This window comes from Desmodus rotundus, chromosome 10 (assembly GCF_022682495.2).
Source record: "Desmodus rotundus isolate HL8 chromosome 10, HLdesRot8A.1, whole genome shotgun sequence".
NCBI classification, from domain to species: domain Eukaryota; kingdom Metazoa; phylum Chordata; class Mammalia; order Chiroptera; family Phyllostomidae; genus Desmodus; species Desmodus rotundus.
Genome location: NC_071396.1, coordinates 47,846,138 through 47,907,085, shown reverse-complemented (window position 1 = coordinate 47,907,085; position 60,948 = coordinate 47,846,138). Strand labels below are relative to the sequence as shown.

The 60,948-nt window shown below is 53.9% G+C and overlaps 1 protein-coding gene across 1 annotated transcript; it reads right to left on the bottom strand.

Moving 5' to 3' along the window:
* Positions 1–825: 825 nt before the first annotated feature.
* Positions 826–31,791, bottom strand: TGFBI (transforming growth factor beta induced). The gene is made up of 17 exons (XM_024575311.3): positions 31,586–31,791; positions 27,051–27,149; positions 18,115–18,179; positions 16,744–16,904; positions 16,266–16,430; positions 15,885–16,031; positions 13,764–13,905; positions 11,050–11,262; positions 10,099–10,236; positions 9,369–9,514; positions 8,487–8,623; positions 7,550–7,680; positions 5,172–5,296; positions 3,903–4,005; positions 2,989–3,068; positions 1,918–1,942; positions 826–1,451 (listed from the first exon to the last, which is right to left on the bottom strand). The coding sequence occupies exons 1-17, from the start codon at positions 31,717–31,719 to the stop codon at positions 1,411–1,413; spliced, it is 2,052 nt and encodes a 683-aa protein (XP_024431079.2). The 5' UTR covers positions 31,720–31,791; the 3' UTR covers positions 826–1,410.
* Between the last annotated feature and the right edge of the window lie 29,157 nt (positions 31,792–60,948).

The following is a 60,948-nucleotide window of genomic DNA, read 5'->3' as shown; positions in this document are numbered from 1 at the left end:
GCTCATGCCTGGGTTGCGGGCCAGGTCCCAGTAGGTGGCATGCGAGAAGCAACCACACAGTGATGTTTCTCTCTCTCCCTTCCCCTATCTCTGTAAAAATAAACAAAATCTTAAAAAAGAAAAAAGGATACCTACTGCTGTGCCAGGCATATTGTAAGTATCATCTTGTTCCATGCCCATGACAGCCCTATGAGGTAGATGTGACGGTCATTCACGCTAACAGATGAAGCAGCAGAGGCACGGAGCGGTGGAGTGATGGACTGAAGGCCACACTAGCCTCTGGGTGCCAAGGATGATGGGGAAGACAAAAGGAGCAGGGGAGGGGACTGGCATATTATTGGCACAGAGGGAATGACCGGACAGCCAGGACTTGCTCACTTGTCACGTGGCGGCCTCTGGGAGTCAGGAGACCAGGGTTCTAGTCCCAGCTCAGCCATTTTCTCTGTCCCCAGTGGTCCTTCCCTTCCTGAGCCTCAGTCTCCTCATCTGTATAACGAACGGGACCACGCGGGCACCCATTTCACAGGGTCCCAATGCTATAAGGGAACACGGACGCTTCAGGCCAGTAAGAGAAATGCTGGTAAAGTGAACACTGAGCACCCAAGGCCCCTGGGGCTGGTGAAAGCGGAAATGAACACAAGCCCCACAAAGACTGAAGTTCAAACCCCAAGTGCTGTCTGGGTATCTGAGAAGCAGCCCATCCTCGGGGCTCCCAGCTGAGATGCTCCCAGGGGCGCTGTCAGTGTGAGGGAGCATCACAGCCCTGAGGACAGAAGCCCATCCCCAGTGAGTCCCAGGCCAGCACAGTCCCCATCCACACGGGCACACGTTTCTTTGGCTTTATTATTACAAACACATCATGGCTCTGCCACACCTGGGAAATCCTGGGCTCTGCGTGCTCCACCTGCCCCGTCTTAGCTACCTGGCCAACCGAAGTGTCCAAGTTGCGTGTAGACTCGAGACACGTTTGACAGAGCGCTCAACCCATAGCTTATAGTGACGCCATTTCTCCAGCGCGAAGAGCTAATACAGACAGTGCCAGGATGCCCCACGACGCTGGGCTGCTTGATGCACGTTTTGGAAGCTCCACACACTTCGGTTCCCTTTTCCGGAGCAGTGGGCATAGCAGGAAGTTCCGTGTTTGGGACAGGTCCTTTCTGAAAGTGAATGTCAGGCAGTGACATCCAGGTCTCTCCATGCAGTGGGTTAACAGCCATGTTTAGAGAGAACAAAAACGAGAAGTACATCTCTCTCCTTCCTCCCCCAGCCCGCCGAAGACTCAGATCTCACTCTGGTGCAGCCCATGGTCATTGAAGTGTGCTGTTTGGTTTCAAAAACATTGTCTCTTTGGCAAACTGGGAGAAACTGGCAAGGAGCTGCAGAAGCGCACTCCTCCCACGGTCCTTCGCACTAGTGCTTCATCCTCTCTAATAACCGCTGGTAGACTGGGGCTGAAAGAGAGAGGTTTGAAAGGTGAGAAGGACGCACGCGTCCCCACGCCTGTCTAGGACCTGTCAGGTTTGTGAGCATGGGGCCCGCGGGGTCTCTTTCTGCCATGCTCCCCTGCACCCCAGCAGGCCCCTGTGGTTTGTGAACCTCCTCCCTCAATGAGGTTCTGAACTGGGATTTTCCACACTGCCGGCTTGGGGCCATGTCCTCACCGCAGGCTCCCGCCAAGCCCCCGTGCACTGTTTATAGGCTCCCAAAGGCAAACATTTCCATCAGCCCTGAAAGGCTGGTATGAATTTATCGTTTCCATCTTACAGAGAAGGAGATGGAGCGTTCTGTGCCTGGCCCCAAAGACCAGGCTGGCTTTGCCACATCCTGAGGTTTTTATCTCTATACAGCAGACGGTAGGGACAGCCTGCTTGGGGGTAAGGCCCAAACAGGCCTGTGGGGACTTTGGACCAGACTTACCTAGCTTCACAGAGCTCTGGGCAGCCTGAAAGAGAACACAAGGTGTCAGGATTGTGAGTGACAGGTGTGCCTGCACCTGCTCACACTAGCGGCTTCACTCACTGCCATCCCTCCTCGGAACAAATGCTGGGGATGAGGCAGAGGAAGGGGGACGTGGAACTGTGGGGCCCTGGGGAGCCCCTCAGTTGTCCCTGGCAGCCCTAAGTGACGTGCAAACCCACACCAAGTGGAGCCTGAGGTGAACATTCCCAGGAGACCCCAAAGCCAGGCCTCCACCCAGACCCCAGTCTAGAGCTTGGGGAGCCGAGATTGCACAGGGGAGTCAGAGCTCAGGGCCGAGAACCTTCCTGAGGAGCACTAAGGACACTCTTCTGTCCAAAAGGAAAGCGACACATTCCCGCTGCAGGCCTCTGCGTTAAGGGCTACCTCCTGCAGACCCTTTTATTTGAAATGCAAGCCTTGTGTTTGGTGCTCCATTTTCCCAAGGGGCTCTACCTGCCCCGAAGTAGCTGAACAACTGGGTGGGGCTCCAGGCCCAGGCTCTAGCAGGAAGCAGGAAGAGCAGCACAGAGAGTCAGGTCCTTAGGAGGGCGGAGCTGAGGCAAGGGGTGGAGGCTCCACACACCTCGCTGGCCCTGCGTCCAGAACCCACACCACGGCCCAGGAAGCCCCCACAGCACCCTCGAGGGCCCATGTCATGGTAAACAGGCCAGGCTGAGGGCAGGCCAAGCCACCATCTGGAGGATTTAGGATGGGTGGCCCCCCCTTGGAGAGATGGATTCTGGGGCTGCCTCTGTTCTCACCAGCAGTAGCTTGCCCACGGACAGGGGCTCAGAGGCCTCCCGTTTGAAGGCTTGGGAAGCCGGGACTGCCTGGGTTCCTGTCCCTGAACTCCACACAGGCCAGGGCTAAGGAAGCCCCAATGGGAGAGGGAAGAAGCTTCGAAAGAGAGCCCTGGGCAGCAGCCGAGGAAGACAGGGGATCTGAAGAGCCCCTCCGTGGGACCAAGAAGAAAAACGAGGGCCCAACCAAGGCTGCTCCGGCCAGGGCAAAACCTAGCAGGCATCTTACCCTGGAAAAGGCTGATGCCTGTCTGAAAATTTCAAGTGCAGAGTCTGCCAGTTCGTCCCCTCGTTCCTGAGGTCTGTTGGCTGGAGATGAAAGAAAAGGCAGCTTTGGTGAGAGAAAAACTATTAGTGTGCCATTCCTAATACCAGCGATTTTCAACTGGTGTGCTGCAAGAATTTGTAAAACATGCAATACCTGACTATTTAGTCAGGGGCGCTGACTTCGTTTCCCTTGGATTGTCAAATAAAAAAAAAAAAAAGACAACAGCTAACACAATAGCCATCCGATGTGAATGAATCAAAATTATACCTATATTTTTTGTTAGATTGACAGAGAATACATTTTTTGGTGGGCTGCAGAACTTTAGTAATTCATTTATGTGTGCCGTGAGATGAGAAAGGTTGAAAATCGCTGCCTAACAGCCACACCTGAGGGGCACCGTTGGGCTTTCTGGCCCACATTTTCCACTGAATTTTTCCCCTATAACTTTCATAATGCAGGGCAGAATCTGGCCCGTGGGGAGAGGGCACACGGGAAGGAGAACACACAAGTGAGGGCGGAGGCTGGACGCAGGTTCGGCTCTGCTGGAGGCTCAGAGAGCTCCCTTGGGGCGTGATGCTCTGAGAGCCACCTTCACAGCATCTGTGCGTGACAAAGGACTGAGCTGTGTCTGAGTGGGCTGAGACAGCCAGGCGATTCAGAAGGACAGGTCTGGCCTTGCGTGCCTCGTTGTAACGGCTTTGAAAGGACAGTTCCTAATTCACTTTCACTCAGCCACTGCGATGCCGCTCACGAAGGCTGGGTTTGCATGTTGCACCTTATTCTCGTCTTTGCTTAGAAGAGCTTTTCTATTGCACACCAAATGCTAGAGAAAGGCAGCTACGCACAAGGAGGAGAGGGATGCCCCAGGGCCTTACCTGGGGGCTGCAGGACACTGGAGATGGCATAGACCACGCCATTCGTGGCCATGATGTCGGCTTCCGCAACAGGCTCTTTGTTGACACACACAGCATTGTTTTTCTGGGAGGAAAAAGGCAACAATCGTTGAACACAGAGCATGCTTACCTCATCCGTGTTGACTCAGCCCGTCTATATAGCAGACCCTGGGCTCGGTGTCCGGGATGCTCTGGTGAAGGGAAGAGGCCCTGCCCGCTGCAGCCCTCTGGTCTGCTGGCTTCACTGCAGCCCCTCGTGCGGACTTCTGATTCCGCACGTCATGATTCACGAAATGCTCTTTCGTGTTACTTGCTTCGTCCTCGCAGCAGCGGATGGTGACGAGACAGAGAGAATTGCCTCACTTCACAGAAGAGGAAGCTGAGGCTCCAGAGGGGCCAGGGCCCTTCTTTGAATAAGTCAGTTGGATCGATGGGGACAGAAGCCAGGCCTCCAGCTCTGGGTTGAGGACTCTTTGTGCTGTGGCTTGGTGTTGGGACTTTCTCACAGGAAGCGTATGGGGTAAATCTATCTGGGCTTTCCGGGACAACCCCCATATCAGACCCACGGCAGGAAGTGGGGACCGAAGCCCGTGGCAGACAGGACCTGACAGCCAAATCTGAAAACTGGGAGAGTCTCAGGTTACCCTCCCTGCCTCCCTACACGTTTTCCCATGCTCTGGAGAGAAGCCGATGAGCAAAGGGAAGGCTGAAGGGTGGGAGGGAGCCGGGCGCACACTGGAAGAGTGGTCCCTCCACCTGGGGGTCAGTGGCCTTGGCTGGGGCAGCCAGGGAGGCCTCAGGCAGCTCCAAATCAGAATGTGTCTCAACGTGCACAGCGAGGGAAGCCTCACAGAGCAAGCATTTCTGGATGGTCTGGCTCATGGCTCAATTCAGTGAGCCCTGGATTTGGGGGCGGAGTGATAAGGGGAAGGGCGATTTACCTCTCAAGACATGTGAGTCATTGCCCATCATCTCCTTAAGGGAAGGAAGATCCATAGCCTGTCCTAGATGCCGATCGGAGCCTTTATTTCCCTGCAAATCTGGAAGTTCTTATTCATGTCTAACTATAGTCTCACTTGATTTCCCTGAAGACCCTTTTCTATCTTTTTTTTTTGGACAAAATGCACTCAGAGATTCAAGGTATATCTTAAAGACTGTGTGTGTGTCTACAGCCATTCCGGGAGTGAGAGAGGAGCCCTGGAGGCCTGGCGGCAGGCCACAGGCAGTCTTTTAATTTGCGGGCACACTCACCGAGCTGATTTCTAGCTTGTCACCTTGGAGAGACTTCAGTCGCACCAGGGCCCCGACGCCTCCGCTAACCAGGATTTCGTCACCAATGTGGTATTTCAGGATGTTGGCAAGCTCCTTGGCATTGCCTGCAGGTTTGTGGGAAAGAAAGCAGAGTTAATGCCAAGGGTGTCATTGGTGTGGACAAGGAAGGCCCAGAGAGAAGACACAAGGGTCACTCCTGAGTTAGAGAACTTGCCTGGCTAATACTCACTGAGCACCGTTGTGTGCTCAGCCCTCTGGCCCACCATTCCACAGTGACCAGGGGAACAAGGCCTATGTCCCTGGCCATGAACCTCCCCTGTAGCCGGCGGGCTGCTGAGCTGTGGTGGTGAGAAGGAGCTAATCCATACCCCTCTGTGAATGTGACTCATGTTTCCGTGAGCTAAATATTTGCTTGGGAAGCCAGGAGCCTTCCAGCACTGGCATCTGGGACATTTCATCATCAGCGTGGCTCCCGATAGTTATAACAGTAGTGAAATATTTACACATTCTGCTCTCAAATGCATATTCAGAGACTGGCTATTTCCTGAAGGGAGAACTTGAAAGAGTCGACAGCTGCAATCTGGAGGAGCTGTGGAGCCGATGAGGTCAGGGCCGAGGGGGCATTCCCGCCCCGGGTCCCCCCTCCTCAGGCCTCAGCATTCCTTCCAGCCCACATCAGCCTCCCCACCGACTGGAAAGCATCAGATGGCTCATCAAGGTGCACAGGCATTTCCCAAATTAAGTGTGGGAGGCAGTTCTTCAAGCTGCCAGCTGCTCTCTCATCTCTATCAAGGCTACCCCCTGATCCTCACATAACCAGCCAAATGGCTGAATTTCCCCAGGGCTATTTCCAGCATCTTGGAACTGAGAAGGCAGGAAGTTTTAAAGCACTTTGGAGAGTTCACTTGATTATCGACATGTCGACATTAGTGCTGTGGGACGGAGCCACCAGGTACCAAGAGATTTCCAAACACAGACAGCCTGAAGCTGGCCAGAGCTCCCCTCCCACAGAAACGCTGCCAGCCCTTGAGGTGTCTGCGACCCAGCCGGCCCTCCATGCCCCAGAGTGCTGGGGTCCGACCCCACCCACGGGCCCACAGGAGGGCGCATTTGGGAAGCTCAGCCCTTGCCCCCCTCTGCTCCCACAAAGCTGAAAATGAAACGGAAGCTGAGCAGGCCCAGGCCACCTGGGGAATATTTCGTTCCTGCTGGACAGAGAGAGGGTGGAAAGTTTATGTTCAGAGTGAACTTCTCCCCTCTTCTCAGGAACACACGTCAGCGTCAGAGACATAGGCATGCATTCAGCAATAAAGAAAATTAAACAGGACACAAATTCAGCTCACAGCTGCCTGCAACCTGAACCTTCTATTCTGTTCCAGAGCAGGAAGGGAGGTGTAGACTATGTGGCCCCAGGGTTTGGCCAAGGCCCTTGCTCGTCCTCCTCTTTCTTAGGCCCACCTTCTGTGACAGGTGGAAGTGTCTCTCACGAGCATACGCCAGAACTTAGCACTGTGACCCCACCCTGCTTCCCCTCCACCCCAGCCATTACTGATGGAGGGCGCAGCCCAGCACTGTGGGGAACACTTCACTTAATCCTCAACGCACTGAGCAAGGTACTCTTTCCATCCTCATTTTTCTAACGGGAAAACCGAGACTCAGAGGGGTTAAGCAACCTGCTAGAGGCCACTCAGCTGGCAAATGCCAGAGCCAGGATTTGAACCAGCGTTCAGGCCATCCAGAAGCCCAAGCTCTTGAACACTAGATTTCTGCTCATCGTGCTCAACCTCTTTTCTCAGGGCCGTGACCACCTTCTCGGTACAGCTTTTATCCCGGGGGACATGCGATGCAGGCCCTGAGTGGAAGCCATGTTGCGGGGACTGGCTGGTTGTTACCCATCGGAAAGTCCTCTCTGCTCTTCTCTGCCTTGTTTTGTGCCGGGAAGGCTGACGCCGAGAAATGTGTCTTCCAGGCTCCCTCCCTCACCTGCAAGCAGCCGACAGGCGGCCTGGCAGGCAGTGGGCATGTGGGAGGGGAGCGGGGCTAAGGCACAAGGTGACCACAGCTCTGAGGGCAGCTGTTTGTGGCTCTGCCTACTGTCCTGCACCCCTGCTCCAGTTCTCCCTGGAACCGCCCACCACCCCGCCCAGGGCTGGGGCGGTAAAGGCTTCCCAGGGCTCTTAGTCCCTGGGCTCCGTCCCCCTTTGCTGGTGCTTAACCCTGTCCCACCTCTGCCAATAGTCTCATCGTTATGTGTCTTTCAGTCAAACCCTTTGTACTGGGCCAGCTCTTTCCTGGGGGACCCTAACTGACACAGGGACTTCGGAAAAGCTGCAAGGTGGACTCAAGCTGGTCTTTACCCAAAAGTTTGTTCCGTTCTCCTGGTGGCATGGCTTGGAAAGCTTCATCCGTGGGGGCGAAGACTGTGTAGACCCCGTCCCGGTTCAGCGTCTCCGTCAGCCCTGCAGTCTGGATGGCGGCCACCAGCATGCTGTGGGTACCCACACAGAAAACGTCACCTGCCTGGGGGGGCCGTCTCTGTCCCTCATATACCTCCCCACTGTGGGTAGCTGGGGCCCAGAGCACTGGGGCTCTGACCTCCACCCCATGCACAAAAAGGGACAATTAATTCCAGTCTGTATCTTCTCTCCTAAATGCTAAGCTCAGTTAAACGGACAGAAGTCAGAGACCAGAGGTGGAAGGAGGAAAGAAGGGGCTGCGGCATGGCTGACCCGGAGCCTGGCTGAGCCACTGGGCCCTGGGGCGGGGCAGAGGGTAGGTCTCCCAGGCTGTCGCACAGGTGTCTGACCTTGGTAACAGGAGACACTCAGTGTCACAGCACCTAGTGGTGAGCAAGGAGGTCAGAAATGGAGAAAACGGGCCAGGACACTGATGCAGGGAGCCTGAGAAGGAGCAGCAAGAAACCCTCAAGTGTGCCTGGTGGACTACACAGCGTGAGGCTCGCATGCACGCGAAACCAGGAGCTCTCGGCTTGCCCAAGACTGTAAATCGAGGGTGTGAGGCCTTCCTTGCACTTGAGTAATAAAAATGCAGCCCCTCCCCGTTCCCCATGGGGGGCGGGGTGGGTGGCGAGGGCTACACTCCAAGAAGTAACCCATTTTCTCAGCTTCAGCTTTCAAGGTCATCTATCCCACAAGCCTGGAAGGTCACACCAGTGTGTCACTAGTGTTCACTGATGCCCAGGGGGAGGGGCGACCTTGACAAATAGCTGACACCTAGCATCCTCCCCAGTACGACCCCTTGGCAGAAGCCACGCCCTGGGATGGGGCTGGTTACCTGAAGCGATTGTCTCCCTTCAGGATATCCATGACAGTCCCCATGGGAGGGGTCAGCATGCGGTCCATGGTGAACAGGGTCCCGTACCTTCCCCTCTTGTCGTGGGCAGCAATGCAGCTGTTCTCGATGCACAGGCTCTGGGTGGAGGGGGCAGGAAGGGCACGTTATCCCCCCAGAAGAAGCCCCCGATCTGTGCCAATGGGGTCATCCACGAACATCAGTGAATATGCACGGGGGTGGGTTTTCATGACTAGGATAAAATGATCTATTTTCTCCAGGAAAGAAAAACATAAAAATGTGTTCCTTAATTCGGAAAGAGGGCCACAGAGGCCCCGCTACGAGACTATCCTGTGACACGTGAGGTCCATTGACAATGGTTAAACAAATAGGCCAAGTCTATTGATTTATTTATCTAACAGATGTCGACAGTCTTTGGCCAAATGGTGCGGACTGGTCTGGAGCAAGAGCTACGTTGTGTTGTGCTTCCTGCCTGATGTTCCAGGGTAACTGCCGGGTTTGAAGAGAGAAGAGACAGGAAAAGAGAAGAGAACCTTTGGACCAAGGAGGGTGGTGCTGCAGTCCAGGGGGCTTCTCTTCGCCTAAGCCAAGAAGGGTTCAGACCTCCATCCCTCCGTCCCGAGTTCCTCACTCTGAGTTCCAGACGGACCGCTACCCACCCAGCCAGGCCAGCCAGGGGTTCGGCTTATTCCTGAAGGCTTCCACACAGAGAGATTCTAATCCTTCTGCAAAAGCTTATTTGACCCTTTGATATCAAATATATTTTGCAGAAATTCCTTCCTTCCTTATCTTTTTTACACTAACACAGCTTCTACTTCTTGGAGCTGGGAGAAGAAGGACCGTGATCGAGGACCCAGAACTTACATTACGATAAACGAAAACTCTCAGCTTTTTGCCGCCCAGCGTGTCCAGGGTCTGTCCGTGGTACAGGTACTTGGAGGCCAGCTGGCTTTTAACCATGTGGTTCAGAAGCAAGTTCTTCATGCGGGCATCAATGTGAGGGGTTCCATCTGCAAGAGAAGGTGCGGTCAGGTGCAGGCACGTGCCCCGAAAGGAAGAGCGGAGATAGATGCGGCCAAGAGCCTGGCTCTCCTGACTTTGGAGACGGAGATTGAAAGATCAAATGAGGCTGCAATACTCCTTAACATCTGGCAGCTTCTGCAAATTAGAAAAATAACACAAGAAGTACAGATAATCGAGGCAGTTTGGCATTTTGCCCTGAGAGGGAGGGAAGGCATGGACACAGCTGGCCCTCGTCTCTGCCGTGCCCATGGCCACGACTCAGCTGCATCCCCACTCTGACGGCCTAACTATCACCCTGGCCATTGCCCCTGCAAATAAAGAGGCAGGGGAGTGCTCTGCTCCCCTGATGGATGCAAACTCTTCAGTTCTGAGGGCCAGAGCCCCAAATGCATTCTCTGTTCTGCCAAAGAAAACAGCAGAGAAGCTCTGAAGTTCCTGTGAAGTCACATCTGCTTTCGGTTGAGCTGGGCGGGAGCGCTAACGTTCCGCAGGGCACTATAAATCAGGGAGGCGACAGCAGTGGGGCAGCTGCCCCCAGTGACACACTCACGGGGTGCCTTCCTCATGTTACCTTTGAAGACAGAATTCAGGGGGGCCAGGAGAGTCAACGGCTCGTTTCCAGAGAGATGGGAGCTGAGGCCCGCTTGTTTGAAAAGGTTGACGGCGGTGGAGACATCGGACTCTGCAGCCAACTCAAACAGCGTCTTGGCTACAAGGAAGGAGACAGTGGGTTCAAAAGTTAGAAGTGCTGTTTTCGTTTGTCATCCGTGCACCCCAGAGCATGACATACATCAGCAGGAATGTCACCTCGTGAGTCAACAACGCCTCTAAACACTGCGGCGTTGGGGCACTGCGGGCTCGTGTTCAGGGAACAGTCATCCAGAAAACCTCCCTGGTCAGGGAAGCGAGGGGAGGCTCAGGGGAGCAGAGGCCAGCCACTGTCGCAGCCCTTGGTCGGGCCACTGTCGAATGCCAGGGACAAAGGCACCACCATCTGCGCCATGGCTTCTGAAGCGCAGAGAAGGCCAGGGACCACACCCATGGAAAGATTTTTCTTCTGGTTTGGTTTTTCCTTTGAAAATCTGGCACTCACAGGGCACAGACCTTCCTGGAATTTCAGAATGGGGCACGGATGCTGAACGAAACCCAAGCCACAGTCCATTTGGTCGTTTCTCCCAGGGCCACTGACCCTGGGGTGCTTGTGCACTATTGAGAAAGCAATGGCCTTCCACGCCCAGCTACAGTGGGCGGATCTTCTGAAAGGCTTCTGCAATGGCATCGTTCCCTCCCGCAACGCCTCCGAAGGCTCTCCACCGGCCTCTAGGCCTGCAGCTCAGGATTCTCCGTACTCTGGCTGCAGCCCCTGCGCCGGGTGCCCAGCCTCCTCTCCTGAGAGGCTATGAGCTGGGTGCAGGCGGGGAGTCAGCACCAAAGATCCCTGAATTTCCCCAGCTCTGCCACCATGGACGGCAGAGGGGACAGTGGGCCTGGTAGGACCAAGGCGCCCCGAGGCCTGGCTTACCTGAGTCCGGGATGAGCAGCTCCTCGATGAAGTGGATCACACCGTTGGTGGCCAGGACGTCTTTGTTGGAGATGATGGGCTTCCCGTTGATGGTGAGCATGTCGCCGCTGCAGCCCACCTCCAGCGTGGTGCCCTGCAGTGTCTCCACGGACAGCCCCGCAACGATGGCTTCCGCACACATGGCTGACTTCAGGATATGGTTCTTCAGCAGGTCTGGGGGCCGGAGCACACAGGCGGGTCAGCGCGGCCTGCGCCTGGCTCTGAGGATTCTGTACTCTGCAGCGCTAACCTTCCGACGAGGCCGCAGCACCTCACGGCCCGGACTCTCCTCTCCTCCTGCCTGCTGCCCCACTAGAATGAGCCGGGGCTCTGAGGTGGGGATGTCTGAGTTTGAATCCCAGCCCAGCCACTTACCGGCTGTACGACCCGAGGCAAGTCATGTGGCCTTTCAGAGTCAGGTGGAGATTTGCGGAGCCTGCATCTCCCGGGCCGGGGGAGGATGAAGCTGGGTGTGAGGCACCCAGTGGGACAGAGTAAAAGCCCGTACGTGTTTGTGATTAGCCTGCTCACACCTGAACTTCAGGAATGGGGAAAAACTCAAAGGAGTTTACCCTGGGACTTCTCATCTACAGACATTAATAAAAATGTAAAATGTGGTAGGAAAAGATGGAAACTGTAGCAAATGGGGTTATGAATTACTGGTACATTTTACTTGCTTTTGTACATTTTACCCAAAGGTCTGCTAGTCGCCAGGCTGCCTTAGGGGTTGGTAACGGAACCAGTCCAGCCTGGTCTTTGCCGCCCCACTTACCCCCACCATGGGTCGTAAGTATAATCATCCAGTTACTTCTGCAAGCACTGCCTTAGGGACCAGACAGGGGCTGGGGGCCCTGAGGAAGCGTCAGGGTACAGAGGAGGGGGATGCGTGCCAGCCCCGGCCTGGCAGAGCAGGCCCTGGGACTGCTGCTCACCAGAGTCACCAAGTCCCCTGTCTTATTCTTGCCGCAGAGGCGAGTTTCCGTTTGTCCTGCCTGTGGGAACCCAAACTGCACTGCCACGGTCGGGGGGAGATCAGAGGCCCCGCAGAGCCCTCGGGTGCCTGCAGAAGTGTGGGGCGGGGCCGGGGGGGGGGTGGGGGGGGACTTGAAAGCCATCACTGACCCAATTCAGCCGGTGGGGAAGAGAGAGGATGGCTAGGTCGCCATGGGAATGAGGCCTTGGGGATTTAGCTTCCGGAGGACGGAAACTGAAAGCAGGGCTGGGGTAGGGGACCTGCCAGGGCCACTGCCAGGGTGAGCAGGGCCAGGGCTGGAAGCCAGGCTTCCAACAGGGCACACGGGCCTGGGGCTGCGTCTCGCCTGTCTGTCAACCCACGAGGAACCACAGGACACTGTGGGATGAACTCATGGCCTCTGCCTTCCAGCTGCCTGCCCAGGCCCCACAGAGGGCTCTGGCTTTGAGCAAATGGGTTACCGAGCAGGAAAAGGCAGATGTGCATAAAGGATAAATTAGGGGTGGGTTTTTATTTTCACTTTATAATAAGGAGTTTTGATATCTAGAAGATAGAAGCATGCTGTATACAAACACATTTTAAGGAAAACATAATTCTAAATGGAAAGCTAACTACGCCGAGAAGCACCCACACCTCACCTCCTCCAGGAAGCCTTCCAGACCCCTCAGGCTGCATGCGCCCCACCTGTGTCCTGCCCTCTTGGTGAGTATCTCTGTCACTGAGGCCCGTTTTTAAGCCTGTCGTCCCCACTAGCCTTCAACTTCCTTGCAGGCGAAGGCAGTGTCAGGTTCACCTTTGCGGCTCAGTTCCTGGCTCAGGCCAGACCCACAGAGGCAGCACGACATCGGGACACAGCGCGTCCCCATCTGTGTGGTCGGCACCGTGCCCTTCCCTGTCCTGCGTGGCTGCGAGGAGAGCCCTTCGCCTTTACAGCGTGTCAGAAATGCACCAGGCATGTCGGTCGCACATTTCAAAGGTGGGCTTACATAGATTCGAAAGAAATGAAGTCCTCCCTGGGTTATAGCTGGGAGGAAGAGGGGTGGTTGGGGCACTCGGGGGACCTGAGCCTGCTCCCCGCGCAGGGACCTGCAGGCAGCAGCTCAGTGGCCCTGGAACTGAAAGGGACAGGCTAGGGGCTGGTGCAGAGCCTGGTCTCCCCTCCCACTCTCCTCACAGGCTCGGTCCCCCCCTCCCCTCCAGTGATAATCAGTGCACCCCCAGCTCAGAGGCCCACTGAGGAGTGTGGACGGGCCCGGCCAGGAAGAGTCCAGAGTTGTCGGTTTTTAACTGTCATCCTAGATTATCCATGACACCCCTGGGCAGACACAGAAGAGGTCAAGGGTCAGCGTGATGACTCCATTTCAAGGATGTCTGGACGGGCCAGCCCCTCCTCATACCGCCAAGCTGCTGCCCACCCGGCCGCTTTGTTCTGCCGTTGATCCCTGAGGCCTTCAACTCTCCCTGCGCCTGGCCTGGATCTGCTGTCAGCCTCCAGCTCTGCCTCCCTCCTCAGCCCAACAGTGACCCTAGGCAAAGGCTGCCAATGCCGTGTGCACCCCCTTGACCAGGCGTCTGCAGAGACCAGGCCAGTTGGGAGCGACGGGACAGGACAGCAGGCAGCCTGTATGCCTGGGATGGGAGCAGGCCTTGGGCTCAGTAGGCTGCCCCCATGAGTCGGCAACATAAGCTGAGGGGTGCTCACCTCTCAAGGCCTCTGGGTCACCCAGTATCCGGTTCAAGGTCTCAGCGGGGATCTTCTCGAAGGCCTCATTGGTGGGGGCCAAGAGTGTGTACTGGCCATCACCTTCCAGCAGGGTGTTGAGCCCCGAGGCAGCCACGGCAGCCTGTGGGGGAGGGGAGAGGATGGAGCCTTCACCGAAGGCTCTGGGAATTTCTGGGGACTCGTGCAGCCTCTCCAGTCCTCCCTTGGAGGCCTCCAGGCCTTTGTAGAAGCCCAAGGTGAAAAGAAAGGCCGAACGGAAGCTACCATGGCCCGGGGCCTGGCCCAGCCTGAGCCCAGCCACTCTGGCCGCCTCTCAGGTACTGCCCGTGCCTTCTCCCCTCCCGCCTCCAGCCTGCACCCCACCCTTCCCCCGCCCCCCCCCCCCCCCGTCTTTGCTCCTGTGGCTCCTCGTCCTTCTTTGGGCTCCAACTAAAATGTCATATCTCTAGGTAGTTGTTGTGACACTGCCTCATGCCCCCACCTCACCTGCCACTGCCCCCATGAAATGGGTCTGCTACACATACTCAACGCAGCTTGCTGTCCTCACATCATAATTCGTTATTGGTGACGATGACTTGTGTGAGCCCCGTGAGTATAAGGGTCTAAGGGTCATGTCACCCGCTATCTTCGGAGCAGCCAGAATGATCTGCAAGCACAGGTGGCTTCCCACTGCTCTCGGGACGGGGCTGCGCTCCTGTGCCAGGTCTGCCGGCCCTGAAGGCGCTGCTGTCCTCCTGGCCCGCCTGGCCATGCCCCTCTCCTTGGCTGTCTTCCCTCTGGTCCCACGGGCCTCCTGCCTGCCTCCGAGCCCTTGCTCGTGTTCACTGCTACCCACCCTCTGCCCGCTGGGCTTCTGACCCTGCGTTTTGTATACTGGGCTGTTGTCACCCTTCAGGCCTCAGCTCAAAAGTCACCTCCTCCAGAGACCTTCCCTGACCACCGGGCCCCAACCAGCCTCCTCTGCTCGCTATTTCCCGACTTCTCACACTTAGCGCAATCTGCAGGAACCTCGTTGGTTTCTTGCCTGTCTGCCCAGAACGAACACACGTGCCACGGAGGACAAGCATTTGTACGTCCTGTTCACCTCACTACCCTTGGCACGCACGGCAACGCTTGGGAAGAAGTAGCAGGTGCTTAAACGTGTTCGCAGAAGAAAAGATGGGCGTTAGGGAGGAGCAAGGAAGGCATATTTGCCAAACCTAAACAGTAAGAGGTCCCTCGGTGGGGGCCAAAGGACGTTAATCAAAGATGCGCCACCCACTCTGTGGGAACATCATTCCCGAGCAGACTCCCCGACCTGTGAGTGACCCTGGAGGACAGCAGGGGACGAGCTTAGACAGCAGCGTCCCCAGGGCCACTTCCTGAGGCCCCCTCAGTGCCAGCCCAGCCCAGGGGTGTTTGTCTCTGTGTGTTGGAGATCTCCAGGGGAGGAGCCACCCCACTCCCGCTCTGCATCCTTTGTGGTCAGGAAGTTCTTGAATCAGGGCAAAAACCCTGACGGGGCAGCCTGTGTTCACTTCCTCTGGGCAGCCGTTGCCAAGAGGAACACCCGCTCGCGGCTCCAGTTGCAGCACAAATGTCTGCTGGGCAGTGGGGGAGGGACGGTATTCTGCGGCCCCCTCGCTGCCGGCCTGGGCTCCAAGGAAACATAGGTAGGGCAGGAGCAGGGGTCCCATGGTGGGGACATGTCAAGAAGATCACGCAGCCTGCCTGGCCATTTGTTCTAGTCCCACATGTGGGAACCCCGACTGGGAGGAAGTGCCCCCCACCTCTGGAACCCACAAGGCAGGCCTGGCCGCTCAGAGGACCCTGACCTGCTGCAGCCACAAGCCACTGACTCTCCGGGGGAGTCAAGGGAAGGAGAGCTGCACACAGGAGACCGCGGGCTGAGGAGACGTACGGCACACCATCACGATGTTCCCCTGTGGCCGTGCTGGGGGGTCTGATCAATGGATTCTCCACATTCCTGGGCGTTTAGAGGAACTTGCTTCGTGTCCCCTAAATGCCTGAGAATGTGGAGATGTCCTCGGCTCCTCCCGCAGAGGCAGCCCCTCTCGGGAAGCAGTGTGGGCTGGGCCCCCACCCCCAGCAGCGCCTCACCCGAAGGGTCTCGAAGGTGTCCTCGATCTCGATGATCTGCTGGATGTTGTTGGTGGTGGTGGCGATGACCTTGTCAATGAGGTGTACCACTCCGTTGGTTGCATGGTGGTCGGCTTTCAGCAGCCGGGCACAGTTGACGGTCACGATCTGCCCAGAAAAGCAGCGAAGATGAGCGGCTAGCACACGGAAGCACCATCTGGAAGCTTCAGGCAGGGGAGACCCAGCACAGCATGTGGGGCCCACAAGCTGTGGGACTGGAGAGCCTGAGGAGAAGCAGGGGCAGGGGGCACAGGGGTATCTGCAGCTTGTGCCCCCTGCGGGACCACACCGCAGGCACCGCCCCCGGGGCCCAGGCAGTGCTGTGCCGTGGGGGTACCCTACCCCGTTGGGATAGTGGTGGATTTGGATGTCCGAGTTCTGGTACATGGAGGTGAGGGCCAGGCCGTGTTTCAGCTCGTCCGTCAGGACGCGTCTGTTCACCATGTGGTAGCGGAGGGCGTTCAGCAGCTCGATGTTGACATTGCTCACCAGGGAGTCCAGCACTTCCTAGGAGGAAGGTCAGTGTGGCGCTTAGGGGGCTGCGGACCCCAGGTTCAAGAGATGGGCCATTGCTACCCAGGCCCAGATGCTCTGCAGCCCCAGTGGCCCAGGCCTCCGCTCTGCCAGGGCCCCTCCTCAGAGGACACTGGGGTCGCCTGTCCAATTGGAAGAACCTGGTGAGGTCTGTTTTAGCTCGAGTTCCCTGGCTTGCCTTCCGAGACTGGGAAATCCCTGCGGAGTCTCATCCTTCATGCCCGCCCTCTGGGGAGTAAGGCAGTCCCCAGTTAAGAGACCCCTGGGAAGAAGGAGGTCAACTCACAGCTGGCAAGGAAGCCCAGGCGTCGTTGCTGGGGGCGAAGATGGTGAAGCTGCCGGGCCCCTCCATCTCGGGCCTCAGCTTCTCGGTGCGGTCCGTGTACAGCTGAGTGGTGGTCGATCCAACGACCCCCAGCGTCTCGTAAAGGTTTGAGAGCGGTAGGGCTGCAGGGGCAGAGGACAGGGGATAAGAGGGGTGGGCTGTGAGGCTGCCCCCACCAGGCCACAACCTTCCCTGTCGCAGAGAGAGGATGGTGCTTCTGCAGGAAGGGCTGCTGGTGGGGGGCCTAAAGCTTCTTCAAATAACTCGGTCTAATGCCTCCCTGCTGGAACTGGACCAACTGGTAATTTTTAATCATTCTAACCACATGAGAGCAAAGCTTTAGGCGCAGGCATTGAGGGGATGCAGGCAGGAATGCACACCAGAAGTGTTACCAACCAGGCCTCCAGGTTTGTCAGTTGCCAAGACTGGCTCCCAGGTGAGAGAACTGCACACAAGTCTTTGCGGCACTTTGTGTGTCTACGAGAAGCCGAGGGGGGCCTCCCTCACACGGCGAGCCTGTGGCCCTCGGGCGCAGAGGCTGGGCTCCCCGCTTCTGCGGTCACGCTCCTGTCCCATTCCACATCCCCACCCGTCCTTCCACTTAGGCCGGAAGGCCATGGCCCAGCCTGCCAACCACACCCCCTGGTGGCCCTGGCACCCACCTAATTGGCCCCCTTCCTTTTAAGTCTTGGTCTCACAATCTCAACTAATAAAATAGCAAATATTTCAAAGTTTATAAAAAATCTCCTCTGCACGGTCCCTGGTGGCGCATGGGAACTAATAGGGAGGCTCCGCCAACATTCACAGGTGCCACGCGGCCCTTGGCCTCAGGTGGCCATTGGTGGCACCCTCTGTTGCCTGGGGATAAGCCCACCAGGCCTGCAGCTCTCCCCACTGCGGCACTCCAATGGGCCGGGTTTCCACCGAGCAAGGTGGGGGTGGCTTGGTGTTCCCAGCTCAGCCAGAGGCCACTCCAGTTCCATCTGCTCTCTAGCACGGCAGGTGGGAAACTCCGGCTGTGTTTAGAATCGCGCCCAGCAGGAGCCAGCCAGGTCTGAGCCCACAGCACAGACAGGCCAGGACTGGATCCTGTTCCGCCCGCTAGTCCAGGAGGTCCGCTTGAACAGGAAGGAGCAGTGCGGGCAACTCCATCTCCAGAGTCCATCCTCTGGCCCTGGCATGGAGACTGGAGGTCGGAGGCACCTGGCGGGGAGGTCTGCCCAGCCTCACCCCCTCGGGGCCCCCTCAGACTCTGCTGCCTTTTATGTGGGTGCTCATCTCCCCCACCTCTGCCCTCCATCCACACCAACGCACCAGCCCTGGCTCACTCACCTGCGGGACAGCCCTTCTCTCCCGGGACCTTTTCGTACCCCGGACAGCACTCGTAGCTGATGACTCTGCAGGGAGACAGACACAGGCAGCATCAGGCAGGGCTTCCTCCTACTCGTGGCACCAGCCCTCTCACCGGGAAGAACGGCCTCGGTTGACAAGGGCAATGGCGGGTAGAACGCCCTGCTCTTGGAGATCGTTCACCACGTCACGCCTGTGCCTTTCATCGGCAAAGAGCTTGTCACTCGTCCTCCACTCTGTGGAATGTCCCTGACGGTTGCCAACTGGGAAATGGCCAGGGACAGCGGTGGCGTGTTCAACAGTGGGACTCGAAAACACACCGAGAACTTATCCCCGATGTAGTTCCCAGGGACCTAGTAGTTAGTGTCCCCGAGAGGCAGCAGGGACCCGTCCTGGCTCTGAGTCTGCCACTCACTACCTGCGACCTCCCAGGCCGTCCCGCCTCGTCCTCTGGGCCGCGGTTTCCTCATCTGTGAGACACACATCTGTGTATCATGTGACGGTCGCTGGGTTAAATCTCTCTTGTCCTTCTAGCTCTCTGATTTAACGACCAAGGAGGGTGGTGTGCATGTGATCAAGGTTTTCTCAGCCGGGGGCGGGGTGTGTAAGGGGACTAAATGGTAACGGGAAAAAATATAATAAAGGTTATATATTAAAAAAAATGAAAATGAAAACAAAGCTCTTTTTATCAAGATGTTTTTTTAAGTTTTTTAAATTAAAAACAAAATTTTAATCAATGAAGACATTTGTATGGTTTCAAATTGAAAATACGCAAAAGATTATACAGCAAAGTGTTCCCCACCCACCCGGATCCCCAACAACCCCATCCACCTTCCAGGAGGCAGCCGACCTGGCCGGTGTGCAAATCTGTGTATTTGGAGGAACAAGCCTGGCGGCATTCAGTTGCAAAGGTGGAAATTGCTTGGCAGAGAAACTTACAAATTTGTCTTCTTCTAACTCAGACCCGTCCGTCACGGAGCCTTTACCTCCTTCCGGACGCCTGAAACACCCAGCTTCAGCTAACCCCATGTTCTGGGGGAGCCCCGAGAATTTCAAATATCATTGCAAGGAAGTAGGTGTTCTCTCCTTAAAAGTTTCGTTTTAAATTAAATCTATTGGGGGTGATATTCATTCATAAGATCACATAGGTTTCAAGCGTGCAATTCTATGATACATGATCTGTATGTAGCACTGTGTGCCCACCTCCAAAGCCAAATCATCTTCCGTCACCACCCATTCAGCCCCCTTTACCCTTTACTCTGCGCCCCCCCCTTGCCGGGCACCCCTCACTGGCAGTGTGAGCACAGCCCCTCCTCGGCAGCCCAGAAACCAGATGCAAACAGCCCTGTCCTCCCCTTCCTTTCTTACACACGGAGATGCCCTTTGGGACAGCAGAGGACTCAGACTTTAACTGCAGCTGCTCACCACGGGGCGATTTAATGACGTCACCAGAAGGGGCAGGCGGATGCAGTGGGGGAGCAGTGGGGGGGCCGTACTCTCAGTGAGACCAGACACTCTGCTCTTGCTGACAGTTGCACTGGAGTCGCCTCAGGGGAGCCCCGTGAGTCCTGAGAAGACAAGCCTGGTTCGCCTGTGAGCCAAGGTGCTGTTTTGGCCAGGGACTGGCTAGGAGTCTACACGTGTCTTTGGCAGAAACACTCCCCCGACCCCGGGCACGGCTGAGGACTGACAAGCCACGTGCACTCTTCTTTGTCCTGTCCCCTTCCCCCTGCTGCCTCTCTCGTGCCCCCTTTCCCTGGCCCTCCTCCATCCCGGTCCTTTCTAACCGTCCACCCCTGTACTTGTAAGGGCTAAACAGGCTGGTGCTCTCAGGGCTCTACTCGACCAACCCACAAATTTATCTTCGAAAACTGCAGTAAAATTGGATTGACACTTAACCTTCAGAAGGCAGTGGGGCGTCATAGACTAAGTACAAGAATTGGGAGACTTGGTGTGTGACCCATCAGTAACTAGCATGGGACCTTTAAAGCCCGTTCTCTCTGAGTCTCGGCCCCTGACCCATAAAATGGGGTGAAGTGACACTGGAAGGCTCCTTCCCATCTCATACTCACAATTCTAGCCAACGGGGTTATTTCTAGGGGGCAGAGAAACTCTCAAAGAAGGAGAGAGCCAGCCTCTCCCAGCTAAACCCAGGGACAGCTCCAAACCTTGAGCCCACAGGACTAGGGGACGGGCACCCACGCATGGGATCCCAGGCTTTCTCTGACAAATACCAGGGTTCTGTGACTGGGGTAGGGAGGGGGGATTAAGCAAGTCTCCCAAAGCTTAGTTTTTTTCCAAAAGGGCCTGGGCGATGTTCCATGAAGTTGGAGAAGCAGAAGTGGAGGATGGGTCTTCTCCTGAAAGCCTTCCTTATTTCTGGGGACCCCTGTATACCTGGGTGCTACACACTCCGTGCCTCGAAGCCCCCAGCCACGCTGGCCCTGCTGAGCCACGTGACTCACCAGAAGACTCTTCTTCCAGGGTGTTAGCACCTGAGTTTCATCCCAAAACACCACAAGAGAGCTCAACAGCCCAGGTGACCTCAGCAGGATTTGACGGAGGACAAAAGAAAACCGACCCCCCAAGTTCCTGGGTTCCTGGGGCCGCCCAGTGTATGTGTGGTGGGGAGGGGAAGTGGTCAGAATGACACAGGAGAAACAGAGGGGGAGGGCGGGGAGGAGGGGCAGACCTGAGAGAAAAGTCTCTGCAGGAAGGACACTTCCAAGGAGTTAGAAAGCTGCAGGGCTCCGAGGGACAAGGGGTCTCTGAAGCTCACAGCTGGGGAGGGGCAGATCTAGGACCTCCCCCCAGATTTCAGCAAGTCCAACCCCCTTCCCAGTGCTATAGACCACGCACGCACGGGGGCAGGGTTGGGGGGAGCAGGCGGATTTGCAGAGTTCCACAGCGAAAGGTCACGGGTGTTTTCTCCAGTGTGACCAGAGCCATCCCTCGTCAGCATTCCCTGTGCCTCTCCAGGTGGGCTCACTGCACCTGTGCCCCCAGCACACTCCCCCACAGGGGCTCAGTCCCCCAGCTGAAGGCTTCCTCCCACTCCTCTTGCCCTGCTGACCTCTCCCTCCCCTGCCCTCCTGCTGTCCAGTCAGGCACCCCTGGTGCTCTTGAGGTGAGCAGGTGGAAGCCCAGCCTCTCAGCCTGAGCCTGGCAGCCCTCTGGGCCGAGATACTGCCACAGCGGGTGGTTCCCTGCTGCCAGCTGCCCCCAAAATGCCCACTGTCCTCAGACCCTGTCTGCATGGCCCCGAGCAGCAGGGAGCAGCTGGAAACTGAAGACTGAGAAGACAGCCCATCGAGACAATCTTGACCAAATCTTCCTGGGCAAGCGGTATGTTCTCAGCCCAGTGTGCAGTCCTGGCCCCGGGGAGCATGCCCATGCTGTGGGGAGACGGAGCCGGGGGCAGTCACAGGATCGAGGGCCTGATGCCACCCCTCTAGGCTGAAGGCAGCCAAGGATGGAGACCATGGGGAGCCCCCATCTGTGTCTCCCCTGTTCCTGGGCTTCCCTATGCGGAGAGAACCAATTTGTTGGCCTTTGAATGGAATCCCATCAGCAAAAGCTGTTCTAACGAAGGCGTCTAGCTCTCTTCAGCCTGATACAGTCCAGTAAGGAAAAACCTCGGGTCAGAAAAAGCATGTCCTGTAAGGCACTGACTGAGACACTAAGTTTTTGTTTCAGCTTCCCTGGCCAGGAGAACAATTTGGGGAAGAAAGCGAGACAAGGTTTAGGAGGGCCACTGCCGGAGGGTAAAACGATAGTGTCATCCAAGATTGACACTCCAGATTTTTAACTCATGATTTAATTGAGAGAATTTTTGGTGTTTCTCTCCCCAGATAATTTTCCAAGGGGTTAAAACAATAAGTTAAAACAATCCCTCTCGCCCAAGCATACTTCATGCTCTTGGCCAGCTACCATGGCTGTAGATACCCTAGAGATGAACTAGACCTTGCATGGAGGTGGAGCAAGCAGCAGAGCCCGAGAGCAGGTTTCCTGTGACAGAAGGCAAACCGTTCAGCATGTCATGATTTCCGAGAGGAATCGCAGAGCAAACACAGACCCATACTGTCTAGACATTCAACATGCCCCGCAGACGGGCTCCCTCTCGCCGGGGTTCGCACAGAGGAGGCCCGTGGGGAGGCAGCAAGGCTCCTGACCACAGTTTCCTGCACCGTCACTCAAGCTGCTGCGTGTACAAATGTCCCGGGTCCACCCGACTGGGCCTAAAACCAGCGGGGGACGCCGCCCCCTCTCAGTTCTCTTTGTCTCCTTGGCTACTGGACCACTCTGGGGCTCCTTAGGATCTGAAATGAAAGCTACCTGAAATTTCCAGGTCCTAAAGTTCACTCAAGTCCCTAAATAGAGGCCCACTGGTAACCTCTTCTGGTAATAAACTCCACACGTTGGCTTGACAAATAGCACCAAAGACTCTGGTTCTTCTCTTTTAGGAAAAGCAGAGTATTGTCTGAGGACAATGTAGTATCCCCTGAGGGGAGTGCTAAGTGTCCCCTCCCTCCCTCCATGGAGGTGGCTCTAGGGTCCTGGGTCTCTGACCTGATGCTACAAAGTCTTTATACACACGTGCCCCCCATCCCTGCTTGGTGTCACCAGACTGCTTTCAAGTTCAAGTTCTCCTTGGTCTTGGGCCCTTGGTGACCTGTGCTGCCCCTTCCCTGTGACAACAAACACTTCTGCTCCAGCCTCTTCCCTGGAGACTTGCTGAGAAAGTTCCCACTGCCCAAGGTGGCCCCGCACAGAAACAGTCCTCCAACCACCGCATGCTCCCCATCGCCCAGTCTGGTCCTCACCCAGACAAGGTGCTCAGGGACCCATGCCCACCAGTGTGACTTCGACTCCAGCTGGCACAGCTCTCTCCCCTTCCCTTCCTGGCCACCCACGGCACTTAATTCCAGGGGTCGGATGGCAGCTCCGACGCGACAGCAGTGAGTGGCAAGGATGCTCATCCTCAGCTCTCCCAGGGACAATGGTCAGCTGCTTCCCCTCTCCCTCCCAGCTTCTCTGGACTTCTACCAACTCAGCTCCACCTCCCTCACACGCACATGGTGTTCCAGGAAGGGACCCTCTTGTCCCAGGTCACGAAGTTTTGTTTCACCCCATGTTTCTCTACCCTCATTTCCTCTTTTGAAGCTGCCCAAAGCAAGGGCCACACTGAAGAGTCGAAGGTGCCTATCATTCCCTCTGGCTCCGTAAGGCTGGGGCGATAGCTGGGCCCGGGCACGCTGTGCTTTCTGCACTCGCACCCCACCCATCCGTTCCTTTGCCCAGTGCCCGGATGCCTTGCACACACGGGTGTGAGGGGCTGCACTGTGACATCTGCCAGCACACCGCTGCGCTGCCCACGCAGTGCCCCATAACGGACAAGGGTGCAGGAACAAGAGCCAATAAGCCGGGGCGGCGCACCATCAACAGCAGTGTCTGCCAGGGACTGCTGGGCACGTTTCCAACCTACTGTTGCTGCTCGGGCTCAGGCCTCCACGCAGGGCCCCCTGGGACACCATGGCCAATGCCACTCCGTTGCCAGCCTGATGTCACAAGCAGGTCCCATTTTTAGGGAAACCTGTACTAACACAAAGGTAGAGCTCTGAAACCCAGCGTTCTCTGTCCGCTTGGTACTGATGCTTTGTCACCTTCCAAGAAGCAATTATATGGGGCCTGGCTTGGTGTTTAAGTAATTGGTTTATTTGAGTGCATAATGTTTGCACATGGGAAAAATCAGAGTACTAAAGGTATTTTTTTTTAATCCTCATCGGAGGATGTGTTTATTAATTTGAGAGAGAGAAGAAGGAACAGAGAAAGACAAACATCAATGTGAGACAGAAACATTGATTGGTTGCCTCCCAAATGTTCTCCGACCGGGGATTGAACCCACAACCTAGGTATTTGCCCTGACTGGGAATCAAACCTGCATCCTTTTGGTGTACAGGATGATGCTCCAACCAACTGAGCCACCCAGCCAGGGTATATTCTTTTCTTTTTTAACTTGAGCACCAGGAAAGGACCTGTGGTCCAGAATCTGCATCATCTCTTTTGTCCACAGCAAGGAGAGCTACCCCTGGAGGTGTGTCCTCTTGGCTCACTCAACCCTTAGCTTTGAAGCTGGGCTTGGGCACGTGGGGAGCCAGCTGCCGCGCACCTGCCCTTGACAGGCTTCCAGGGAGCTGCTGGTCTCTCCCCAGCTCTGCTACCATCCCTAACTTCCCTTGATGCATACTAGGATGGATAATTGACTAACATAATAAGGATCACAGCAGGGGTATCTATTTCCATGTACATTTTAAAGAGAGAGCATTTACCTTCCTTTAGTTGGTTATGCAACTGAAGGAGATATCTGCTCAAAAGCAATACTTTTAAAAATCCCTGACATGGGAACCTGTTCACAGCTTGGAGTCTCATAACCCTCCCATGATGCCGACAAGGGGAGGGCCAGGCCCGCCCGAGGGGCTCAGGAGGTTTCACACAGCACAGTTCCTGTCTGTGGGAGAGAGCCAGCTTCGAGACCTGTTGACGCCCAAACAGATTAGGTTTCCACGGGCTTCTGTTAGAACACGGCCGCCCTGTTCGCGCCAGGCAGCAGGTGGCCAGGTGAGTGCACCTCCCTGCATGCGGGCGGAGGCGCTGGTGAGCCCTGCCTCGACCGGGCTGGCCCGCACCCCGCTGGCACTCCCACCTCTGTCTGCACGGCCTAGATGTGCAAGGCTGCGTGGTGCCGAGAGTGCCAGGCAGCCTCTCACGTCACGACTTCACTCAGTCCTCCTAGCAGTCCTGTAAGGCCGTCCTGTTACCTCCACCTCCCAGAGGAGCCAACTCGCCCAGGGAAGCGGCAGAGCAGGGTTTGAGTGAGGGAGTTGCAGCCTATGTTCTTTAAATGCTACACTGACTGGTAATGCGCCAACTCTGGGCTCCCGCAGCAGTTCTGGGGCGTTTACCTCAGCACTGCAGGGCTGGAGTATCGGCTCACCAGGGGGCCTTCCTTCCCAGAGTCGCAGGCTGGCCACTTCTCCTTAATGATAGTATTTGTATCATTTAGTGAGGATTAAGAAATTCAAGGAGTTCTGGCCAAGAAGGAGGCATAGGTAGAAACCCCTTGCTTCCTCGCACAACTGCAAGGAAGATAACAACCAATCTAAAAACAATAAACAGCCAAAACTGCCAGAAAATCAAACTGCATGGAACTCTGACAACCAAGGAATTAAAGAAACATTCAACCAGACCAGTGTGCCGAGACAAAGAAATATGGCCCAAATAAAAGAACACATCAAAACTCCAGGAAAAGAGCTAAGCAACGAGGAGATAGCCAACCTATCTGATGCAGAGTTCAAAACACTGGTAATCAGGGTGCTCACAGAACAGATTGAGCTTGGTTGCAAAATGAAGAAAGAAATGAAAGATACCCAAAGTGCAAAAAAGCAAAATATACAGGGAACCAACAGTGAAGGGAAGAAAACTGGGATTCAAATCAACAATTTGGAACAAAAGGAAGAAATAAACATCCAACCGGAACAGAATGAAGAAATAAGAATTCAAAAAAATGAGGAGAGGCTTGGGAACCTCCAGGACAACTTTAAACGTTCCAACATCCGAATCATAGGGGTGCCAGAAGGAGAAGAGGAAGAGCAACAAATTGAAAACTTATTTGAACAAATAATGAAGGAAAGCTTCCCCAAACTGGTGAAGGAAATAGACTTCCAGGAAGTCCAGGAAGCTCAGAGAGTCCCAGAGAAGTTGGACCCAAGGAGGAACACACCAAGGCACATCATCGTTACATTACCCAAGATTAAAGATAAGGAAAGAATCTTAGAAGCAGCAAGAGAAAAGGACACAGTTACCTACAAAGGAGTTCCCAGAAGACTGTCAGCTGATTTCTCCAAAGAAAACTTACAGGCAAGAAGGGGCTGGAAAGAAGTATTCCAAGTCATGAAAGACAAGGACCTACATCCAAGATTGCTCTATCCAGCAAAGCTTTCATTTATAATAGAAGGGCAGATAAATTGCTTCTCAGATAAGGTCAAGTTAAAGGAGTTCATCATCACCAAGCCTTTATTATATGTTAATTTTAAACATACATTATATGTATAATGTTAATATGTTATGTGTTAATGTTATATGTTAATGTCCTTATTATATGAAATGTTAAAGGAACTTACCTAAGAAATTGAAGAATATCAAAAACTATGAACAGTAAAATGACAACAAACTCACAACTATCAACAACTGAACCTTAAAAAAAAAAATGAAAACAAAAACTAAGCAAACAACTAGAACAGGAACAGAATCAGAGAAATGGACATCACATGGAGGGTTTTCAGTGGGGAAGGGGAGTGGAAGAATAGGGGGAAAAGGTACAGAGAATAAGAAGCATAAGTGGTAGGCATAAAATAGACGGGGAGAGGTTAAGAATGGTATGGGAAACAGAGAAGTCAAAGAACTTATATGTTCGACCTGTGAACATGAACTAAGTGGGGGAATGTTGGAAGATTGGGGGATGTAGGGGAGGTAGGGGGAAATTGGGAAAACTGTAACAGCAAAATCTATAAAATATACTCAAAAAAAGAAATAAAAAAATTAAAATAACATTGAAAAAATTCTCACACACACACACACACACACCACATTTCATGCTTCTTGTAATCTCAAATCAACCCAGAAAAATTCACCCAAGTCTTGTCAGGAGCCTTAAAAATGCAAAACAAAACCAGCCAGCTTACTAAAACCGCCGCTCCCAGGCACACAGCACCCTGGCGTGTCTGCACAGGCGTCTGCACGGCTCCTGAGGCAGCCCGGCCTTCCAGAGGCCGGCCCAGGCCCGAGGGTCCCTGCAGCGGGCGGATGCGGAGCCCAGCCTCCTGGGCGCCTGGCAGTCTTGGGTGGTCACACATACTCACGTGGATTTGCCACAGATTTTCCTCTGGTACCACTGCTTGCAGTTGGTGAAGTACTTCTTGTTGGTGCCGATGAGCTTCTGCACCGCACACACGTTGGGGCTGCAAACAACACAGCGGCGTTAGCAAGATGACCGCGCATCCGTCCACCTCCACGTCCTTCCCTCCCGGGGGCCCTCCTGGCACATTGGAACATTCTAGATACATACAAGATACAGTCTTTTCAGTCCTGGTACCAGACGGTGCCTTGGGGCAGATGTTGATCCTCCTGACCTAGATTTCCATCACCCTCCTGGAAGTTTCCCTCCAAACTAAAAACTTCCCAAGTATCTCACACAGGGAGGGACATGATTTCTTCATGTGAGTACCCTTCTCTTACATTTGGCAAGTGGAAGTAAAAGCACCTTAAAAGTTTTACATTGCATGTCACCGAGATAACTAGCTAAGTAAAAGTTGTGCATTTGCTAAGTAAAGGAAGCGACTTTCTGAGGAGCCCCCAGGCCTCCTTTGCTTCTCCACCCCACACTGAGCTGAAGGTCCACAGGCTCCAGGCTGGCACCCTGGCGCGCACTGTCAGGAGGGCGGGCCAAGGCCTGGGTCCCCGCACCTCCCAGGCAGCTCCACACACAGGCATACTCTGTGTCCCTAGGCCAGCCACCTGGTTCCCAAACACAGCTACCCAAGTGCCACCCTAGAAACGAGAGGGTAGGGCCGGCTGCTGGCAGGACCTTCGTACAAGATGCTCTCCACCTAGACTCTTAGTCATTCATACTCAGGCCCCAGCATCCCCCAGAAAGCCTTCTGGTGCCCCAGGCGACACTCTTTTGTCTACCTCTGACCTGGGAAACAGCCCTTGTTTACCCCAAGTACTAAACAGAACCCTAGAACTGACCAGGGTGTGTCTGTGTCCTCTCTCCCCTACCTCCCAAAGAACCTCAAGGGCAGGAGCTCTGCCTCGTTCTTTCTTTTCTGTTCTAGATGGGGCCTAGTGCTGGGCCGGAGGGAAGGAACATCTTGGAATGAACTTGAATGAACAGAATGAAAATACCGCTCCCAGGACCACCCACTTCAGAAGGATCCGCAGGAACTCTGTGGAAAAGCCGAGGGCAAATGGTGCAGGATTGAGCTGGGAAGCCTTCTTTCCCAGAGCCGTGGGGCTCCGCTTCCGTGCGTTTCATCCTGGTGCACTGAGTCCTGACCTGCGCTGCTCCCATGGCAGGAGTTCATTAGCCTCCTGGGGAGAGGAGGTAGCGATGACCCCTGGGAGGGGCTCGTCCTGAGCTGGGGGCAGGCAGTCCGTGTGACTGGATCACAAGTCAGAGGAAAGCAAGGCAAGAGGCAGAGGGCTTGCACACAAGCCCTGTGCCAGAGAAGCTCAGGCGTCACCCTTTCACACCAACTGTTACTGTGAAACGCAACTGATGGGCGTCATTTGATGTGCGTAGTGCTTTTCAGGAAGACACTGATAGTGCAGTGACGCCTACACCTGCCATCCCCAGGTGATCGGGTGACAGAGCATGCTGACCCTTTACTTCTCTGCCCACATTGCTGTCACTTCTTCCTGGTGGTTCCGTAGGCAAAGGTGAGTGGGACAAATAGGTAAATATCACCGAGTCGTGTAAGAACCTGAGGGCCAGAGCAGTTAGGGCTGGAGAGGGAAGCCCAGGCTGGCCGGGAGGAGAGCCCAGGTCCCCTCAGTGCTGACTCGGTTTGGCCCAATGCCCGCAGCTCCCAGAGGATTCTAACAAGAAGTCACCTTGCTTCTGTTTGCTGTCTGCAACTTACAGGCTACAGCAGTCCCCAGTCAACCCCTGGAGAGCTCCTGCTGGCCGCGCTCCAGCCCTAGGTATTCAGCCTCCAAAGCTCTTCTATCTGACCAAGCAGGAAACAATTACTGCCAAATTCCCTGCAGCTCCCGTGGGCGTTTGGCAAATCTTCAGCCGGTCTCTTCTGAATGTGGCTCCAACATTCCTCCGCGGAGTGAGTTTCCTCTGCTGCTGCCTTTTGAGATGGGAGCAGGGGCTGGGGGGCACTGTGACCCGCCCCCCTCTCACATCAGGGTGACAGGGTTGGGCCGTGCACACAGCAATTGATGACATGAGCAAGCCATTTCTGGGCCTTCTGCCTCTAGCACAGCAGCTCTGCTGTTTGACATGGATTTGAAAAGCAAGTGCTTCAGGAAATTCAGTCCAGTTTTGGTCGGTGTTATTCGGAAGTGTGATTGCATTTTTACTTCTCTTTCGGTATTATTTTTGCCTTCCCTATGGCAACACAGACACAGCGGGAGTAGAGTGACCACGGCGTCGTCACTACTCTCCCAACAGCTTTCTGCCTTGGTCTGCGCCATGCCGTCTCACTGAGCTGCACGCTCCCCACCTGTGAAACGGGACCACGGGCAGTGGCTGCACCAGCGGCGGCGGGTGATGCCAGGCTGCACACCAGCAGGGCCCGTGTTGGAGCACACTGTACTTCCTGAAGACAGCAAAGAGCTTTCTCTTCCCTTTTCACCAGTTTTCACTTTGAACAAAGGGCTGGAGCCTGAACAAGGTTATCCGCTGTGTACAGGGTGCAGTATTTTCAGGGACAGTTAGATCAGAGGGAACGCAACTGCGCCTGCAACCACTTTGTCACAGTTGTCTGCCTGAGCATCTAGACTTCCCTGGGGTGGGGGAGGGGGTGCACGTGTGCCTTCTTAGACCGTTCTGCCCATCACAGATCACCTCGGGCCACGCCAACTTCTCACAGGAGCTAATCAGGCGGGCTAGCCTGCAGGGGTATTGCGGGGCGGGGCGGGGAGATGGAAAGTCGATCTAATACCTGCATTCATAATAAAGAGTATTGGCAGTAAAACACCAAACCTGTTTTCAGGCTGGTTAGTGTCTCTTCTGTGCTCTGACTGGAAGGAGGTGACGGGAAGGAGGTCTGCTATAGAGACAGGAACCGATGGACCTCTTTGGGGAGGTTTTGCTGGGGTGTGCAGACACATTCTAGGTGACGGGGCTACAGGGGACCCTGGGGACTTCTCTGTACTTCATGGCTAAGGCACAAAGGAACACAAACCTCCAGGCAGAAACTATAATGCGCGTCATTTGCAAGAAAGGAAGAGGGACAAAGGTGAGCTGGACAGAGACAGTGAAAATGCCAGTTGCTCCCATTTGGGCTTTTATGCCACGTGAGCCCCTCATCTTTCTGACCCGTCCCCTCACCCTTTAGTACCAGCCTGAGTCAGAGGTGATGCTCCCCCTTTCCTAAAGACCCCAGGACGTCCCTCCCTGGTCCTCTCCTCCTCCTAGGAGGGTGCTGGGTCTGTGGCATGGCCTGGCTTCTCTCTGCTCTGCAGAGCAGTCAGGCTCGCTCCCAGCGGTCTCCCTCCCTGCACGCCTGGGCACCTGAAAAGCCAGGTAAGGGCATAAGGACACAGGCAGAGGTAATAAGGAAATGACCCCAAACTCTGCGGCAGTCCTGGGGTGGAAGCCAAGGCTTTGTAAAGTCCTATGAAGTCACCTCTAGTCACCCCTAACAGTGAGTTTTCATCTGAGTACAGATGTCCCTAGTCACGAGGTGGTCTGGACCTCCCTGGGTGAGAATGCCTGGACCCAGCGGCATTTGGGCAGGTAATGACTCCACCCACATGCGGTTGTACCTGCTGGTGGGAAGGCAGCTGGTGCAGCCAGGCAGGCTGGACGCGGCGCACAGCCGGGCTCTGTGTGAGCAGGATGGCCCAGTGTGGGATGCGGAAATGTTGCCCACCTCTGCCTGGGTCTGCCAGGTCTTTACAGGTCAGACCCTCTGCCTGGGTCTGCCAGGTCTTTACAGGTCAGACCCTCTGCCTGGGTTTGCCTTCTAAAGCCAACGCATCTTATGCAGATACACCCCGAAGGAATGCCTGCGATGATAAAGTCCCACATTTATAAACGTAGCCATTGTTTTAAGAGAGATCCCAGTCCTGGGAAAGTGGTGTGTCCCATCCACCCTCAGTTTCCCCATCTGTGCAATGGGTGGGAGGCCACGGAGCAGGGGAGGAGATGCCACACTGCCTTCGCTGCCCTGGCTGTGCGCAGAGCGCTCTGTCTAGTGCCCTGTGGTGGGCAGGCAGCCAGGCCAGGTGGACATGAACCTGGGGCCTTGGATGCTGCCAACTTGTGTGGCCCCAGTGTCACGTCTAGAGGTGCTGGACAAGGACCTGGCTGGACTGGAATACGTGTGCTGTTGGGTGGGCTTCCTCTCTGCCTGGCCAACTTCCCACCGTGTTTCTGGGCAGAGCTACCCACTCCCCTTTTCTCCTGTTGGCCGGTTGGAGAAGCGGACAGCTGGGGTTGGGTGGTCTCGCACTCTTGGCCTGAGTCTGGGGTCGCTGGTCGGCTCTCCCACCCCCTTCCTCCACAAAGCTTCCTTGGCTGGGTTTCCCTCCACCGTCCCCTCTCTCTCTCCACTTCATGCAGGCTGGTCCCGCGGAGAGAGCGCCCCACTCCGCCGGCTTTGTCCTGGTGCCCCCAGCCCGTCCCAACGGCACCCCGGCGGGCAGCTGGCCGGCTTACCCATGCTGTCGACCCCGGAGCCGGCTGTGCTGCAGCACCAGCTGGTAGGGCGATTTGGCGGGGCCCGCCCGGGTGGCGGCGGGGCCCAGGGCCAGCGCCAAGGCGAAGGGCAGCAGCTGAAGGAGGAGCGCCATGGAGCGAGGACGCGCGGAGCGACGGCGAGCGGACGGCAGGCAGTGAGGGCGCCTCCGCAGCGGCCCGGCTAATAAGCGGACAGGAGGGGCGGGGAGGCCGGCAGGGCAGGCGGAGGGCGGGAGCCCCGGTGCCTCCCCGCCCCCGCCCCTGCCGGCCGCCCAGTCCTCCCTCCCCTCCCCAGCCCGCTTCCTGGCACCGACGCTACAGGTCCCGGGACTAGAGAGGCCCTTCGCACATTGCACCTCCTCCCTGGGGGCTGCCGGTCCCTGAACCTGGAGATCCTCCACTGGTCGTGAGGCTACAAACCCCTGCCCGAAGTGGAGAGAGGCAATGCTGAGCCCCCCAACACTCACCCCAGCAGACTTGCCTCTGCATTCCAGGAGCACCCCTCTGTTCCCCAGGCTTGTTCGCTAAAAGATAAGGACTAAATCTTATGACTGACAGAAGCCCAAAGAATGTAAGCTACTCTTGCAAACCCTGGAGAAGGGTGAGGTCCGCCACCTTGGTACCTCATTCTCTCTTGCAATAAATATCTGTCTGGCACTGCGGCCAGGTGGATGCTGCAAAGATTTCTGCCCTGGAGGAGCTCGAACCGGTAAACAGACAGTCACATGGAGGGAAGATTCATCCAATCACCCACCACTACCTACCTGGCTCTCCTAGCCTGGGGGAGACAAAGATGGATGAGTGGATAGGATCCGGGCTCTTTCTGAAAGAGCTCGCAGCCCGCAGATCTGTGGGCCATCTGACAATGCGCCATGGAGCAGCAGGACAGCTGAGGCTGTGAGAGCCTGGAGGAGGCACCCAGCCCGACAGGGGACTGTACCTGCTCTTTGGCCTGAAGGGTGAGAAGGAGTTTGCAAGCAAAATGAGGTGTGCATTCAGGGAACCCAAGAGGTGGGGTTGGCTGAAGCAGGATGGCGTCAAGGGTAGAGGAAGAGGGAAGCCCTGTGGCAGGGCCTGACCCAAGCCAGGAGCCCTACAGGAGATGGAGAAGCACGTAAGCGAGTCCATCTCTGGCAGGAGCAGGCTATGAGCAGATCAGCTAAAATAAACCAAGGCAAGGCTGGAGGCAAGAGGGTCCGGTAACTAGGAGGGGACCATGTGGAAGCTTGACTGTGGCAGTGGAGCCCGGCATGAAGAGAGACCACAAACCCGGGCGGTGTCCAGGGTAACGGACCCAGCAGAACTTGGAGGCTGCACACAGGGTGTGGAGTAGAAGGAGGAGGAGTCAGGGGTGACTAAGGTGCTACTGGCATGGGCATCTTGGTAGACGGTGACACCAGTTTTACAGTAAGGGGCGTGGAGGGGGTGCTGATCTGCCAGGAGAATGGTATTGGACATGCTGAGTTTGAGGTGCTTGTGATTCACCCAGAGGGAGTGTCCTGTGGGCAGCTGGATATAAGGATCTGGAGCAGGGGCCAGGGAGCTGGGGTCAAGAATCAGACGTGGGAGTCGTCTTGGCCTGTAAGAAGCCGCCGCTGTGGGAGTGGGTGAGAGAATTCGGGCACGTGTGTGAAGCAAGAGGTGAGCGATGACAGGTGATGGAGAGGAGGTGTGGCTGGCAGCAGCCACCAGGAGGGGAGGGGTGCTGACGGGAAGGCAGGAGGAAATGGGTGGTGGGGCCCCAAGGGGAGGGAGCTGTTAGCAGCAATGCTGCCCCCAAGACACATCCAAAGAGTGAGCGTCCCCTGTGTCTCACACAGGAGAGGGGACAGGCGCTGGGGACCTGGCTGGCCGAGCAGATGGGCTGACGCCAGAGGACGGTGGGTTGATGGAGGGATAGCAAGTGTGGCCTGCAGATGAGTCTTTCAAGAAGCCTGTCTGAGAAGGGAAGGGGAGAGTCAGGGTGGAAGCTAGGGGAAGGCAAAATCACAGTGGCTTGGCCATGTTAGGATGCTGAGAGAAAGGAGTTGGTCCAGAGTATGGGGGGTATGGATAATCAGAGGGGAGGGGGAGGGGAAGAAGGAGAGGAGCAGGGTGCAGCAGTGCGGGGGCTGGACGAGGGACAGGGTCCTGAGGGAGTAAAAGCCACCAAGCACCTGACTCGGGGGCAGGGGAAGGAGTGGAGAGGAGGGACAGGTTCCAGGGAGAGTCCAGTGGCAGCACTGACTAGACTTGGAGACTTTGTGGGCAGGGAGGGGAAGGGAGAGGCAAGTGGGAGAAACTGTGCTGACTGGTGCATGCTGGGCCCTGCTGAAGGTCCACGTTGGGCTGCCTCCGGGGAGGGAGCATGACTCCGGGTGTTCACATCATGCCTGATGGCCCCCGCATTTCCGGCAGGACGTGTCCAGGAGGCGGCTACCTCCAAAGGTCTGGAGTTCAGGGGAGGCATGAGGACTGGAGATGCAGGCCAGACTCACCACACTAGCCGGTGGTGGCTAAAGCCATGGACTGGACACAGTTCCTTGGGAGCATGTGTTGGAAATGAGGAGAAAGAGCAAGGGCAGGAGGGGGAGGTGGCAGGCTGGAGCCCTGGGCAGGACCCATCTGGAGAGGTTGAAGGGAAGGCAGAGAAGGAACCCCGAAGGGGCAGAGGTCCAGAGTGGCCACAGGAGAGGAGACTCCAAGCTGGACCCTGTCTCTGAGTGGTTCCTGATTATGACTGGCACTCAGGAATCCGGCGACCCCAAGGCTACAGAAAGTCTCCTGGAACACTCGGACCGCAGGCTGCATTGTCGGCATTGAGACTGGCGTGGCTTTGACCTTAGAGAGAGTCAGGTCTTTCCCTGATGCCCTCCTCTTCTCCCTTCCCCCCAGAAAGGAGAGCTGGGACTTTCACTCTCCTGGCTTCCTGTGGGAGCCAGTCCCAGCACTGGGGACCCCTGCCACACTGGGTAAAGTGCTCCCTTCACCTGTCTGTCTGTCCAGGTGGGGACCTCAGTCAGGAATTATGGGACGTTTCTGAAGACCACTGTCTGAGAGAGGAGAATGCCTCTTCTGCTGCATTAGGGTTTGCATTTGGGCTCCTGGGATCTAGCTCTGCTTCATCTAAGAATTCTTTTCTTCATTGTGGTGTTATTATCATTTTCCTTCTTTTTTTTCCTGGAGCCTCGGGGAGAAAATCCGGAGATCAGGGTAGGAAACCCTATTCTGATGATTTCCACATCAACAGATCCTACCTGCTGACTTATGCTCAGTCAGTGATCATGCAGAGAGGGGTGTCTTTGGCAATGACCCTGCTCCGTGAGTCCTTGGGGATGAATCTCAAGTTGGCCCCGGCTGTGGTCTGAGCACGCAACAGCCTCCATGGGTTGGCATTGGAGTCCGAGCTGCTCTAAAACACCCCCTTTATAAAACGGGCTGGTCCTGGCCAGGAGGGCAGGGTGAGAAACGAGAAGGAGTTGCAGGGGAGGAAGCGGCCTTTGGCAACTTTGCTTGATGGTTTAGGGTCCCGAGCCCCCAGCCAGGACCCACAGAGACTGGCAGCCTTGCCAGAGCGGCGCTGGTGTGACAGAGCTGCTGCGTGAAGGCCGTCCCGGGTTGGAACCCCAGTCCTGCCACTTGGAAGCTCTGTGGTCTTGAGCAAGTTGCCCTACTCCTCTGAGACTCTGCTGCTAAGTCACCGACACAATAAAACCTACCTCAGAGACATACTTCCAGTAAAGGGGCTAATGAAGGCGCAGCCTCTCCCCAGCAACTGTTCCATGTGGCAGAGGTCACTGACAAGGTAGGATAACTCAGCAACTATAGAAGTAAGCATCTGCGAACGATCATTTAATTGATGGAAGGCAAAACATTACTGTTTCGACAGGACCGCTTGGCACAGGACGTTGGGAAGGCTCACAACTATGCAAACGAGGGCTTGAAGTGTCTCCCGGGGCCGGAGCACTGGCAGCACCCCAGTTTTAGAAAAATGCCATCTGTGTGTAAGAGCCTGGGAGCCCCGCCTGGTCCAGCTCTTCCTCCGGCATGATTTATAGGCTTTGGGGCAAGTCAGGTAACCTCGCCGTAAAACTTTCCTCCTCTTTGAGACTAACATTCCATGACTTGAGTTTTTCCATGAACTCAGAAAAAGAAATTACAGTAATACTTCATTTACTGTCTAGATGCAAAAAAAAAAAAAAAAAGTTACACCTCCATGCCCCAACGCAGCCCCTCCCCCAAACCATGAAACACAGAACCCAGTGACTGCAGACACGCCGCCCACCAGACGCTGCTGCGGGGGGACAAGCTGTGGCTGGAGGAGGGAGGAGGATGCCCCGTGACCGTGACCATGACTGGAGCCACCCAGGCTTAGCACAGCTCACTGCAAGACCTTTCATTTGGGAAGATTTTCTTTTTCTTTCCATGTTAGACAAACTGAAGAGAAAGAGAGGCTTGTTTGGAACAATAATTACTAGACTTTTTCTGGCACTTTATAAAAATGACTGCTTTCGCATTCTGTGGCTCAACCAAGATTACTAAAAACAGTTTGATTTGAAAATAACCCTGGTGAGCCCGACAACAGGCCTTGTAACAGTGGGGAATTGTAACAGTGGGGAAGTCTAACCCACCCACCGTTCTTCTGACATTGTTGCTGTGAGCGCTCACTCTGACTCATATGTGGCTTGTAGATGAACAGCATGTTTGCATAAGAATCCTAGGAACTAACTTCAAAAGATACAGACCCCGACCTGCTGGTAGCCCAGCTTTGGGAGATTTGCTAGTCTCCAGACATAAAGCCAGGATGACATGGAGCCAGGATGACTAACTCGGGGTGACGCTCACCAGACCGTCACTCGTCTTATGGGAATGGACAGTGCTGGTCTGCACGGAGAGCACTTTGCAAGCCCCTCCCTTGGCTGCTTGGTTCTGTTCCCCTGGCTCCTTATAGAAACCTCGGCCTCCACTGAGATGGGAGACGGGCTCTGTGACTCGAATCCCCATCTTCCCAGGGAGACAGGCTGTGTGATGAGTCCCCCATCTTCCAGGGTGCTGGCACCTGAATAAAACACTTTCCTTTACATTAGCGCCAGCCTCTCAAGTGTTGGCTGTCTCAGCGGTGGGCAGCTGGACCTGCGTTTGGTTACAGCCTTAGACATCAGGGAAGTTAGTAGCTCCCGTAAGTTCCCTACAAAGGAAGTGAAAAAGGGAGCTAGTCTGGGTCTGCCGGGGGAACGCTGGCGATTTCAGCCTCACTAACTCCATGCCTTCCTTTTGTCATCCTCTCCAGGGTTCTTGGGGACGCTGGGTATCCGTTGGAAAGATGACATGGTCAAAATAATAGCCAGAGGGCACCCTGCCGTTGTAACCTGCTCCTGTGTCTGAATCAGAGAGCTCTTACAATTCAGTGTCCCAAAACTTGCTGGGGAGACAGAAGGGCCGATTCTGGCATGGTAGCCAGTTTAAAGGGCGCTGAGTCACATCTGGGGAAATCTCCATTCTTTACACAGCACACAGCACTTAGAATAGCACTTTACACACAGCAGTTATTCATCCAACTAACAAACAAATGCAAGAAACACCCACGCTGACTAAAGTTAAGCGGTGGTTGAGGTGCCATTTGGGGAATTCGGATTTCGTTTCCCAAGGATTTTCCATAACCTTGCCACTCAAAGTGTGATCTGCCAAACAGCAGCATCGGCACCCTGCCCCCCACCCCAGCCCCCCGAATCAGACTCTGAGTTTTAACGAGGTCACCACGTCCTTCGTGTGCATGTCAAAGGTCAAAGGCACAGGCCTAGGGCAGAGGTGGGGAGTATGTTAAATAGCTAAAGCTCAGATGAGTTTCAGCTAGGTTTCAATTTATGTAAAAGCTTTTCAAGAAATATAACCACTGCCAAAAAAGAAATACACCTGAAAATGTGTACCAAAATGAAATGACCACGTTGGAGACCTCCGCTCACCCACCCCGTCGCTGGGTATTCGGACCTCCACACCATGATCAGGGGAGGAACTTGTGTTCACTCTGGGTCACCTTCAGCTCTCCTCCCCTCTCAAAGCCTGCACGGGGGCCTGGCTGAGCCTCGGTCCGTAACAGCAGCCGCAGCCGACGGAGACAGAACCAGCTGGCACGGCCCTACGGTGGCATCCAGTCCCCAGTGTTTACTTTCCCCAGAACTTCTCCAAATGCTGGCTCTCTTCCTTGGGGGCTTGCCAAATGCTACTACTTGTTGGGTACAACCCAACTTTATTTTCCAGGGAAACTGATTTTTCACAGGAGACTTCCATTGATTTGGCTGAGATAAAATATCTTAATAAGAGAAGAATCCAGAGGCGCTTTTGATGTTGCATCGACCGCCTGACCTCAAATACTTTTGTGGAGGGGTGCCCACAGCAGGGAATTTACCAGATGATTGTTGGCTTAAGGAGCAAAGCTTGCCCGAGCCTTTTCTCTGCTTCCCTCAAGCTTTCTTGCAAAGGCCTCTGAGGAATAGACAGCGCCCACCACCCCAGCAATCAGTCACCAAGACCCTGCACTGCTCTTCCTGTTTCTACTCCCTCGCCACCACTCAAGCACTCAGACCCCACCGCCTCCGCTCTCAGCCCCCAGCCCGCCTCCTTGCCATCACCTCCCACCCCTACCCTGACTCCAGCCACCCCACCTTTCCCAGAGCCGCCCGTCTCATCTCCCACAAATGTCACTGCTGCCAGAACACCGCTACCCAGTGGCTTCTGTTGTTTATCGGGGAAAATCCAGGCCACTCTGCCTGTTTAGATTGAGTAAATATCTTTTTATCCCTCTAGTTTAAAAAAGGAATGCATACATGCCTATCACGCAATGCTTGGAAAATACTAAGAAGGTTAGATAAGAGGATAAAAACGATCCATCCACAATCCCTATATCAAAAGGCACTTTCCAGTACGGCCCTCCCTCTGGGGTGTCTGGCCTCTCGGTCCCCTACAGAACAGCTCCTCTCGGGGCAGCGCCAGGCCTGGCTGCTGCGGGCGGGCTGTGCCTTCACACTGCCCACACGAGGCCCCCACAGCCCCACCCGCCTCTTCCCTGTCTCCACCTGAAGTGTAATACTCTCCCTTCGAGATCCGCTTTGCTCCTGAGACAAGGCGTGTCCCCTGTCTAGCACGTCTAGCCTTCCGGTCTAGAATGTCAGTATACACCTGTGCTGCTTTTTATGCCCCCCTCCTCCCCACTCCCCACCCCCCCACAACTCAGCACGGAGCCCTGTTAACATTTAGGGATTTGTTAATGGACAGGCTGGCTGTGTGTCCAAAGGTCTGGCTTAAAGTCACTGATGGTTCCAGTGGATCGGTCCCAGGTAGACAGGGGCTGCCATTGCTTCAGGTGGCTGCTCCACCGCACACCTTGGACTAGTCAGTGGCCCCCTGGGTCAGGCAGGGATTCTGAAGAGCCGAAAGGACACTGGCCCTGGCTCCCCTGCTCGGCTGCCCCGGCTGGGGCATTCAGTCCCAGCAGGAAGAAGCCGGCTTCTCCCAAGGTCACATCCTGATTTGCTGACCGTCTGCCACGCCAGGGGAAAAGAAAGCCTCCACCTCCTCCGCTACAGGGCGGTGCTGGCATCAGAGAGCAGAGCAGAGGGGGGACAAGAGGCTGAAGCTAAGAGCCTCGTTCAAAGAGCCTAAGATTATGCTGACACCATCCTGCCCTGCCCAAGACCACCCCGGGCATTTGAAGCCAGGGTACAGAAGCAGTTCGTGCCGGTTGAAGTATTTGTGAGACAAGAGCCACAGAATTTTGCCTGCGGCTTTTAACATTTGGAAGGCGCTCCTTCTCCAGCCCAGAACCTTTACCCTGGGACGAGAGGACAAAATAACGCCTCGTGCGTGCGAGTGCTCCATGATCCCCACCTCACTCCCTGGACCCCGCCCCCCAGCAGTCAGGCTCTGGGCCAGTCCAAGAGGACGGGCTTCAAGGGCCGCCTGGCAGCCTCAGTTTGCTGGCACACCCCCTCCCGGGCCTTTCTGAGTAAGCATTCTCTTCCTGAAGCTTACCGTCCGCCCAGGGAGCACGCTAGCACACCAGGTCCTGAGTGGGGTGAACGCTGGGACGAGAGGAGCCACACAAAGGGGACCCGACTGCTGCTTCTAACGCAGCAAAGGCAGGGGTTCGCCTGAGGTGCCCCCACGTGAGGCTGTGTCTAGGGCAGGCTGCAAGCGGGAGAGCACCCCAGGGGAGCCGTCAGAAGGGGACAGCAGGGACATGCACGCATGTGTACAGGCAGAATACCAGTCTACTAAAGACTAATTATAGCTTACGACAGCAGGGACTGTCCTAAGTACTTTCCATGCCTGCAGTGATTTCATCCTTGAAATAATCCTGTGGGTTGGGTATTGTTATTTTTTCACTGGAGAGGTGAAGGAACCTGCCAGGGTGGTGACGAAGCCAGTCACAGAAGAGTCAGCATTTACAGGGAGGCGGCCCGGCTCCTAGCACCTGCCCTGCTGATCCCCCCGCACCACGGCCCTCTCCTGAGTAGTTCAGTTGCACATATTCTGAGAGCCCTGGAACCTTCTCTCCCTTGCACAGATGCTCATTGAACGACCCCCTGCAAGTACCCAGCAGTCTGCTAGTGAATGAGGCAGCCTTGCTGACAAAAGTGCCAGCATGTGGCCACACCATGCCCACCCTGTGGCCACACCCCTCCTACCCCACACAGTCAGGGAAGCCGAGCTGCCTAACCACCGTTTACTTGGACTGTGAACTCAGTGTTCCTTTGAGTGGATCAGCTAGAATCACTCAGCAATGCTCAACAGCCTCACCGGGGGCCACTCCCAGCCTGCAAAAAGAGCGCTGCTCTGTATGGACTGCGTGGGCAGTCCAGGGAGCCAGGCTTTCCAGGCGCAGGGAGGGGCTCCCAGCCTAGTGCCTCTTCCAGGTCACCCCACTGCAGTGCCCTCCTCTCACAAAGTCTCAAGAATTTGAGTCAAATAAACATGCCACACGGCTACTATGGGTGAAATTGCTTTCTTGAATTTCTGGAAAGCACATTCCTGAATTTCCCACCTGCCCTCCCCCCACCCCAGCCCCACCCCGAAGGGTCTGGGTAGACACCTGAGGAAGCCTGTGGCACTGACATCGGGGCTCCCTGTGGCCTGGGACCGCCCAAAGGGAACACCCCCCAGCTGCACCCCAATTTACCATTATGTAGCTGCTAGGCTCCAGGTACTAATTTACGGTCCCCATTCATAAGAGATTTGTGAAGGTACCGAGGCAGGCGCTGGCAAGGTCCCACCCTTTCATCTTAATTATCTAGGCCCCTCTGCCGCCGGCTGCACCTCTCCATGACCTCTGTGTGGCTCTTGGTTGGCAAGACGGATGGTTTTCTTTTCTAACAAATGTCACATTGGGGATGGACAGATACATGCTAAGCCATCATCACTTCTCTTAGAGCACCGTCAAAGTACCGTAGACCCCCCCTTGTCCACGGGGGCTGTGTTCCAAGACCCCCGGTGGATGCCTGAGCCACGGATAGTACTGAACCCTGTATATATACTGGTTTTCCCCCCACACACCTACAATACGGTCTAACTTATAAACTGGGCACAGTAATAGATTAACAACAAAAACTAAGAACAAAATAGAACAATTTATGTAAGTGTGGTCTTTCTCTCAAAATATTTTAGTGCATGCCCCCTTCTTATGATAAGGTGAGGTGATAAGATTCCTTATGAAGTGGACAATGCCCCCCTTTTCACTTAAAGGAAGCGCCGTCGAGCTTCTCTTGGGCAAGTCTGCGTCGCCAGCCTGACTACTCTGGCGCTTTGGAGCCATTGTGAAGTAAAATAAGGGTGACTTGGGCACAAGCACTATGACACAGTGACAGTCGATCTGATAAGCAAGACGGCTTCGAGGTGACGGCTGGGCAGGCAGCGGGCGCAGTGCAGACAGGCGGGCCGCAGGGATGCCGCCCTGGTGGCTGGAGCGGGGCAGCGCGGCATTTCGTCACACTGCTCGGAGCAGCGTGGAATTTAAAACGTAAGAATTATTTATTTCTGGGATTTTCCATGTGATATTTTCAGAGTGCAGTTGACTGTGGATAGCGGAAACTGTGGGAAGGGACACTGCGGATGAGGGGGGGCCACCTGACAGAAACTAAGGAGTGAAAGGTAATTTTTCTGGGGGGTGCTTGACACAACCCCCCATGTGACAACACTTCGGCACGGCACGTTAAAACCAACAAACCAACTTCTATTCCTGTTTAATTACAGCTCAAACACTAGTTATCTGTGCCTGAGAATTCCTCAAACTAATAGCATGGCCATCTCGGTTAACACTTCATACAACAAAATCCCAGGACGACGAAAGAATCGAAACCACCCACTGGATCCCTAGCAAAGGTTTGCCTACATTAATAATGAGTGCATTAGGAGGTCGCCCTTGAACTGGAGTCCGAGTTAACTCTTTTGCTCTACATTTAAAAAAATATGACTGACAACATACGGACGACTGTCCTGCTCCACAGGTGGTTCTGGACCGACTGTATGAGCGCTAACTGAACTCACGCTGTGAGCCCAGCAGTGGGCTGCAGGCTGTGGTTCCCGAGATGAGTCAGTCACCCTCTGGCCCCAAGACAGTCTGGTGGGGAAGCCAGGCGCATATACAATGAAGTAAGTGCCTAACACAGGGCTCTGGGTGAAAGGAACTCCGAAGGGAAGTGTCTAACCACACAGTGGGGGCAGGGAGGGGCGCAGCGGGGAGAAAGAGTGGCAGGGGGTCGGGGCTCTTCCCAGAAGAGGTGATTCATCATGTGGTAGAGAGGGAAGCTGAGTCAGCAAGGTGGACCGCAACTCATCCAACCGGCAACCGGAGACAGCTTTGGGACCGGAGAGCAACCACTGGGCTGGGTTTCTGGTTCTCGTTTAGTGCTATGTACAGCTCCTGAGACATGAGAGCCTGAAAGAATTGCCCTCCTGTGTGTCCATTCTTAATAGCCCAGGAACATGCCATTCTGATCGTTGTGCTTGGGATCAACCCCTCCCCCTCCATTGTATAAAACTCTACTACGTATCCTGGGGCTTGATTTCTGGCCCTTCTCAAAAGCAGCCCCGAGTCTTCTATGCAGGCACTTTGCAATCTCCAAAACCAAACAAGCCCTGGAGCGGCCCCTAGGCCCTGCGGACCCTGTTTCGTCAGCAATTTGGGGCACGTCGCTCTGTCGCCACACAAACACAGCACAACCTTGCTGGGTGCTTGCTGCTGGGCGGAGGGAAGGAGGAGTCGCAAACGTGTATCAGAGCGTGTGCAACGTGCAAGCAGCAGACTGTGTCTGGGTGTCCGCACCCAGTCAGTGAAAACCCTATGGAGCCCTGAGAGGGAGTCTGCCAGGGCGGGAGTGGCACCAGGCTCAGGCCCAAGGCAGAGCGTACAAAGGCTTGGCTTGGCGACTAAAGTCCAACCACCATGCAACTTCAAAAACATGTTTGTTCAGATACAAAGTTCGCCCAAGACCCCGTAAATAAGACCTTGGCCTGTTTCACAGTGTATTGTGACAGCCACGGCCTCTCTTTAATTTTGGCTCCCATAACTTACGCTGGGGACCGGAGTTGATCGCTCCAAAGCAGTACATTAATAAATAAAGCAGCAGAAAGGAAGACTGCAGGTTGTGAGGCCCGGGCTTTTGTGCCTCTTCTTTCTTTATAACTGTTTCCAGATGTGAGGGGCTGGCGCGGTGTCAGCTCAGTGACAATAATGAATGAAAGTCCTTCCTCCCCAGCTATCAGCAGGCAGCTACCGGTCCCAGCGTTCAGCCTGTTTGGGTTTTCACTGCAGAGGGCCGCGCTGGGCTGGAAGCACCGCCCTCGTTGAGTGTTTACCTGGCAGAGGCCACAGAGTTGGTTGTGCCAGACACAGAACCTGAGGGCAAGGCGTCTCCTGGAAAAGGTTGGGGAAAACTGCTCACTTCTAACAGCAGTCCTGCGCAAGGGGGAAGATGGGGGCTGGACTTGGGGTCTGACCACCCATCACGCGGGCAACGGGACGTGTATGGTCATGGGCCTGGGACCCTGTCCTTACCATTGATCCAAGGCTTCCTCTCTGGTTCCCAGGAGGAGAGGTGGGAAATGGTTTGCTCCCGACTTCAGGGCGCTTACGTTCTGAGATGGAGCGCACACCCGAGAAACAAAACCACAGCAGGGGCTGGGCCCTGGGATTCGTCAGGGAAGACACCCTGGAGGACACACACGTTAAAGGACTCTCGAAGGACAGTCGGGCCTTTTTCAGCGGCAGAAAAGAGGCACTCTGAGAAAATGGCCAGTCCCGGCGTGGTTCAGGGGCCAGTCTCCATGTGCGGGGAGCTCAGCTCTGGAGCTCAGACCTCAGGTGATGTACCAGTCCGTCTGTAAGAGGTTCAAGGCCTCACGTTCTGCTTCGGTTCTCATGGCTTCTGGGAAAGTCTTCCTCGTCTGCTGATTGTTACTTGCTGGTCAAGACGCTCATCACAACCACAGGGAAAATCCAACTCATACAAATTAACTTGACATGAGTGTGGTTTCCTCCAGCAGACGGATCGGGAGTAAGTTTGCCTGGGCGGCGGGGTCACTGACTGCCGTGAAGTCGACCCGGTTAGAGTGCGTTTCATTGCTTTCTAGAACGGAGCGCAGACTTCTTGTGGATTTCCAGGAACATCTCACAACTGGGAACGCTCCAAGAGAGCCCAGAAAATATTCACTTTCCTGCCTCAAAAGACATATCTGATCTCGGTTGCCTTTGATTGCCAGTGGCCGAACTCATCCCCCTGAGTCATTGGCTGGAGTTAATTTTGTGGATTTGGACAGAAAGCCCTGGGGGGTAAGGAAGCGGGGGTGGGGGGGTGGGGGGAGTGGAGGGAGGTCTTGTGGCTAGCCGAGCCACTTCGGGAAGCAAGAAAAGCTGAGTCCGTCTGCTGGTGACAGGGCCTGACCCACCAGGGATAGAGCCAGAGCATGAAGGACAGTCCTGCTCTCCCATCCCTGCTGCTGACCGGTGCCCTCGCCGGTCTCGGGAGGGTAAGGCAGGCTGAGACAAGCCAGCGTTCCATCCTTCCCACAGGCCCATAGCCCCAGCCCCAGGGCCACTGGGTCTGCACACCCCTTGCAGGTGAACCGCTCCTACATAATCCTGATTTTGGAACAACACGTGACAATGCAGTTCAGAACATGGTTTCTTGGGGCTTCACATCTCAGGGGACAACAGATAGGGCTCTGTCAGCCCCTTTCCTGGCCAGACGGGTTCTGTACATGCTGCCCAGACCCGCAGATGCATGAGATGAGCTCCAGAGAGGTTCTAGGAGGCCTCCTTTTCTAGCAAGTTCAACACCCAGTGAGCACATGTTCAAGTGTCAGCTGTGGGTGTTGTGCAGCTGAGCAAATATGGGAGAAAACGCAAAAGATGGGCAAGATTCTGTGTTTTCCAGACACCTACCATCATCTGGGAGGGCCAACAGAAGGCAAGAAATCAAGTTAAGAGTGGAAAACCTTTATCTCCATGGCCAAGTTTACTAAGGTCTTTTCTGCTCTCGGGACCCAGCATGCTTTCTCATCGTCAGGCCCTACGAGCGTGCATCCCTGCTGGCTGGCTTCCACTTGTCCATTTGATTTGAGTTTAGACAACACTTTCTCCAGGAAGCCTTCCCTTCCTAATGCCTATTGTCTGGGCATGCACTGGCCCCCATTTTTCTACTATGGTGGCATCTGTCTGGTGATAAATATCTGGTGACAACTGTCTGGTGACATCTGGACTGCGAGTTTGGGGAGGGCAGGGACATGCCTGCCTCCTTCATTCCCTTGCTTCCAGCATTCACTCACTCTGATCACCTCGTTAACTCACTGATGGATGATCAAAGGACAGGAAGGTCACTGTGGGGCTTTATTGCTAGGGGAGGCATGTTGGAGGAGGGGCCTTGTGAGCCTCCTTGAAGAAGTCTGAAATGGGAGACAGTAGGAGGCCCGGAACCTAGCTGCATCGTGCTACCACCCTCGGGAGATGTCCGGGCCTCCACGGGAATAAATCTGGGACCCATTAACACGTGGGAAGGTTGCTCGTATTCAGAGAGCTCCTACCACATGCCAGGCCGGCTTTCCAGATGCCAACCACGCTGCCAACGTCTGCCATTCACCCAGAGCTGGCTGCAGGCCAGGACACTTCTCGGGCTCTCTCATTTGATCTTTCAACAACTCTGTGGAGTAGAGACGGTTGTGCCTGGTTTTACAGATGCGGGACGGGACCTCAGACAGGGCAGGATTGGGCCAAGGCCACATAGTTGCCGAGCCAGATTTTAAAGTTGGTATTTAAAGATTTTTATCATATATTTACATAACTGCTGAAGATGCCAGTGGTGTGTTTTGAATATGTACATAGCATCACATTTCTGTCAAATACTGGAACAATGGACGTAGTTCATGCAATTTGCAGAAGATGTCTGCTATGTAGCAGCTCTACCCCTTACTGGCCATGTGACCCTGGGCAAGTTACATACCCTCTTCTATGGCAATGTTCTCTGTCAGTTCGGAACGATGGCTGTACCGACTTAGAGGCTGTTGGGAGGATCACATGAGTTAATTCATGGAGTGTTTAGCACAGGAAGTAGTCCGTACTGCTGCTAGTGTTTGATGTTATTATTTCTCTAAGATCTGATTGTGAGGCCGGTCCTCATTGTCAGCATTAGCCAAAGCACATGTACTTTTGGTCTGAAGAGTACGATTTCATTTTTTAATTCAAACAAGCATATTTCTACCTGCCCTCCTGACAACCATCCCTCTTATGAATTCTAACCTGGTGAAACCAAGTGGAACACCGTCACTACTTCTCGCTTAGATCTCAGGAGCCTGCATTTTCCAGCCACCCCGGGGACTTAAGTCTTGCCACAGTGCGGGAAGGCAGATGGGAGGAAAATCTTGCTTTCGCAAAGGTGAGAAGGAAGCGGGAGAGGGGAGGCGTGCGTCCAGGCAGGTGTGCCGCAGGACTGCTGTGCGGAAGCTGAGGGAACTGATTCTGGTAAAAACTCTGCAGGCCCACAGCCCCTGAAGGTCTTTCTGTAGCCCCAGGGGTATGTGTGTTTCAGTAGAAAGTTCCCGTTTGTCCTTGAAGGTCAACTCCAGTTTTTCTGGATCTTTCCTCCCCAGAAAGGTCAAACTGCAGGCAGGTGCTCTGCTGGCGTGGCATGGCCACATCCTACAGGCCCTTGCTATTCAAAGAGTGGCCCACGGACCAGTCACCGGCATCGCCTCTAGGACAGGCCCTGCCTGCTGAATCAGAGTCTGCTATGAACCCACGGTTCTGAACCTCGGCAGCCTCTTGGAATCACTGCTCACAGGCAGCTTTCCACAAATCCTGAAGCTCGAGACCACACCTCAGACCAGTGAAACCAGAACCCTGGCCCTGCGGTCGTCTGAGCAGCGGTTTTTAAGCTGCCCAGGTGATTCCCACGTGCGGCCAGTACTGAGGGCTGAGGGTACAGACGCACTTATAGCAGTGTGGCAGACCCTCAGCCCCGCACCCCGCTCACTGTGCAGGCTCCTCTCTTCACCTGGGCTGCCTGGGCGGCCACAGCCCTTTCCCACCCCAGGCCAGACCCTCCACGGCCTAGTCCTGACCACTCTTCCCAGCCTTTCCTCCAAACGCTCCCCCCACCACATCTTGACACACAAGAGCTACACACCCACACACACCCACACACACCCTGCTCCTTTCCCAGGCAGAGGGCAGGAAAACCCCAGAGCCTGGAAAATCCGGGCGGGGTCCCAGAGCTCCTCCAGCGCTGCACCTCTCCCACTGGGAGTCATTGGGCATGCCAATTTGTTTTATTACATTACAGCTATTTTAAATCACTACTCTAAGGGGAGTGGGCAAAACCCTCATGAGGCCGTTTTCTTTGGTTTCTGCAACATAAAATTTGCCTGGAAATAAGTTTTCTGATGTGTAGCAATGTTCATACAGAACTTCAAATGTGGGCCCCTCCCCTCTAAATAACAGCCTTCCCCTGCGGTGGTACAAGACAGGCTCTAGACCACGGCCAGCAGGGCCCTGACCACCGCACTTCAAAGGGAACATTCTCCAGCCGCCCCTTCCAGCCCAGTCCGGCAGCCCGAGCCTGGCCTCAGTTCAAAGCCACGATAGATGTTCTCCTAACGCAGAGACGCGCACTCGCATTTGGGTTTCGACTCCCTTGCTTTCCCTTCACGCCATGGAGATCATGTCCTAATTCGCTCTGATGAAACACAGGCATGTTTAATGTCTAGAAACAGGGAGGAAGATTCCCCTCACCGTCACTGCCACCTGTGTGGCTTCCACCCCGGGGGCCCGCACTCCCAGCGGCGGCTCCTGTTGTGCCCACGCCCCCCTCACGTTCACCTCCTGCCCGTGCCAGCGCCCACTTTGATTTTAACTGAGATGGAATCGACATATAACATTGTGTTTAGGCGTACACCATAATGATTGCTATGGAGAAATGACTACCATTAAAAATTTGGTCAACGTCTGTTACACAGAGCCACAAATCTTTTTTTCTCGTGACGAGACCTTTTAAGATCTACTTCCTCAGCAACTTTCAAATATGCAGTAAGCATGGCCGACTGTAGTCACCACGCTGGACGTTACTCCCCAGAACTCATTTTATGGCTGCGCTTTGTGCCTTTGGAGCCCCGACTGGGTTCGGCCCCCACCCCACGCAGTAATTGTCTTTCTCTGGCCGAGGCATCTCGCTTCGCCTAACGCCTTCGCTTCGTCTATCCGTGTTGTCGCAAATGGCAGGATCCCTTCCTTTATTTGTGAATAACATGTCCTTGTCTGTATATACCCACACACGGCATTTCCTTCGCCTATTGGTGGACACTTGGGTGGTTCCCATGTCTTGGCAATGGTGAAAAACGCTGTAGGGAGCACAGGGGTGCAGCTGTCTTTCCGAGTCGGTGATGTGGCGTCTACTTTTCCTACGGCTCAGCCAGCCCGTATTTTAGGCAGGGTTCTGATAAGTATCATATGGGTCACGCTGAAAGTTCACTTTTTCCCTCTGAGGTCGGAATTTGCACTGACAAGGTTCTACGACAGGTGGTGTGTGGCCACATTTATGAAGGAGTCAGCAGTTTTTTTGCGTTACCGTCTTCTTAGCACCAGACACAACTCCCCTGTGAAACTGTGGAAAGCGTTGCTTTCCTAGTCACGCAACTTCAGAGGAAGGACATTTAGCAGAGAGAGAAACAAGATGGTCTGTCTCTCACCTAGACAGGTGATGTTGAGGCAGCAAGCACCCCCGGGGCCCCGTTAGGGCTGGGCCAATTTAGGGGACACATTTAAAAGACTCTCTTGACGGCTAGGATTGGAATGGGTGGCAGAAGCTGCTAGGGTGTCCGAGGAGATCTTCAAGAACATACAGCCGCCTGCTGCACCTGGCTGAGGATGAGCCCTGCGGAGAGGGGAGGGATGGGGAGGGGACCCCTGAAGGCTGCTCCCACCCTGGGACTCTGTGTGCGTGCAGTCTGCCTCTGGCCAGAGCCGGGCCGAGCCGTTGTCCTTCTCTAACTTTCAAGAAGTGTTTCCAGCACACTGTGCCACTTCCACTCTGCCGTGAGGTCCCTCCCTGATGCAGAAACTGCAGCCCAGAGGGAAAAGAAACTGAGCTTTCTAAGCCCAACACCGAGCCACTTCTGTTTGCGCACGCATCCCTGCTCGGTCCATCTCCTTACAGATAACACAGCTGTCAAAGACCGACAGTCTGAACTGCCCCTCGTTTCCAAACATTCTTTAAGTAAATGCCACCTCAAAGGTGCTCAGAGATTTTTACTTGGACTTCAGAATTTCTGATGAGAGCTGCAACTTTTCTACTTATCAGGCAAAGCATGAATTAGACACTTATAGTAAGAAGAGGAAATGGCTTCCCCACTATCAGCATTAATTCTCGAGATTCCGTTTAATTACACAATACTCTACTTCCTCTTCCTCAATGAGCATGAACAAGCAATTGTCTGAAATATTAAATACACAAAACCGCAGCAAAAACTAAGAGATCCCCAAATGGTGCGCGTGTGTTCTTCGTGTACAAGGAAGAGCAGATGACATTATAGAAAGAAAAGACTAAGGGAGGGAGGGAGTCCTTCCCCACCCCGAGTGTCTTGGAGAGTCTAGGAAACCATTTTTCAAGTTTATTTCTGATTTTCAAAACCACGGGCTGATCACAAAAAAAAGCTTTTAAGTCTTTGGCTACAACCACCCAGAGAAAATTGCTCCCTTATTAACCTGGGGAGACTAATTCTCGAGCGAAAGATCTGCTCTTGTCCCCCCGGCTATGCTTTCCCTCAGTGCGACCATCGGCCCACATTCGGCTTCTCGCACGTGGAAGCACTTACACATCGGAATGAGTTTCCCATTACAGCCGTCACTGTGCCTTGCTTTTCAACTCACAAAAAGAGATTTGAAAGATTATCAAATAGAAAGCATTCCAAAGCTTAGAACAAACCCTCTTGTGGTCCCCCGACTAGTTTATGTCTCTTATCACAAGGTTGGGTTAAGTAATGCTCTGGCTGCTTTCCCAAACGGCCAGACATGTTTTATGTGAAGTGTGAGTCACGGCGGCCCCGCTTGCAGGGACGGGCCAGTCTCCTCGGAGGGAAAAACAAATGGCAGTCCGAAGTTATCAGTGACGATGGACTGGGGACTAGACATCTGTCCAAGTGAGGAAACGCAAAGTAGGAAAACGCTGCCTGCCAACTTTAAATAAAGAGCTAATTGTCTCATGTGAGCCGTGTCGACGAAGACAGATGGGGTTGCGGCTGAGCCCGGAAAGACCAGACGGCAGAGGTGAGCCCCGTCATGCATGAAATATTTACACTCTAGCCTAGAATATGGACTCCTAAGAGCTTCGTGGAAAAACATAATCACTGTCTTCCCTCCCTCCAGCAGTGTTTTCTGTGTGGTAAAGTTTTATGATGGCAATTTCAAAAGACAGTGGAGTCGGGGGTTTCCTAAAATGTTGGTTTTATCCAAACAGTATTTAACATATGTGTGATGAAATAAAATGATTAATGAATTTGCATCTAGATCCCCTGCCCGGCGACATCCCATCAGAGGGGAGTTGTGTTTCTGCCAGACCACTGAGTGGAATCTTTGTGCTTTTGAGTCAAGCCATCGGACGGAGGGAAGAGGACCCCGGGAGCCGGCGGAAAGGGAGAGCCCCGGGAAGCCCTCGCTGACTGACTCGGTGCTGCTCAATACTGAGCCGCACGGGTGATTTTAGATTTTCTAGTAGCTGTGGTGAAAAAGCAAACAGAAGCAAGTAAATTAATCTTAAATGTAGATTTTAACCCAATATATTTAAAACGTTACCATGCCAACATGTAATCCATGTATAAATTATTTGTTTATACTTTTTAGACCAACTCTTCAAAATCCAGCGTGTATTTTACACTGAAGTCACCTCTTAATTCACAGACACACTTTAGGTACTTAATAGGCATATGTGGCTGGTGGTTGTCGTAGGGGACAGCTCGGGTCTGGATAATACATTACTGGGGAGGGGGTTGGAGAGGAAGAAGAAAAGCCTTAGAGGCTGTGGGTTTAGGAGTTGGGGGAAGGTAAGAATTCTGAAGGAGAGGCGCTGGAGCTGCTGCGAACTGTCAGGGAAAGGTACGGAACTGCTGTGGGGCAAGTAGGCAGATCCCTGTCAGAATTTCCAGAGAGTAAAACTAAAATATCTAGGTTAATTTGAAGTTAATTTGGGTGGACGGACTGTGTTTCTTGAAACTGGACCACTTGGTCTTGGCTTTATAAGGGTTGCAAATGCAACATGGATGGGGGCAAAGCAGACTAAGTAGAGGGTGGAGAGACGCCGGGGGCTGTGGGCAGAGGCCAGAGCCATAGTATCATCTAGTTGTGCCTGACCCTCGTCTGGCGTGGGTCACGACCAACCTGAGAGGGCACAGAGTGAGCAGGTCAGTTAGATGCAGGAGAGGGTGTCAGCTGGAGTGGCCCGCTGGCGTTTAGGAACAATAATGGTCCGAAGCCCTTGGAGGAGAGAGGCACGGTAGTGTGACACAGATCCTGATGTGTGGTGCAGTGTGGGTGGTTACCCGAACTGCGGCAGCACAGAACAAGACAAAGGACGTCTGTCACCAACCTGCACGCCTATCAGAACACGGGCGGGAGAAACGGGCACTCCAGCCTTCATATGCAGCTCAAGCCCAAGAGGCAGGGGGCCCGGAGCTCTGAACCCATCCTGTGCCGGATAGGAGCAAAAGTCTTCTCAGATCAGCGTGCCCGCACCTTTGTGACGGCCTGATCTTGTGAGATTCTATGAAATACCATGCTGCTCGGTGACAGTGATTCACTCACCAGGCCATCCTCCTGGAATGGGGGTCGGTCTTAGGGTCCCAGAATAATCCCATGAATGTGGGTCCCGAAGTTCCTTAGAGCGTCTGGTCAACCCCGCACTGAGGGAAAGAGCCTCAGAGAGAACCCCCCGCCAAAATACATGAAACCAGAGTTCATGTAGATGGAACTGATGATTTCAGCTGGTCCCAGACATCAGACGGGGCTTAGAAAATGTCAAGGATGTTACTCCAAAGCATGGGGTCCCTCTGGAATGGGGCCCAGGACAGAGGCCCCACTTTGTGGGTCTAAGGCCATGTGGGAGGGAGCTCTCCCAGATAACGGAGAATAAAGTCACTACAAAGAGCGAAACCGAGTAGGAAAAGCCACTCGCCAGATGCAGTCCTGCTGACACTAAGCCCTCGAGACCAGTTCAGCCCCTGCAAGGACCGGTTTGGGCAGCCAAGGAATTCTCCTGCTCACTTCGCCTAGCTTCCCGGGGGTCGGCCACCTGCGACTAGAAGAGCCCTGGCCAGTGCCAAACCGTTCAGTGCTTTCAAGACCAAAGTCACGGTTTCCGTCCCTTTAGGGGCCACTCCCTCCCTCCCAGTCCCAAGACCAAGGACATCCCTCACCTCTGCAGTTCTGAACCCCCAGAGGTGCTGAGCAAGCAAGGTTGTAGCAAAAGTGCCACAAAAGTCATATCCCTCCCTGGAAAAAACCCCGTGAGTGTGTGAAGGGTCGTCCCCATAGAAGGATGAGACCCTGGATTTATTATGAAGTCTTTTCAAAACGCCTCCATCAGGAGACTGGTCCCGCTCTCCTCCACCCAGCTCGAAGCACCTTGGTGGCTTCACAGAGCATTCAGGGTGTGACGTGGCCCCCGTCTATCCGCTTCTTCAGTCTCATGCCATCTACTCCTCACTCCCACCCTGTGCTCTTGAACCATTCTAGATTTCCCCGTTTCTTTAACATGCCAAGTTTGGCTCTGCCTCAGGGCCTTTGCACTAGCTGTCTCCTCTACCTGGCATGCTCGTTCCTGTGTCTCACTTCTGTTTGACCTCAGATCTCCCTTCGTAGGAGACAGGTCTTCCCTATCAGTCTCTGTCATCCTAGCTTCATTCCTCTAACAGCGGCTATTTGATTGGGTTTGTAGGTTGTTGATCAGCTGTCTCCCACTGATATGTAAAAGCCTTGTGAGTAGAATCATATTTGTCTTGTGCACTGCCACACCCCCAGTATCTAAAAGAATACCTGGCACATAGTAGGCGCTCAATAAAGACTCATCAATTACGCGAGCGGAATGCACACAGGCTGTTTTCGTGGTGGACGCAGCTTGCCTTCTGGGGAATGTCACCCTCTCGGCTCTTCAGCCGAGTCTAGAGCTGACTTCTTTGCTTGCTAAACAAGCCACTGTTGAGTATGCGCTCCACATAGCCTCGGCCTGAGGCGATAATTGGACAAGACTCTAACCCTCCAGGAGCGCAGGCTGATGGGAGAGGCAGACACAGACAACAAAGACAGTGTGGGAAGGGCTGCAGCTCAGCTGGGGGAACAAAGAACACACGAGCTTTCTGTCAGGCACAGACATCCAGGCGGTGCAGTCATGGGAGCCACGAGAAAGATCCTTCGGATGTGTCTCTTTCCCCCCCTTGCAACGCCTCCCAGATATGAATTATAAAAGCAGTTCTCCCCCTTCTCTCTCCCTACAGCACGGGTACATGGGAAAGGCCCAAGTAGGAGCCGTCTGTCTTGAAAGGAGAGAAAGCTGGAACACCAGGAACTTGGGCGACTTTGTGATTTTTCTGTTTGCGTGTCAACAGCCAATTACATTATTTATGCCCCTCAAGTGGCTTTTCATTAACCTGCATATCTGGTTTTGCCAGTGTTTTATAATCTACCAAGTTAGCTGACAGCCCCTCCTATCCTGGAGTGGGGTAAGGAGATGACAAATGAGACAGAGTCGTGGGTGGCGGGACCTCCTGCCCACTGAATGCTCAGGAGGACGGCCAGCCAGCAGATTCCCCGCGGGAGTCCCTGAGTTCCAGGCTTCCATCCCATTGCCCTAGGGGGTACATCTGAAAGACGGGCCTCAGCAGACAGTAGCACGCCACCCTGCTCTTCGCCATGGGTGCTGACTCACCTCCGCCTGTTATACCCACATAGACTAGGGCATTCCAAACGCAGGAGGAAAAGCCACCTGGGGAACAGGAGGCCCCAGGTCAGACCCCAAGGTCTTTGCCCACCCTGGTGTGTCAGAAGTTACTCACCCTGGTGTATCAGAAGTTGCCTCAGGCCCCTTGTATAAACCTGGCCTAAAAACAGAATCATGGCTCATTGTCTGAATGAAGCAGCATCCAACTCCTTACGGCTGGACTATGTATGAGTCAGGCATAAAAAAGAGACGGACTTATCACCTTTAAAAGGACGCCTGAAATCCATTTTCTGCTGCATTAAACACACACACACGTGGGCAGGATGATTTATGTAGATGGGACCTTCGTAAACTGCAGACTCATCTACGAGTTTATAGGCCATCTTGTCTAAGGAAATCTAGCAGATGAAGGGATGAGGTGGGGAGGCTGGAGTTGGGCACCCCTGGTGGGGACACAGGGCAGCCCCTCACACTGAGGCTGGACAGTGGGAGGTATCTCAGTGTCAGTCTCTTTGGCCCCTAGAAGGGACCCATCCACCCAAGATCAGCGGATCCCTCCTTTCTACAGGACTTCCACGGAATCACAACGTCCCAAAAAGATGACGCATGTTGGAGCTGGAGGCCTGCTGGAAACTCTCTAGACCAATCCCCTCATTTGTAAACAAGGCAAGAGAGTTCCAGAAGGGAGCCCCGCCTTGTCTGAGGTCACACAGCAAGTCCGTGCTGGAGTCAGGCACGAGAAGCCAGAGTCCCTGAAGCCCAGCCGGTCATGTTCCCAGCGCACCCCTCACAGCACGCTGTCTCGAACTGTGAGCTATTGTCCCCTGTGTCTGTCCCTGCTCCCTAATGCAGCTCTAATCTCCACTGGTTACAGACATGGCTTTATTCTTTGTGATCCCCAACAAAATCCCTTCATTAGAAGGTTCTCTAGGACTTCAGTTTTAAATGATGCTTGGTGAACAGCCTCCAATGGAGCTGCTCCCAACTTCTCATGAAACACCTAAGACAAAAGGGAAAACCTCCTCTGTGACTCGGGATCTATGTTCAAACCAATGCCAGGCAAGGAACTGGCTTAAAAACGTCTTTTCAAGACCACTCACTCTGCATGCCAGGGAGCCGGCCCCTAAAACTAGGACACAAGGGCTGAGCCGCACAGGCAGCCTCTCCACGAGTCCTGGGAGGTGCGGACGTAGAGGACCTGGCTCCACAGTAGCCGGGAGGGGGCTCTTCACAGACACGGCACCGTGGCCGCAGCTCGCAGATGGCAGAGCCTGGAGGCATGCTGGGCACCGTCCCCCCTGCATTCTCCACCTCTCCAACGCCCAGTGGTGCAGGAGGAGAAGGATTTCTATTAGCAGATGTCAGTACATAAAAAAGCTCCCGGTCATTAGGAACAAGGCCAGAAAAGTTGCACCACGATCTATGAGTCAAAGATCCGACAAGGCTTTTGAGAGATGACCCTGCTGACAGAGGCAGCAACAAGCACAAACGCCCACAACCTCTCTTCTGGTGACTAATGGATATTGGTAGATAGCTGGTCTTCCATAGCTCGAGGCTGAGTAGCGGGGGAGAAAACAACAAGGAAAGGACCCTCAAACGAACGTCGGAAAGAAAGCACGCAGGTTTGCAACGAAAAAGTTTTTAGTGCAATAAAGCCCACCTGCATTAGGTCCACAGAAGCAGAGCTGACACCATAGAAGAGCGGATTAATGGTGTGGAGGACAAGCCCGAGACTCGAAGAGGATGCAGAGAAGGGCAAAGTGACAGAAATGACGAGGGAGAAAAGCGCAGGTTGTGTCATCACTCTCCCTTCTGCCAGGTCCAAGCGCTGGTACCATAGGGACAAAAGCAGTAACGGAAGGTACGGTCAAAGAATACTTTATTTAGTATGCAAATTGAAAGGGCTCGTAGTATTCTAAGCAAAAAATAAATTTAAAGGGGGCTGTGCATGAAAGCGTTGACTAAGCAGGTCTAAAATTGTGATTCTTAGACAGCTTTGCATGCTGGCATCTGGGAACTTGCTGATGAACAGTTCCCTACACCGGTATAAAACTGTCTAAATGGTAAGTGAAGTGACTCACTGCGCCTGAACTGTTTTTACAGACATGGTGGTTTCTGCTGAACACCTGCTTTCCTTCTAGAAGTCTGGAATTTGGATGCATGCTAGGTAGGACGGCTGTATGATCAGACCCTCCCACCCCCACAAAACCCTAAACTTGAGTCCTGAGTACTTAATGGGCTTCCCCGGGCAGACACATCACGCAGACGCCGTCTCATTTCCCTTGCTGGGGAAGAGTGAGCTCTGGGTGCGCTGTTTTCCTTCTAAGGCAGTTGTATGTCTTTACTGCATCGCTGCAATAAATCTTAACCCTGAGTACACTTAATGCAGAGTTTTGTGAGTCATTTTGGTGAATCTCCAAACACAGCAATGGCCTTGGGGACCCCTGACACAGGGCTTTACTTAAAGCATATTCTAGCAAAATATTTGAATTGTAAGAATAATTTACTTTTATGAGAATTGAGGAAGAAAAAACAACTTTTTCCTAAGAATATCAAAATTGGTTGGCTTCAGACTTTTCCTTTGCCCTCTTGTATGGAGACACCTTGAAAGGGTTTTGAAGGAAGAAAACTGGGACCCAATGATTTTGTAGCCTTCGGAGGAAAGGCCTCACCCAGATATTCTTAGATAGGCAATGACTCAGAATAGACTAACGCGAGTGGCTGAGATCATGAAATTTAAAAATGTGAGAACAGGAATTCTGGATATGCAATTCTTTTACAGAGATCCCAAACTCAAAACCCAGTTGCACTGGTTTGTTGGAGAATTCCGTGACTTTAGACTTAACCCTTCATTACTTCCCTCAGCCGCTTTTCTGCTTCTAGAGTTTTCCTGCAACCAAGAGATGAATCCCTTGTGCCTCATCTTTCACCCCACAATTTGGGAGGAATCTTCTGCACAGTTGACGGCCACTTAATCTCTTAGGCACTGTGGTCTGTCCTTAAGGACTGCTAAAGATAAAGGACAGCGGTGACTCTGAATCGGCCAGAGTCACTGCGTTGGGGGTCGTTGTGCTGATAGGATTCTGGGTGGCACCAGAGCCCCGTGGGAAAGAAGGAGGGGGTCAGTGTGAAATGCCTGTCCTGAGCAACGCGGCGGGGTGTGTGCCCCTCATTCACTGCCCTGACCACAGACTCAGGATACTGTGGTTTAAAAATTAATGACAAAATCTTACTTTTATCTGCAAAAGAAGAGCTGCATCGTGCAAGAAAACAGACCCTTTACACTTCGAGAAGCTTGAGTAATAACTTCCTGCATTTAAAAAGTTCACATTGGGAAAGAAGTCCCTCCCATTGGTGTTGGTGTGTGTATGCGGGTGTCATGGGGAAGTCACTAAACCACTCAAACGTAATCACTATGTGTCACCAATGGTATCAAAATGGTTTTTGATTTGGGCCTCTAACCGCTCCCTGCTTAACCATCCTTGAGAAAGCAATTATGTACTATGATCTCGACTGTACAAAAGTGATGCACACTCAGACAACAGAACGGTGGTTACCAGAGGGGAAGGGGGGTGGGGAGGATGAAGAGGGTAACGGGGGTCAAGTGTATGGTGACAGAAGACACTACACTTCAGGCGGTGAGCACACAATAGAGTATATAGATGTCATATTATAAAGCTATACACCTCAAATTTATAGTTATTAACCAATGTGAACCCAATACATTTAATTAAAAAGTAAAAAATAATGAGAGTCATGAATATTAAAAGTAATTGAGGGAATCTACCAACAGTGTAGATCCAGGTTACCTCTGGCTGGAGGACTTGTGAGTGATTTTTCACTTCTCTCTACCATGTATCCTGGCTCTTCTCAGTGTGCTTCAGCCTCCACTTCCCTCTGCCTTGCTCTGTGACCCAGGGTCTGCAACCTCAACAGGCCACATCACCTGGCTCTCTTGCCCTCTGGCTTCTGGTTGGGTTTGGCCAATGGGGGTGTCTGGAAGAAATGAGAGGGAGGAAAGGAAGACAGGCCAGAAAAAATCCCCGGACAAAGCACATATGGGAGGCAACCAACTGATGCTTCTCTCTCACACTGATCTTTTTCCCTCTCTCTCCCTTCTTCTCTCTCTAAAATCAATAAACATATCTTCAGGTGAGGATTTTTAAAAAGTTTAAAAAGTGAGCCATACATTTAAAAAAGCCTTGCCAATTTGACAGGTGAAAGGCTACAACACCCAGGGTTGCAAGTATAATTTTTCTTAAAAACTATTTCCCTCATGTTTCAAAACTCTCTCAATTACATAGGCCCGTTCACACAGAAACTGCCCTACTGCTGAATCATGGGAGGTGGGCTTAAAGACATCTGTACTGAGTGATCAGGCCAGGGTTATAATGGCAAAATTTGGAACAATCCAAAATCAGGGGATGGGCTAAACAGGTTAGGACGAGTCTACGCAGTGGAATATACGCAGCTGTAAAGTCACGTATGGAGGACGATGGCTGAATGGGAGTGTGTCTGGTCCACTGTTTGGTAAACCAGGACACGAAGTAGCCTGCATTCCGCACTGGTGTATATTGTGACGCGGTTCTGAGCTGCGGACTCTGGAGCACCCAGCCTGCAACTGAGTCCTGGCCTCGCTGGGCACTTCCGGGCAGATTTGCTGCCCCTTCTGAACTGCAGCGTCTTCATCTGTCCATGAAATTGATTACCTAGTAGGGCTGTACCACATGCAGCCTGAGACCATCCAAGCAAAGTATTTAGTACACTGCCTAGCTCAGGACTGCACATTAGGTCATTGTTTTTAAAAATAATGCTAAAAAATAGACCAACGGAAGTCGCCCTAAAACCCTTGGTAGTGAGGCTGTCACTAGCTTTTGCATCTTTTTACTCTTCTAGGGTTTTTTTTTAATCGAATGTAGATTACATTTATAATGTTAAAAGACACACACAATAAATATCACTTTACCAAGAGGTTACCAAGAGCCTTGGGGAAACAGCTGAAACCCATCTTTCTAGGAAGAAAAGAAAGAAGAAACAGCCAAATGAGGGGGAACCACCCCCACACTCTAGGAAACCAGCTCCCAGCCTATGGGTCGCTCCCCAGCCTGCCAGGCAGCAGGCCCGGGGTCACCAGAGTAGCTGCCTGGGGTGAAGGCTGCACACTGGCCCATTGTCTGCCCACGGCCCCGCTGTGGTCAATGAGAAGCAGATGGCCAAGACTGCCTGAACATACCTCGGACGCAGGGCCTGCTTCGAGCCGCCAGAGAGGCAATCTGCTTTTCATTTTATGGCAGAGAAAAGCCACAGAGGAGGGAGGGAGGCCATAGTTTTCAAGGTGTCAGGGGAGTTAATGCAAGAATAATTCAATTCTTCCCTACTCTGAAAGGCAAAGCAGTCCAACCCCGCAGCACGCCTGCCGCGCTGGCCTGTAAACTCAAACTCACCTCGAACTACCTCTGGTGGACACAAGCCGACCCCGGAACCTGTGACCTGGAACCCGAGACTCCAGGCTCTTAGGACCAGAAGGGGAAGAGAGTTCCAACACGGGCTTCTTCGGTTTTTGCCTTGTGAAGAGGAGCTGAAGGAGGACTGCAGAGGGACCCCAGAATGGCAGGCCTCACACCCTGCAGCCAGGGAATCGCTTTAAACACCAAAATGGAGTGTGTGTGTGTCTGTGGGGCTAGCCATGGAGGCTGTGGGCCCATCCCTCCTCTGCCTTGAGGTCTTATCCTTTCCTGGGTAGGACTTTGGGTTCTGTGATGGCTGTTCTGTGCAGGATCTTACCCAGCTCTCTGCTTACTTTCTGTGTGACCTCAGGTGAGCTACTTAACCTCTCCGAGCCTCTCTCTCATCAGACAGATGGGCACGAGACCCATGTTCCCTGATAGGAAACTAACCGGAGATAATCCACAGGAAGTGTCGGCACAGTGCTTGGCAAATGGTCAGTGCTTGTTAACTGTTGGCTGTTAACGTTATTATGACTGCCAGTCTCTCTGGGTCTTATTTCCTTCGTCTTTATACTGGGACATAATTTATACCGTGGCCTGCTTTCATATGTAATTTCTTCTCATAGCAGCCACTGTTTCCAGTTTCTGCTTAAGGGCGGCCTCTGCCTGTGCGCCACCTGTGGGTCCCCAGCTGCAGTCACTCATGATTTATGCTGTCTTTGGGATGAGCCAGATCATGGTGTGGGATCGTGGCGTGACGGCCCAATGCAGCTGGGTAGAGTCCAGGGAGAGCCCACGGAGAAGAAAGCCCAGAGAGGAGGGAAGCCAAGGCAGGCCTGTAAAGGAGGAAGGGGGATGGTTCCCAGAGGAAGGGGAGCAAGCAGGGAGCATCTGCTCAGGGACAGAGGGGGCTGCGATCTGAGGAGACATCAGGGAAGGCACAGAATTTCAAAACTCTCAGTAAGGAGGAACACTTCAGTGGCCTCCTGGAGGTGGTGGCACAAAGGAAGGCCCCTAAAAGAAAGACATCGTCAACACAGGAGTGTGGAAACACAAGAATCACAAAGATGCCAGCATGACGGACAAACGACAGACAAGAAAAGAGGACTCTGTCCCGGTTGCTTAGCAACCGAGAGGCTCAGAAAGAAAGGACAGGTGATATGCATCAAGGCACGTCCCTATCAGGTGAGGATGCATTTGGCAGCTTTCTCTGAATGTGCTAATTACACTCGTTTGTTCTCAGACAAAAATAGCTAATCTGTCGTGATGGCTGATGGGGTGTGAGAGAGCGTCTTCTCTCAGTGAGCAGGTGGACAGTTGTTTGAATGACAGAAAATACACCACTGTCCTGCAATACAATCGCCTTTCATGAAGACTGTGGACGGGTCCTACAGCTCTGTCTCGCTGAGGTCGCTGGATCCAAGCGTGGCTAGGATGAGGGTTCCAGAGA

Coding starts and splice junctions, on each gene's coding strand:
- TGFBI (XM_024575311.3), bottom strand. CDS start 31,719: ATGGCGCTCCTCCTTCAGCTGCTGCCCTTCGCCTTGGCGCTGGCCCTG. Junction 18,180..27,050: donor AAAATCTGTGGCAAATCCAC/GTGAGTATGTGT, acceptor GTCTCCCTGCAG/AGTCATCAGCTACGAGTGCT. Junction 9,515..10,098: donor CCTGAATTCTGTCTTCAAAG/GTAACATGAGGA, acceptor CTTCTCTTGCAG/ATGGAACCCCTCACATTGAT.